Source organism: Eumetopias jubatus, unplaced genomic scaffold (assembly GCF_037043125.1).
Source record: "Eumetopias jubatus isolate StellerSeaLion01/CBP00866 unplaced genomic scaffold, mEumJub1_p1.0 scaffold_1, whole genome shotgun sequence".
Lineage (NCBI taxonomy): Eukaryota > Metazoa > Chordata > Mammalia > Carnivora > Otariidae > Eumetopias > Eumetopias jubatus.
The window spans coordinates 204,489,356-204,558,840 of record NW_028274807.1 but is presented as its reverse complement, the minus strand read 5'-3'; the positions used below and the strand labels follow the sequence as shown (position 1 = coordinate 204,558,840).

Here is a 69,485-nt window from a genome sequence, read left to right as displayed (position 1 = left end):
AGCAGCCCCAGGTCGGGCGAGGCGAGCAGGCCGTCGGGGGGCGCCGTGCCTGGGGCGCCGTCGGTGCGCAGGGGGGCCGGGGGCGGCGCGGCCGCGGGCTTGAGCGCCGCCGCCACCTGCTCGCTCAGGCTCAGCGTCAGCGCGTCTTTCTTCATCATGCTGCCAGTCGCCGCCGTCGGGGGCGCCCCGGGGAACAGGCGACCCGGGGACGCGAAGCTACCACCGCCGCCACTGCTACTGACGCCGCCGCCCAGGCCGCTCAGCGCCTCATCGCCGTAGAAGGGTGTTTCCATCCTCCGCCTCCCCCGCCGCGCCGGCCCGGGGAGGGGAGGGGGGAGTGGCCGCGGCCGCCCGGGGGGCCTGCGCCCCCCCGTCCGCTCTGCCCTGCACCCGCCCGGGCCGAGGCCGCTGCGCCCGGCCCTCCGCTGGCGGCGGCTCCTGCGCCGCGCACTTCGCGCGCCCTCTTATAGCCTCGGCCCAGCGCGATGAGCTCACTGCCCCCGCTCGCCATTGGGCGTGGGTGACGTCGCTCATTTGCATGGTGGGGCGGGGCCAAGCCGCTGACGCCCCCCCTGGCTGCCGTTGCCCCGGTGACGCGCGGTAAACCGCACAACAGCGCGAGGCCTTGTGGGTTGACGTCATGGGGGCGGTCCCGCGCCCGGACCCGGTTACCCCGCCCCGGGAGTGCAGTGTACGACCAATGCCCCCAGCGCTGCCTCCCGCCAAGGCACGTCCCGGGTGGCGTGATGAGCATGGCCACCAGCCGCCTGCCCGTCCCCAAGCCCCGCCCCGCATCCGCGCGTGGGGCCCCGGCTGGGCGGGGGCGGGGGCGGTGCCGGCCTCCGGGGACCGGCGGGCGATGGAGCCCGGATGGATAAATAACTCCCTGGCACCTCCCGCTCCACTACGCCTGCAAGTGCTTTCCTTAGCGCGCCTCTATCCTGGGTCTGTACGGGCTGGGGGCAGAAGGCCTTAGGGAGCTGTTGTGGCTCCCTGGGCGATTTGGCCAGATCTGCTTCTGTCTCACCTTCACCCCCAAATCTCCGGCCGTGTATTTGCCCCAGAAAAACTGAGAGAGGGGAAAGAAGAGCTGCCAGAAGTTGCTGGAAGCGCTTTGATCCTGATACTTTTCACTGAGGAGTCTAAAAGTTCGGAGTCCGACTAACTGGCTTTACAGACGGGAAACTGAGGCTCAGCAAGGTGTGACCAGGCCATAGACCTTTCATTCACCTGGTAGAACCCTGGCCTCCTGCTGGGTTCTGCCCCTCCTGGGCAGCCGTCTACATTTTTAGTCTGCATCTGCCAGGGCCTGCTGTGGGTCCTGAGGTGAGAGTGGTTGACTATAGGCCCCCACAGTTTCCTCCTTAGCCACCATCCCCTTCCCAATTGTTAAGGCAGGAATCCCAGCTGGTAATTGTTAACTATTTAATACTGTTTTGTTATTGTCAATGCTCAATGGACCTCCCTAAAGGCTGGCTGGAGGTGGGATATGAGGGAGGAAGGAGGGAACAACCTATCCAACACTCCCTAAGGACTCTAGGGACATCTGGGTCTGGCTGACAGCCCCTTCACACAACCCCTCCGTGGCTCCTGCCACACTCAGGATGGAGCCAGTTTCTCAGCCAGATGGTGGAAGCTAAGGACCCTTCTGCCACTGACCCCCCTCTAACCTTTCACCTTCTCTGAGCCTTGGCCTCTCAGTCCATTGCTGCCTCAGGGCCTTTGCATACGCTTTGCCCTCTGTATGATGCTCCCTTCCCCAGTGCAAACTTGTATCCTCGGAAAGGCCCCTCCCACTCACCTTATTTCCATTATAGCCTTGGAAGCATTCAGAATGACAGGGTGGACCCAAAGTTCCTGGAGGGCAGGGACCTTGTGTATCCTGAACCTGCTGGGTCTCCAACATCCGGTACAGCACCTGGCTCAGTGTTAAAGGAGAATGCTGCCTGGCCTGGTTGCTGTGGCAGTTTCTGGCCTCGGTTTGTCTGATTTGCCTGTGGGCATGAACATTCCCAGCCCCCAACCCCTGATCTTCTGCCTCCCTGCCTCCCCTGGCTCTGCCCCTAACTGGGCTCTGGAGCAAAAAGTCTATGAAGGAAACTGTCACCATGAGCATGAGGCATGGCCTGGTAGGCAATGACCCAGGGGTGTATGTGTCTGTGTACACACAAATGTCTGTTTGTGCCTGTTGTGTATTCATGTATGGATCCCTGTGCCCAGGTGTGTTCATACGTGAGGGTGGGTGTCTATGTGCCTGTGTGGGTCCATGCATATAGATCTGTCTGCCTGTATGTATCTCTGTGCCCGTATGTATATACATATATGTATACTGGTGGGTATGTATGTGTCCGTTTGCATACATTTCTAGGCATGTAGGTCTCTGTGTCCTCCAGACCTGCCCTCCCAGGTGCCAACCTGGACAAAGGGACCCCTAATGGGAGGGGATGCAGCCCCCGGCCTGTTGCTAGCCTTGCTCTGAGACTCCTCTCTGGGCCTATGCAATGCGGCTGAATTGGAGAAAACGGGGCCACGCTTCTCCCCAAGGCGGGACGTGAGTGGGTGGCCTAGGGAGCCTCCACCCTGACCTTGGGCCTTAACCTTGACAAGTGGATGAATGGTCTGGTGAACTATGGGCAGAACCTGCCTGAGCTGAAAGACTGACCAGCAAACAGGCTTTGGGAAATGGAGACACAAGGAGCCCAAGGCCTGTTACCTCTCTGAGTCTCCGTTTCCTCCTCATGAAAATGGAGTGAATAATCTCACCCACCGCATGGAGTCTTGTGATTTTTGTTTTATTTATTTATTTGTTTTTTTAATTAAGTAAACTCTACCCCATCATGGGGCTAGAACTCACGACCCTGAGATTCAAGAGTCGCATGCTCTACTGACTAAGCTGGCGAGGTGCCTTGAGTATTGTGATTTGTATTGGATTTGAAAAAATAGTAAGAACTCAATATTTTCTATAAGTATTTTATCTTATTATTATTATTAGGCCACACTTAACTGTGTATGGTTATTTGGTCTGGAGTTCCCTCAGCCTGGAGTGCCCTTCCTTATCCTCCAGGCAAGTTCCTACTCATGCTTCAAAACCCAATGTCTCCTCCTCCAAGAAGCCTCCCCTAACCTGACGCCCAAGGAGTCCCCCACCATCTGGCTGAGCCTGCCCACCATCTTTGTTGGGCTCTCTAGGCCCCAGATGGGGGAGGGGAGGGTCCTTGAGGCTGGATAGAGAGGACCTGTCTTGGCCCCTTGCCAGCTCCACTTTTCAAGGCCGAGATCCTTCAGTCTCCACTGCTGTGCACTTGCTGTTCCCTCTGACCCAACGATTTCCCCTACCTTCTCCTTCCTCCTAGCCAGGCAGCCCTCCAGGACACTCCAGTCCTGCTCTTCCATTTGGACCAACCCTATCCCCACCTAGTCAGGCAGGTCAAGGGGAGCCCTGAATCCACCAACCAATCATACGCAGTGAACTAGGGATAACTCCCATTCTCTCATTCATTCATTCATTCCCTACACACTGTCTGAGCACCTGCTTTGAGCCAAGTGATGGGAACACACGGGAATGACACAAACACCCTCACCTTTCCAGCACACAGTCTGAAGAAGGAACCTGTCAAACACAACTTCAAGGAGAATGGTGCCCCCTCCATGGGTGGGGGGGGTATGTTTTAGAGTTGGGTAATTGGGGTGGGGCACCCCAGGAGGTGATGCTGAATGAAGGAGGAGCTGGAGATAATTTGAAGGCCAAACATCCCAGACAGTGGGAACAGCAAATGCAAAAGCCCTGGGGCAGACCCCAGCGGACCACTTTGATGGAGAGAGCCGATGGGGCTGGACTGGGTGAGCCAGGGGAAGCCAGAGGGAGAGAAGGAAAGCAGGCTTCCATGGGAGCCTGGGTGGTATCACATGTCCCGTGTAGTGGCAGTGGCCCCGGAAGATGGAATTGAGGGAGAAGTTGGTAACAAGGCTCAGCCTAGACCCTGATTTTTCCGCCCTTACTGTCCCAGCAGGTCCACGAGTCTCAGGACATTATCTTACTTTCCAGAGCCGCGTCCAGGGAGGGTGTGGGACCTGCCCCGGGGTCACACAGTCCAGGCCGGAGAACTCAGCCTGGTCCCCAACCCTACCCTGGGTTCGGAAGGGAAGCTGAAACTAACCCCCCCACCTCTCTCCCAGCCCGGGTTCGAATCTTCGCCCCTCTAGGGCCTCTCTCTAGAGCGTTGAGATTACTCTTCTTGTTTAAAGCAACCAGTGGGGCGCCTGGGTGGCTCAGTCGTTAAGCATCTGCCTTTGGCTCAGGTACTGATCCCAGGGTCCTGGGATCTAGTCCCGCACTGAGCTCCTTGCTCGGCGGGAAGCCTGCTTCTCCCTCTCCCACTCCTCCTGCTTGTGTTCCCTCTCTCGCTGTGTCTCTGTCAAACAAATAAGGTCTTTTAAAAATGATAAAAATATGCGGGGGATGCGCTCAGGACCCCGCGGGTCTGGGTAGGACTTATGGGGAACGTCCTCTGGGGGTGGGCCTTGCGGGGACCCGGGTGGCGGCAGCGGGCCGGGGGAAGGGCGCCGGCCTGGGGCCGGGGGCGCTTCTGGCCTCCGCGCATTCCTAAGGATCAGGTTACCAGCCAAGGCGGTGGCCCCTCCCCTCCCCTCCTGCCCCGCTTCCGCCCTCGCCGCGAGCAGGAACCAGTCACCGCCCCCGTCCTGTGCAGGTGCTTGGCCGGCCGCAGGGAGGGGACCCACACCCGGTCCTCCGGGCTGGCACTGGCGCTTTCCCGTCTCGCAAGACCATTTTACGGACGAGGAAACTGACGCGTGGTCAGCTTCCTTCAGCACCGATGGAACCAGACCGACAGAGCCCGCTTTCCGACCGGTGGCCCTGTTGGCTGCACCCGGAGGCTGCAGTGTCCCCAGCCTCCCGCAGGCCCAGAAGAGCCTCTCAGCGCCGTGTTCGTTGATTGATCGGCCAGAGTGAGCCCAGAAGGGCGCCCGCGCACAGGAGAAAACAACTTCTCACACCACCTTCCCTGCTCCGCAGGATGAGCAAGATTCCTGCGCTCATCCAGCGAACGTTTAATGTGCATCTGCTGTATACCCAGGCCCACGTTAGGCCCTTTCCCAGGCAGACTTGGGGAAACCCGAAGGTTTGGGGGCCGGAGGGTGGTGAGTTCGACTTTGCTAAACCGACTTCAGAAGCTGATTTGCTTTGGTTTTGTTTTTCTTTCGGCCAACCTCCAGCAGCATCATGCAGCCATTCCACCACCCTCTACTGAGCACCTACTGTGTGCCCCGCCCTGTGTGTCCGGCCAGCGTTTTCCACCATCCCTTATCACCCACTGAGCTGGTACTCCCAAACGAGACAGGAAATAACCACCATAAATGAAGAAGTACACTTTAGGCTGATGTCAACTATTTCTCCTTTAGATCGACCCCCTTTTCTGTTTTTACTTCAGTAAATATATTTCAAAAGGGAAACTTCATGTCACCACCAAGAATGGAAAACCAGTTTCTCTTGCCATAAATAGAAAGAAACTGAAAAACGATGAAATGAGAGCAAAACCCAGGAATTCCTTCCTCAGGGACACTCTGGGCCAGGCCCAGAGCAGGAATGTCCAAATATCCAGAAAGCATTAAAGGCAGGGAAGCCCCAAGGCAAGCCAGGAAGAGTGTAGGAGGGGCCACAGGGATCCACTTGGTGTTTTTGTCCCTGAGCACCTCCGCACACAGTAGGTGCTCAGTAATGTGCCAGGCCTTGGCAGTGAGCACCTACGACGCGTGGGTTTTGCCTGCATCCACCAGCATCCTTCCAGGGCCTTTGAGTTTACTGATCCATTTTCGGGGACAAATGGTGGTGGTGGTGGCAGGTAGCAGCTCCTTGGGGGTGGGAACCCACAGGGCCTCTCTGGGGAGACTTCAGGTTGGTTCAGTTAAGTAGAAGCTTCTGCTTCCTCCTTCAAGACCTTGGGGCTGTCCCACCCACAGTCCTGTGGCCCCTGACAGCCTTCTGCAATGAGCTGTGGGCCCCTGACGTCCTGCCCAGGCTGCCCAGGGATTGGGGATGGGGAGAAACGTGTGAATCAGTAAGTATCAATTAAATAAGTAAATGAATTAATGCGTGGATGATGTAATGGATGATTTGGCGAAGTAATGCATGGATGAGTGAATTAATGAATGAGAGGATGCATCCATTGCCGCTAAGATGGGAAATCCACTCCCCACATTTTTCCTTAATATCTCCACGCCAGCACTGCTAAGAGGGTTATCTGTCCACATTTGTCAGAGGGACAAATTGAGGCTCTGAGCAAAGCATGGCTCCATGCCCCCCATTTTCAGAGGGCAGATTGGAATACAGGTGGCCTCGCTCGCTGTGAGCTGCAGGACAGAGGGCCGAGTAAAGGAGCCGGGGCCCCACTGGGGGAGTAGATTGAATGGGGGCGAGGCAGGCAGGCAGCCGACAAGAGCAGGGAAGCGGTGGTGGCTGGGCCTCCGGAGCGGGGAGGAGCAGGCGGAGTCCCAGTAGATTAGGAAGGGGCTCCAAGTTAAGAGCAGGTTTGGGGGGCCTCCCGGCACGCGAGACACAGAAACACCAGTCTTGCGTCTCGCGTGCGTGAGGAGGCAGAGAACCCCCCCCAACACTCGGAAACTGAGGCCGCCACCGTGAACTCCCTCGCCTGCCCGCTTCCCCCCTTCCTTCGCCACCGCCTCTCCTCGGGAGGAAGTGGTGAGGGTGCGGGGGAGGGCCCCCCATTCTCACTTCCCCTGGGGCAGGGCGGGGCCTGCAGGGTCCCCTCCTCCGCCGCGAAGAGGGGGGGAGACAGGAGGGGGGGCTAGGAGCCCCAAGAGCTGGGCCCCTCGTTGGGTGACCTCTCTAAGTTCTCTGGGTTTCGACGGTTCTCATCTGAAAAATGGGGGGAAGAAACTCGGCCTTGAAACAATGGATTGCTGGGTGAGAGGTCCCCGCCCCAGGCCGGAGGAGACCAAGCCCGACTAGGACACTCCCAGGCCCGGAGGGGTCAGGGCCGGGCCGGAGGGAGAGATGTCGCTGTAAACGCGGACTTGGACCGGGGCGGGAGGCGCATTCCAGGCGGAGGGAAACGGCGCAGGCGAAGGCCTGGAGGCTGGTCGGGACCTCCCGCCTCGCCGGGCGGCCGGGCCTGCCCAGGACCTGCCCCTCGTCGTTCCCTTCCCCCGAGCCTGAACCCCCCTCCGGCGGGGGTGGGGGAAGGATCTGGAGGGCCTCCGCGCGGCCGGCAGCAGCCGCAGAGTTAACCCCGCGCTGCGGCCAGACCCGGTGGCGAGGGGGGCGGGTGGCGTCAGCGCCGACGTCAAGGCGAGGCGGGGCCGCGTAGACTCCGGCGCCCGGCCAGTGCCCCACGCCGCGCTGGAAGTCGTGGGTGTGGTGGTGGGCAGGGTCGGCCCTCCGGCAGTCCCGACGCTGCGCAGAGGGGAAACTGAGGCACGGAGAGGCGAGTGGCCTAGCCGAGACTGAAGCTGGGCCGCAGCGCTCCAGGTCCCCGGGCTGCTTATGTCCCACACGGTCGTCCGGTCCCAGTCGTTCGCTTGCGCCGGCCTACGCCGCCGCGATAGCCCCAGGGCCCTTCGGCTGCGACTGCGACGAACTGGTGTTCTGTGTTGTTTTGTTTTGTTTTCCGGCACGTAGACAAATCCCTACAAAACCGCCCAGTTAAGCGCCGGGCGTCCCAGAGCTGTGCGCTGGCAAGACACCCCATCTTCGTGGGCCTCAGTTTCCTCAAGCGGACCAGTGAAGGAAAGCTGACATTTAACTGCGGGCTCGCTGCTCGGCCTTCGGGAAGGGGTGGGTGGGAGGGGATTCCCATGCCGAGGGGCGGGGGAGACAGTCTAAGGGGAGAGGGACGAGTGGGGGGACACTAGCGAGGCGGGATTCGAATCCACAGCTGGCTCCCGGTCCCCCTTTTGTCCTCCCTACCTCCGCCCCCTCTCGTCCCCCTCACTCCATTTCTAACCCCTCCACTCTCCCCGATCCCCTCGCCTTCTTTCTCCCTCCCTTCCCCCCCCACCACTGGCCCAGCTCCCGCGCCCCTGCGGGGCCGCTAATTAAATGCAGAGCTGGGGGGAGGGGGCGGCTCGCAGTTAACCCCTTCCTGCCGGGCCCTGGAGGGCTCCCCGGAGCCGAGGAGGGGAAGCGCCAACCCGCTCAACTCCTCTCCGTCCCTGCCTCGGGGCCCTAGGTCAAGCCCATTTGATGGACGGGTAGGTCGAGGCCAATGGCCATCCCCGAGGTTCTAGGCAAGACCCGATTGATCCTGGCCTCCAGGTAGAAGGGCCAGAGCGTAGAAATAGAGCAAAGGGAGATCGGGGAGAAAGGCAAACGGAGATGGAGGGAGAGAGAGCAGGGACTGAGGGAGGGAGAGTCTGGTGGAGCAAGAAACAGCCAGAGACCCAGAGAGAGTGAGATAAAGGAGTTAAGAGACACCAGCTGGAGAAAGCAAGAGACAGCAGGGAGACAGGGAGAGAGAGACATGAAAGTATTCTCAATGGGATTCTCAGTCCTTGCCTGGGGACTAGAACTAACTCATCTTTGGTCTCCTTGGATGAAGAAAAGGTGACCCTATATATATCTACAAGGAACACAGTGACAGTCTCCCAGGGCAGCACCGTTGGGACTGGTGGGGACAAGGTGGCCCTGAGAACCATGAGGATGTGTGGTGATAGGGCACTCACAGGCCACCTCAGGATCTGGAGGGCCCTAGGCCCAGCTCCCCGGCACTGACCCCTGGCCCTGGACGGGCTTGCACTGACCTCTGATGGGCCCTTGTTGCCTGAACGGAGGGTCAACCCTGACCGGGGAGCTGTAGGTCACTCCAACTCCCCACCCTGCGCCTATAGCTCTGGGTCAGGTGGAGAGGCCCCAGACACCGTCATTCCCCTGCCCTTCCCTCCACACACCGACCACTGCCGACCACTGCCGACCACTGCGATGGTGGGGCTGGGCCAACTGAAGATCTGAGAGGTACCCAACATTCTTGGGGTGGGAACCGCTGGAAAAATAGGTAATCTAACATCAAGCCATGGCAGGAGCTATGAAGGAATCTTGGGGGGATGTACAGAGGGCCAGTGACACCCACAGACAAAGGGGGCACCATGAGGGGGCACCAGGGAAGGGGAAATTCCTGAGAGCTGGAATAGCACAAACCAAGGCCCCAAGGTAGGAACACATGGTGTGCTGCAGGAGGATCAAGGAGGAGGCCTGGAGTGGGGGGAAGGTAAAAGGAGGCTCCCAGGGGCACCCAGGCCACCAGGAGCTGGGGTTAGAGGGGGTAGTTGGAGTCTTTGCCAGCCCAGGAGGAACCTGTGACTACTAGCCTCCTTGCCTCAGTCTCCTCACCAGTGCCCATGTTCCAGAGGACGCAGTGGAGTCTCGGGCGCCTAGGGGCTGCCCAGAGTCACAGGGAACTGTCTTTTGTCCTCTGTGGGTGCCATGCTGGCCTCCCCTCACTCTCTGTGGCTCCCTGCTCTGGCCTGTCTCCCCATTATGTGTTTATCCCCTAGCTCCACCCCTTCTATCATCCAGACCCCCAACACTTGCCCATGATGTTCCTTCACCTGCAGTACCCACCTCCTGAGACCTCCCCTGGCCCCCTCCCAGACAGAGCCCAGAGCCCCTCCCTCGGCTGGCTCTCCAACCCCACTGGGCCCCTCACTCAGCCCCCTCACCCCAGGTTGGGTTACAAGCTCTGCAAGGATGGCATGGCTAGGGAGACAGGGCTGAGGGGAATGGGGGACGGTGGGCAGCGTGGTCCTTGAGCCTGCCCCCTCTGCCCCTACTGCCTTGGAGGAGGCATGACGGCGGCTGCAGTGACGGGGGATGTGCCAGGAGGAGCATCCGGCAGGGCCCGCGTTGTCATGGCAATGCTGACTCAGAGGCAGAAGCAGGTAGCAGCATCTAGTACCCACCAGCCCGCCCCAGTGCTCCTGGCACCCTGCCCAGCCCCCACCCTTCAGCCTCCACTCTGGGGACCTTTTCTGAAACTGGAGAAAGGTGGGTGAGACCCCAGGACAGCTGGATAAATTCCTCCACCCACCCCCACCCACCCAATCACCTGCTGGAGGGTGGAAGATGCTATTTTATCCACACTAACCTGGGTGCCACATCTCCCTCCCTCCTTCAGGACACCCATCTTCTCATTCATCTGTTTATAGGTCCAGCCATCCAGCCATCCACCCACCCACCCACGAATCTGGCCATTCCTCTGTTTACCCATCCACCCATTATTCAAGGAGCACCTACTGTGCACTCACACTGCTCTCAGCACAGGAGAGTTGTCCCTTGCTCGAGCAATCAGTGTAGCAGCAAAGGATCTGGACTGGGGGGAGGCAGGTGAGGACAAGGCTTCTGTGGCCCCTTGGGTCCAGGCCTTGAGAAGCTGAGGCCTCTTCTCTCCCTCCTGCTCCCAGTCTCTGTCTTCTACCACTATCTATTTCAGTGTCTGTCTCCATCTCAGAGTACACCCCAGACCCTTCCCCACCCCCACCCCGGCCGCAAAGCCACTGCGTAGCCCCTTTCCTCTCTTCCCCTCACTTGTCTACTCCAGCCACAAGAGCCTCTGTGTTTTTTCTCTAACACACCAGCTCATTCCCACCTCAGGGCCTTTGCACATGCTGTTCTCCCTATCTGGAAAACCCTTAAGGTTTTCACCTCCATTTACCTTCTTTCTTTCTTGGTTTCCTTATTATCTGTCTCTACCCCCATCTCCAGAGTGTAAAGACCTCAGAGATGGCCTGTGGTTCCTTTGGTGGCCTGTCTGCCTCTTTCTGCCTTCATTTCGCCCGCTGTGAAATGGGCAAATGGGAATGGTGTTCACAGTAAGGCTTTATAGAGGGGGTTGGGGGGAAGAATTAAGCCCTCAGAACTGTGCCTGGCACAGAGTAAGTGCTCAACAAACACGTCCTTAGAAATAGTCCAAATGCCCACGAGCTGATGAAGGATAAAATATGGTCTGGCCGTACAATGGAATAGTACTCAGCCATAAAAAGGAATGAAGCTCAGACACATGCTATACTATGGATGAAGCTTGAAAGCATCATGCTCAGTGAATGAAGCCAGACACAAAAGGCCACCTGTTGCAGGGTCCCATGTATATGGAATGTCCAGAACAGGCAAACCCACAGAGACAGAAAGCAGGTTAGGGGGTGCTCAGGGGCTCGGGGAGAGGGTGGAGGGTGTCTGCTCATGGGGACAGGGTTTCTTTTTGGGGTGGTGAAAATGTTCTGGAACTAAACAGAGGTGCTGGTTTCACTACACTGTAAGGTATTAAATGCCACTGAAGTGTTCACTTTAAGGTAATTTTGTGTCAGTGGATCTTACCTCAATAATAATTTTATTTATTTGTTTGTTTGTTTGTTTGTTTGTTTATTTTAATTTATTTGACAGAGAGAGACAGTGAGAGAGGGCGGGGAGCAGGGAGCCCGATGCAGGGCTCGATCCCAGGACCCTGGAACCATGACCTGAGCGGAAGGCAGATGCTTAACAACTGAGCCACCCAGGTGCCCCTCAATTATCATTTTAAAAAGAACATTGGGTAAAACCTGAGGAAAATCTGAATAAAATGTGTTCTTTAGTTAATAATGCTCAGCTTACTGCATCTTCAAGATGCCCAGCATGCCCCTGTCCCCAGGCCTTCACACCTGCTGTTCCATTGAGCTGGAGGCTTCAGGTAACTGAGAAGCTGGATCAGACTCCAGGTGGGCTGAGCTGCAGTCTGACTCCATTTGCTCCCACTCCCCACCTCCTCCCATCACAGGAAAGGTCAAGGTGTTTGGTGGTTAGGGATGATGTTGAGGACATTTGGGTGCCTTGGAGGGTCAGTTTGCACCCCCTCCGGGAGGGAAGAGGATCTACAAGCTAGTGGAGTTCGGCAGCACCTGAGCAGGAGAGGCAATGGATTCTGTCCAGCTGGGGGCCCTGTTCTGTTTCCACCCCCTTCATGAACACAAACAGCACGAGGCTTTTTTTTTTTTTTTTTTTAATTTTTAAGGAAAATTGCTGAGTAATGAAGACCTCCCTGGACAGCATCACTGTGCCCCAGGAACTGAGTCTTCTGGGGGTTTTGGAAAAGACAGTCTTTCCAGAAGGTTCCGGGTAAACCGTGTCTGAGTCTCTCCATGGTGACAGGGAGGGTGCGAGGGAGGGAGGGAGGCCACCTCACCAGTCATCCACACGCACTTGGGCATTTGGGGACCCCCCCAGCCCTGCTTGCCAGGGACACTCAACATGCTGGAGGGACACAGTGTGGAAGGACAGGCCCCGGGGGTGCTTACAGGGACAGTTTTCAAAGGAACAGAAAAGGGAATGAGGGAGGGGAAGATGCAGGAGGATGCACCGAGTATTTTTAGGCGCTGAATGCAGCCCTAAAATATTTCTCCGGCCACTCCCGGGGGTGAGCAGGGTGACTATTTCGGTGCCTGGTTCCAGTGGAGGCGGGGCGGGCAAGGGTGAGTCACCGCTGGGTGGCTGGACCCAGACTGGGAGGGGGCTCTTAGGGTAGCACCGGGGGCCTTCAAGGTGACTGCTCACCAGCCAGGGCTAGGCAACCAGGGCTGGCCTCTGGAGCATGGAGGGCAGTGGCTACTAGCCATTGACCACAGGGCAGGCCAAGCATGTGGCACCACCGCCCTGGGCCTCCCGGCCAATGAGCAGCTCAGGCTGAGCTCAAGGCTGATAGAGATGGAGAGATTCCCAGGAGAGGTTTCAGACACTCTATAGGTGATCAATGAAGAATGAAGCAGCACTCTTATTTTATTTTTTTAAAGATTTATTTGACAGAGAGAGACACAGCGAGAGAGGGAACACAAGCAGAGGGAGTGGGAGAGGGAGAAGCAGGCTTCCCCGCGGAGTAGGGAGCCCGATGTGGGGCTCAATGCGGGGCTCGATCCCAGGATCCTGGGATCGTGACCTGAGCCGAAGGCAGATGCCAAACGACTGAGCCACCCAGGCGCCCTGAAGCAGCACTCTTAGATGTACGCAAGTATATATGGAGCATTCGTTGTATACTAAGCCTCCTCCCCCGTGTAATCCTCCCAACAACCCCGGTGAAGTGGAGGCCAATACTGTTCCCTCTGACCAGCAAGGACACTGAGGCAGAACGGGGTAAAACTTGACAGGCACTTTGTGTGTCTCGAACCCTGTCCCTCAGTTGAGGCAACAGTCAGGGGAATAAACTTTAAAGCCAGTGCCGACCTCACCTGCCCCCACCCCAAATGACTCCTGTCTCCTGATTCTACACCTGACACAGCTGAACTCAGAGAAGGCAAATGGATCCTCCAAGTTCAAGGAGGCTACAGAGGGAGGAGCTCTAAGGAGGCTCTGGAGCTGTGTGACCTGGGGCAGGTGGCTCACCCGCTCTGTGCCCGAGTGTTAGGAGCTGCCTGGCACACACGAGGCTCTTGTTCGGATCATGCTGGGTCTCTGCCCTCCCGGAGCAGGCCACAGAAGCTCGGGGGCTTTTCACTTGCAGTTCCCTCCACCTGTTCTCTGCTTCTTCCCATGGACAGTGGCTTCTTGACCTTCGGGATTTGGTCTGAACATGCCCCCCTCAGCGAGGCCTCCCCTTCCACTCTGGAAAGCTCCCATCCCAGCATCCTGGGCTTCCTGCAGAAAGATGAGCCTATCTGCCCCAGGCCCTCAAGGCACCCCTGCCTGTTCTCTTGCCACCTCTGCGACCTCTACCCTGGGCTGAGCCCCCAGCCCCACCTCCTCCTGGTCTCCCGGCTTCCACCCTTGTCTCTCAGTCTGTTCCAGAAACTTCTGTGCTTCCCATCTTGCTCAGGGCCCACAGCACCTGCCCCATTTTCTACCCCCTCACTTTGTTCCTGTCACCACTCTGTGTAGGGCCTTGGCACTTGTGCAAGCTGTTCTCTTCGTCGGAAATGCTCTTCTAGTTGGCTCCCTTGCCTTCCTCAAGCCCTTTTCTTGAATGCTAGTCACCCTCCGGCCTGCCCTGACCGCCTCTTTCTCCCACTCTCGCTTTCTGTTTCTCCACACTGATGCATTCGGCTAGTTTGTTGCTAGCTCACCCCGTGGAAGGTAAGTAAGGGCCACTGGGCCGGGGCTCTTTGCCTAATTCAGGCTGAGTCTCCAGCACCTGGGATGGGGTTGTGTGGCCCCAGTACCTCTGCCTCCAGGCCAGCCCTCTGCTTCACTGAGGCGGGCAGCTTCTCCCACAGAGGTTGTCTGAGTGGACATCAGGCCATCTCCTATACCCCCTCACTGGCCAAGTGGCCCTTTGTCCTCAGAGGGACAGCGGAGGACACCAGGGCATGCACTGAGCCACTGGAGATACACACATTGCTGATACCGGGAGAGGCTGGGCCCCTGGGGTCCAGATGGATGGGTCGGGAGGACACCTGCCATCATGCCCACGTGGGCTCAGTGGGCACAGGGCAGGGTTTCCTGGCAGAGCTGCTCTGGGAGCAGCAGGTGAAGCCCCGCGGAGGAGGAATCAGAGGCGATGTGTGCAGGAAGGGATGACGCAGGATAGCAAGACAGACGCCCCCCCACTGCTGCCAAGTGGGGCTGGGGCTGCCGGTTGCCCGCTGCCTCCGTGTCCCCCACATGGGCTCTTGGCCCCAGGTCAGGCAAGAGGGGCCTACGGCGTCAAGGCCGGCCGTGCAGAGCCTGGGCCCCAGGCTAAGTCACACCTCTGCTCGGAGGGGAGTTGGAGCAAACTCCACGGGTAGGAGGTCTCTGGTTTCTGGTTCCTGGGAACCACCTACGTTTTAGACGTCCTGCATGCCCGCAGTCATGCACCAGTCAGCTGATGAGGGCTCAGACCCCAGTCGACAACCATCAGAAGGGCGGAAAGATCGAGGCCCAGTGTCTAGGAACTAGCTGGGAGCTTTTGGTTTCTTTTCTTGTTGAGGGGGCTGAGGCTCGTTTCTCGAAACCAACCAGGAAGGAGACTGAAAAACGGGGCTGTCCCGACAGCCAGCTCAGAAGGATAGAACCTTCCGGAAGCCCACCGCACCTAAGCGGCCTGGGCTGGCGAGGCGGCTCACGTCACCGGCGGGAGAGGAGGGGACTGGGTCGCCAGCCCGCGCTGCCTGGCTGGAAAGGTCAGGGCCGGCCGGCGTGTCTGGCGACACACGCGGGAAGCCGCGATTACGCACGCAGGCTCCCGAAGGCTCCCAGCGGGAGCCTGAGCCCTAGCGCAGAGCCGTGGGGAGGGCGGGCGCCGCGGGGGCCCAAGACCCTAAACTGCGAGACAGGGCGGTAGGACGAAGGCGTTCACCCCGCAGACCTCAGTTTGGGAGGAAAAACCGAACCGCCCGGAGCAGGAAGGGGCGGGGCCTCCAAAGGGCTAGCCGTTCGCTGCGGAGCTGGACACCTGACCCCGGCTTTTATCAAAGCCTCGCCAGACCAGGGCCCCGGAGGCTTTTATGGGCCGCTGAGTCCAGGGCCATGGGGGAGGGGAGCTGGGGACCCAGCTACCTCCCTCCCCGCCAGTCCCTCCCTTCTCGCTCCTGCCCCGCGCGTCGTCGCCAACCCCCCAACCCACCCCAGCAGCCCACATCTCTGAGAGGGGATTTCTCCAGTCCTGGGGCTTATCAGACGCCCCCAGGTCCCACTCAAACCCCATGCCCTGTCCCAGCCTGTGCCAGAGTGCTAGGCAAGCATTCTAGCTGCAGCAGGTCCCACAAGCGGTGCCTGAGGGAAAAACAATGATGGGGTGGGGGCAGGGGCAGAGCACATTCTTGAGGCGGGCTGAGTCTTAAATGTGGGTATCTGCAAGACCGCTTGGCTAGCACTTGGCAGCTCCAACAAGCGGAGTTCTCAGGCAACTCTGATCGCCCCTCCGAACAGGTCTCAACACAGTGACAATTAGAATCCGGTCCCACGGGAACCGGCTGGCACCCCATCTTGCCTCCCAGCACCAGGCCGTTCGGCAGTTCCCCTCACTTACAATAAAAAAGGACAATCAGCCCGCAGACAATGTCACAGAAACACTTTGTAAAAGTGCTGGCTCAACATCCCAGGCAAATTACCGTGGTGTGGACAGACGGTGCCCCAACTTGGAGAGGAGGTAAGAGCCTTCCTAGCACATTCTTTGAGGCAGCCGCTTGTCACAGCTTCTCAGTGAACTCTGGTGTGAATGGTGCTTACAAAGCAGGGATGGGGGGCAGGACATTGGCCACAAGGATTGGCTGCATGGGTATCACACTGCCCCCTCCCCCTCATCAACTCTCTCTACAAAGGGGCAAGGGTTACAGGTAAACCTAGTGCAGGAGGGCCACTCCCATTGCCCAGACAACGTCATTCTTAAAAAGGAAATCAAGGGACATGGAACCAGTGTCCTGTTGAAATACTTCCCCTTGGCGAGACAGGCAGCAACGCTCGAAAGGAAACTTCTCTTACCGGACTGTGATTTCCTGAGGATACCACACTCTAGATGTGCCCAGTGACTCAAAAAAAAAAAAAATATGAATTTGCAGTTTGTAGTTGTATTTGTTTTTATTCTTGTAACACAAACAGGGAGAGAGGAGGCAAAGGGGCAGGGCCCAGCAATGTCCCAGGAACAGCTTCTGTGGCATACGTTCATACGTATTTGTTTTCAAAAGGCAATCCTGAGGTCCGTGTTTCAGGAAACTCCCAAGGCTGTCAATCTCAGTGCAAACAGCTTAAAATAAAAACCTCCGGTCTGTTCACCACACGAGGATCCAACTCAAAATGCAAAACAAGCCTGTTTGGAAAGTGCCCGCCCTTAAAACAAGAGCGAGGGCTTTAAAGACACATTAAACACAGACTCTTCCAGGAATCAAGTCAGCTTGGAGACTTCAGAAAACCAAAAACACTGAATAACATATCCAACTGTAGAACTGCTGGCTTAAAAAAAAGGGGGGGTACTTTATGTAAAAAGGATCACAAAATGACAGGTGGGGAGGGGGGCTCTTCCCCAACACCTGCTTCTCTTTGTTCTGAACACACTTGTGACCTGGAGAGTAGAAACACAGCCTCAGGGAGCGGGACCAGATGCTCAGTGGCGGCTCAGTCTCTCGGGGACGGACGGAGGGTCGGCTCACTGTTTGCCCGCCTGTCGGCCCGGCTTCTTTTCCGGCTGACCTCTGCCTGTGCCTGGGATCCCACCTCGGCCCCGGCCACCAAACACACCTGTGAGACAGAGGAGGGGGCTGCAGCAGAGCCGGGTTTGGAGGCCCAGCTGAGAACGTGGGGGTGGTGCTCCAGAAAGTTCTCAGTGTTGACAAGGGACAAGACCAGCTCCCAAGGGGTATGAGGGATGCCAGGGAGGACAGAGGTCAGCTCTAAGTCACACTGGAGCTTGGGCAAGGCTTCCTGGGAGAGGGCCTGGGGCCAGGGTAGGGGGCAGTCATTAGAAGGATAGAGCCAGATGGTTTCCAGGAGGAGGGGAGCAAGACCCAGAATAGGGGCAGGACTCAGCCCAGGGGGCCGGCTACAGGCCCCCAACTCTTGAGGACCCAGGTTTCCCTCTTTCTCCAGCACTGTTCACATCCCTGGCCCAGGAGAGAAACAACTGGGAGATTCTGTGTGTCCGGCCAAGGGGTGGGGACAGGGGAGCTCCCTGCCCTCTAACCTCTGCCAGCCAGTGATGGAGCTGTGCTTCTAAGATATTTTACATGGAGCCCAAGGTAGGAGCTGTGTGGGAGGCTGAGTAATCAGGGCTAGAACACGCCCCTGCCCAGGGAGGTCCCGGAAGGACCACAGTGGCATGGGGCACAGAAAGGCACACACAGTCCCCCTTCCACCACAAACATGCAGTGGGCCTTGTCGGAATGGAGGCCCATTCCTGCAGGGGCTACCTGACCTCACCTCCCCCAGGGCAAGACCGGCTTTGCCAAGGGCAGCTCTGCCACAGGGTGAGATTTCCACCTGCTACCGAGGGCCCCATGGTCTCTCTTCAGAGTGGCCTAAGCTAATCACTCCTCCCTCCCTCCCTGCTCCTCTGGGCATCTCACTTAGCAGTGGTGGCCTCAGCACAAAGAGCCTGGCCCTCAGGTATGGAAAAGGCCCTGCTCACCCCTAGGCCTTGGCAATGTCCCCACCTGGAGTGCCCTCCAGACCTCCTCCCTCTGGCTCATTCCTGTCATGTGAGCCTCAGCTCAGGGCCGGCTCTTGTATCCTTTCTGGCCCTGCCTGTGAGCCCCCGGGGGGGGGGAGCCAGGGCCTGGCACACGGAAGGCCCCTCCAGATGGAAGAGACAAAGCCGGGGCCCCCCAAGAGGAGCGGGGTGTGTGGGGGGGGAGGGAGGGAGGGTCTGCAGATGGCCTCTAGGCTCAGGACCCAGCTGACTGCACAACAAATTGAAGTTTATGCCAGATTTATAATTTTGGTGGCTGGAGGTGGGGGTGGGTAGGATGAGGGGAGTCTATTAGAAAGGAATGAACTCGGCCTTGTGAAAAGGAGTGACAGCAGGGAAGGGGCTCGTGCCAGGCCCTGAGCTGGGATACCCGCCAGCAGCCTTGGTGAGGCGGGGACCACCAGACTCTCTCTGCAGAGGGGAAACGAGCCAGGGAGGTGGCACACCAAGCCCAGAACACCTGCCGGGAGACACAGGTGGGCATCAGACGAGGGCTCAAGCCCCAGGTCTGCACGGGCACTGCATTAGTCTGCTGGGCTGGAGCCAGGCTTCCGGAGCCCCGAGGACTGCTGCTGGGCAGAAGGGCCCAGGGGGGTGGGGGAGCCAGCACGGCCCGCCAGGGCTATTACCAGGCTTCCTGGGTTGGGGCTATGGGGCCGGGGCAGGCAGCAAAGAGCAGCCTCGGCAGCCCCGGAGGAACCCTGTGAGTCATAACCCCCAGCTCTATGGAGGGGGCTCAGAGCCAGGCCTGTGGCACCATGACGGCACCACCCAAGAATGTCAACACTGGGACGGGATGGCTGCCACGTGCTGCAGTCACCCTTCAGCTTGGGCAAGGCCTGGGCAGATGCTGCGGCCTAGCCTACTGGGGGCGGGGGGGTGGGGGGAGGGAGAGAAGGGCCTACCTCGCCCGGCACCCCCCATGCCTCGGCCCTTCTGCTGCTTCTGCTGCTGCAGGCCGCCGCGGCCACGGCCCTTAGCCACCACCTCCTCCTTGACCATGTCGATGATCTCATCGGGGATACGCAGGTACTTGATGGTGCTGCCACGGATGTAGCACTCGGGCATCCGCCAAAACTTGTCCCCATCCTGGGCGAGAGAGGGGTGAGTCTCAGATTTGGGGGGGGTCCTTGCAGCGTGGGTGCTGAGGGCAATGGCGTGTCTGTCCCCTCGTGCTCCTGTTCCCACCTGGGCCACCGTCCTAGCCCGCCTGCACGGGGCCTCACCCCTGCAAAGTTCAGTCCCAGACTTGACACGGGGGGTGGGGGGAGCTTCCTTCCAGCAGACTCTCTCCAGACTCTGGGTCCCCCTTTACCCAGGAAGGGGCAGGGAAACACATAAGCTAGTTTCCTCATCCTCAGCTTTGTTTCCTGCAGCCCAAAGCCCAGAGAAGGCTAGGGACCTTCGCACCAGGCACTGCCACACAGCCTGGCCACAGCCCAGCTCGCCCAGCCTTTTGGAACCTACCTTCTGGAACCCTCTCTATGTGCCCTGACTCATTCATTCATCCACTTATCTCCTGACAGGCTCTGAGGTGGGTGTGGGACACAAATAAGTGGGATAGAGACTCTGTGAAGAGGGCGGGAGGTGGGTGGGGAAGCAAGCCTGGGGCTGGCCAGGGGCAGCGACCAATGGTGCCAGTTTTCAGGGGAGCTAATTAAGGCCAGAGAGATTAGGAGGCTTGCAAAGTCACAGATTCCAGAGCAATGCCAACCCTGCAGGTCCTAGGACATCAACTGCCTCCCCCCACCCCCCACTCCCATGTACCCTGTGACCAGCACAAGGCCTTCCTCCACAGCCCCTCCTGCTGCCCTTGGGCAGGAGCCCGGGGCTTCTTCCTTCAGATTAGTTCTCCAGCCCCACCCCTGGTGCCCTGAGCCAGAAGTCTTGGCAGCCCTCTCCTCTCCCCACATCCCTAGAAATCAGACCAAGACACTGTCCTGCTTAGAACCCAATCAGGGCCCCCTTGGCCCAAGGACAAGGTCCAAACTCCTCAGTGTGGCTCCCAAGGGCCTGACATCCAGCCCCACCCTGGCTGCCCTCACTCAGCTCTCGATGACGTGCCTTCCAGATGGAAATTTCTGGAACACACACAGTGGGCTTCTTGCCCCCAGCACTTTGCATATGCTGTTCCCACTTTTCTGTGTCTGGCTAACTCTGACCCCCAACAGGCCTTGCTCCCAGCCTCCCTGAAAGGCCCACTCCTCATGCATGACACTCGTCAGCAGTGCCTGGGTCTGGCTGGTCTGGGCCAGCGGAGACACTCAATAGGACAAAGGGAAAGTTCAAAGGCCAACTCTTCCCAGGAATGTGCACAAGCCCCCAACCCACACAGGAACCTCATGAGGTCTCGGGGCACTCCTTTCCCAGGAAGGGCAGGCAAGGGGCCAAGTCTGTGGGGATGCAAAGTTACAGCCTGACAGAAACTGAATGATTCCATGGAAGCACAGTGCTGGGGCTGGCTGCTCAGGGCTCGGCTCTCCCTTAGCCAAGGACAGGCTGGGCCCAGCACACTCCCTACAGGAACCAGAGCTTACTCTGCATTCCATGGCAAGAGTGAGCAGCCTGAGGTAACCACTTTCCAACCAACCCTGGCTCTCCAGTGCTTTCTCAGCTTCTGGGGTGTGTGCGTCCTGCCCAGGCTGCCTGCTGCCCAAGGGAGGAGCTGCGAGCACCTGTTTACAGGTGAGGAGGCTGGACAGCCCAAGTGACACTGAACCTCACAGCAGCCTCTCCTTCCAACCAGCAGGTCACAGAGGGAGACTACCCAGGAGGAGCTACGTGTCCAGTCTCCGTTGGCTACGGAGGTCGGCTGACCTTGCTCTGTGAACCGGTGGTTGCTTCCAGGTCCCAGAGGTGGACACAGACCTACTGGCCACGCGCTCGGCTGTGCACTGTGGCAATGGCTGCTACAGCCACACTGGAGCTGCTTGGACCCCTGCCACCACAAGTGCGGCCTGAAAACCAGGAGGAAGTTTCTAGTGGAAGCCGTCCCACAATGTACCATCACAAGAAACGGGGCACAGAGCCACACAGGTGAGGGGAGACAGTCACCCTTACCAGTCTGCCTGTTGGGATGGGAACCATCCAGGGGGACGGACCAGGCGTAAGACGGGCTGCCTAGGGCTCTGCTGTACTCTGGTATGGCAAGGCTCAGGGGCACCTGCCCATGGGCTCAAGACAGCCCCATCCTGGCTGGGCCCTCCCACACCTTCCTCCCCTGTAACATAGGGTGCTGCTGTCAACAGGGGGATGGAGACTGGAATCAAGGCAGAAGGCAAGCCCTAGCCGACCCCAGCACAGGTTCACAGGAGGGAGCCCTGCCTTCACCACGGTCACCATCCTCATTGCTCTGTGGCTCATCCTGAGGGCTGGGAAGGCCTGTGACCCTAGAGAACTGTCCCCCAGCCCTGGCCCACCCAGTGGTGCTCCTGGCCCTGCACTTCCTGGTTTCAGGCCTCAGGAGATAAACAAGTCTCCTGCTCCACAGGGCCACAGGGCCACCCTCGCCCCCTGGTGGCCTGGATATCCCATGGCCACACCACTCTGGCCTGCTTGGCCGGTGATGTCCACAGCCAGGACCAAAGGCAGCAGAGGCTGACAAGGAAGGTCAGGCCTGTTTTGTACACTTGGGATCTGTAGCCAGAAGTGCCCCCCAAGCCTAAGTCCTTCTTGTTTAGGATTGGCACGAGCCACAGGGGATGGGGCAGCATCCCCATTAGGTGCAAAGTCCAGGGTACTAGCGGGCGCGCAGCCCCACCCTTCTGCCCCCTCCACACCCCTCCCAGTCCCTCAGGCCCCGCCCCTAAGTCCCACCCCTTCCATAAGCCTCACCCTGGTAGGATGACCTGGCTGAGCTATGCCCCTCCCTACTCCTCCCACAAGGGCAGGGAGGGGCTTTCACTCCACTGAGGATGCCGAGGCTCCTTAAGCCCCAGGTGCATGTTGGGAACTTGGCGGCCATGCTGCCCCCAGGCAGTGGGCACAGACTCGGGCGCAGGGCACTCACCCTGGATGTACAGATCACCTCTCGAAGGTTAATGTTCATCCAGTTATCACAGCTCACCAGGTGCCCATTGTATGTCTCCCCATTTTTGAGTTCCACCAACTGGAAGAGAAATGGCCCCAAGTCAGCCATAGGCCCCAAGGGAAGGGCAGCCCTACCCCTAAGAGCTGGGTGACTACCGCCTGGGCCTCATTCAGACATGGGACCTCGTGGGACCCGGTGGCCACAGCACATGGTGCCTAGTACTGCCCCACCCCCCGCCCCCAGTGGCCCATCTTACAGGCGACATGTTCTGCATCCTCTGTACATTTTGCTGGGCATTGTAGTCTTCCATGATGAAACTGGGTTTTGTTTGTGCAAACAAACAAAAAGCAAAAAAAACCACCAAAAAATCCTCTACAAATCTTTCAAGGAAAGAGCGAGGTTAGGGTAACAGTGGCTGCTGACTCAGAACAGCCAGGAGGGCACATGTCAGTTGGTCCAGGCAGGTGCCCCGGGGCAGGTGTTCTTTGACAGCATGTGTGTGAGCTTTGGTGGTCTGAAAACACCTTTTCAGTCCAACAATTACTCATCTATTTTAATGTGCTCTGGGAAAACAAGCAGGTAGCCCATCACTCTGAAGATAAGTGGAGACTTAAAAAAAGAATCGACTCAGGTATTTGACCAAGAGAAATAAAGACAAACATCCAGGCAAAAATGTGTGCACAGGGGCGCCAGGGTGCCTCACTTGGTTAAGCGTCTGCCTTGGGCTCAGGTCATGATCCCAGGATCCAGGGATCGAGCCCCATGTTGGGCTCCCTGCTTAGCAGGGAGTCTTCTCCCTTTCCCTCTGCCCCTCCCCCCGCTTGTGCATGCTCTCTCTCAAATAAATGAAAAATAAAATTAAAAAAAAATGTGTGCACAAATGTTCATTGCAACCAAAATATTCACTAACAGACAAGAAGTAGAAACAACCCAAATGTCCATCATCAGCAGACAAGTGGATACACAAAATGCGGTATGTCCATACAATGTGCTATCACATGGCCAGGGCCATCGGGAATGAAGCCCCGACATGCTACAGGTTGGCTGAACCTCAAAAAACATCATGCAGAGCTGAAGAAGCCAGACACAAAAGGCCACACAGCATATGATCCCATTTACAGGAAATGTTTAGGACAGGCAAATCCATAGAGACAAAAAGCAGATTAATAGTTGCCAAGGACTGAGGAAAGGCGATGGGGACTGCTAATGGGGTTTCCTTCTGGGGTGATGGAATGTTCTGGAACTACACTGAGGTGGTAGTTTACAACGCTGTGAATGTACTAAATACCCGAGTTGTATGTGTTAAAAGGCTGAACTGTAAAGGCGCCTGACTGGCTCAGTCAGAAGCGCGTGCGACTCTTGATCTCAGGATTGTGAATTCAAGCCCCATGTTGGGTGTAGAGATTACTTAAATAAAAGAATAAGAACTTCAAAAGAAAAAAAAAGGTTGAACTGTATGGTTTGTGAATTATATATCGGAATAAAAAAGAGAAAGAGAACAGAACATAGTGACACACTGTATCATGAAGGGCAAAAGTCGTTTAGGGAATAACGTGTGTTATGTGGTCCTATCTGTGTTTTTCTGTTTTTTGTTTTTTTAAGGTTTTTTATTTCTTTTTCTTTTTTTTTATTTTTAAAATGTTTTATTTATTTATTCATGAGAGTCAGAGAGAGAGAGAGAGAGAGAGAGAGGCAGAGGCAGAGGGAGAAGCAGGCTCCCCACCTAGCAGGGAGCCCGATGCGGGACTCGATCCCAGGACCCTGGGATCATGACCTGAGCCGAAGGCAGACGCTTAACCATCTGAGTCACCCAGGCGCCCCTAAGGTTTTTTATTTCTTTATTTGACAGAGAGAGAGCACAAGCAGGGGGAACAGCAGGCAGAGGGAGAGGGAGAAGCAGGCTCTGCTGAGCAAGGAGCCCGATGTGGGGCTCGATCCCAGGACCCTGGGATCATGACCTGAGCCAAAGGCAGATGCTTAACGGACTGAGCCACCCAGGCACCCCAATCCCATCTGTGTTTTTAAAAAATCACATTCGTGTTTCTACACATATGTTAAGCCTGGATGTGCAAGGTGCCTGGCTGGCTCAGTCGGTGGAGCATGCAACTCTTGATCTTCACTCTGTGAGTTCAAGCCCCATGTTGGGCATGGACCTTACTTTAAAAAAAAAAAAAAAAAAAAAAGTTGTCTGAACCAGCATGTATCAAAGATATCGTTAATTTGTTGGCAAGAGTAATGAAGAGGAGTTTCTAGTTTCTAAGGACCTCTAGTGTTTGACATTTTTAATAAGCATGTATTACTTTTATAAGCAGCAGAACTAAGAGCAGGTCCTGACATGCATAGGAGGGAGAAGAGAATAAGCTGCTGTCTTGTGGGCAGGGAGGAAGCCGGTCTGGCTGGAGGCACCTCACCCTTTGCCCAGTGTCCCTGTCCCTGTTCTGAGGCTGGTTCCCGCTGAAAACTTGCTGCCCTTGACAGGCATGTACTCACCATGGGATGATTCTGAGCCGTCTTCAGCAGCGACAGGGGAAGCTGGAAGGCAAACAAAGACACATAACTTGTCTGATCAGCACTGAGGGGCCCCGGCCCTTGGGCAGGGCTGGGACTCCAATCTCACAAATCTGCCAGCTCATCACTGCGCTGGGGGTGCAGGAACACATGGCCCTGACCCCCGACAGAAAATGTGTGCTCCTAACTCTGCCCAACCCCAGGACACATACCTGCCTCCCAGTTTAGGAAATAAAGCCTGGAATACTCCCCCACACCCAATCTCAGAGGCAGCAGTCATCTGGTCTTGGTGCTGACCATTCTGGGCCTTTCTTTACAACTCATGTTGCCTATATTCACACCTTTGACAGGAAAGGGCCTAGCCTTCCACGCTTATCACGAGTGCCAGAGCACAAGGATCCTTCTGCAGCTTGCCTTTTTTGCTCAACTGATGTTTCTCTCATTCAGAGCGCCTGGGTGGCTCAGTTGGTTAAGCGTCTGACTTCGGCTCAGGTGGTGATCACAGAGTCTTGGGACTGAGCCCTGTGTCAGGCCCTGTGCTCAGTGGGGAGTCTGCTTGTCCCTCTCCCATTGCCCCTCCCTCCCCACGCATGCACGGGCCCTCGCTCTCTCATATAAATAGAATCTTTTTTTTTTTTAAATAGATGCAGCTTTCTTTTTCATCCTCATATACAGTTGTCGTCACACCCACTTTACAGATGGGGATACTGAGGCTTAAGAGACTGAGGGACTGGGGTGCCTGGGTGACTCAGTTGTTAAGCGTCTGCCTTTGGCTCAGGTCATGATCCTGGGGCCCTGGGATTGAGCCCCACATTGGGCTCCCTCCTCCATGGGAAGTCTGCTTCTCCCTCTCCCACTCCCCCTGCTTGTGTTCCTTCTCTCGCTTTGTCTCTGTCAAATAAATAAAATCTTAAAAAAAAAGAGAGAGACTGAGGGACTTGCCTGCCACTATAAAGCTAGTAAGAGATAGAGCCTGGCTTGACCCCATCCGCTGGAAGTCAGCTCATGCTGAGCCCACGCCTCGAAGGGCAGCCCTGACTGGACCAAGAGGGATTCGGCCAGGCTGTTGGGTAGCAACCTCGATCTAAGGTGGCTACATCTAAACTGGGTTTTCAGTGAGAAAATTCATCAGGTAAGGCGAAAAACATTCCAGAAAAAAAAAATCTGTCGTTACTACAAGTAACAGCATATGAGAGATGCAATCTTTTAAAAAACTCACCCACATACAGTCAGCTTTCAAGATATTAAAAAATCAGCTCTTTTCATTTTGGGAACATAAATCACGACCCATACAACACTGGAGCCTGCTTCTCAGTCTCCAGGAGGGTGACTCAGGTGGCAGTGCTTGGGTCCAGGATCCAATGATAGCCCATCCAGCAAGGCCAAATGAAGGTTCTGGTCTAAGGGTCCCACATATGAGACACTCACTGCCTCAGGGAGGACGGGAGCTTCACTGCACCTTGCACTGGCTTTGGAATTCTGTCAGCCTGACCCCCAGAAGCTCGCTGCAGGGGAGTCTCGGCCTGCCCTCACACTCCCGATGCAGGCCAGCTGCTTCTCTAGGTGGGGGGCACTGGAGGCCAGAAATGGCCAACTCCCACAGGACGGCTCCTGTGGAAAGGCCTGAGGGGGATTCCCACAGCCCACAACCTTTCCTGAGAAGAGCCGCCTAGGGGAGGTCCAGTGGCGGCAGGAAGCCAGGCCCAAGCCCACTTCCTGCACTGGCTTCCTGGTAAAAAGGAAGAAGGGGCCACGTGGAGAAGGGGTGACTGCTCAGAGGAGGAGAGGCAAGCAGGCTGGGGGGGCCCCGACCTAGCCAACCTGCGGCTCCTGCCCTCTCATTTGGAATTCATCTGTGCGATGGTACCCAGGGGTAGAGAGCCATGGGTCCGACTCACACACGGAGGCCATAAGCCTCAGTCGCCTTTTACTGTGGCGAAGCCTCAGGCTTTCCTGAGCAAGCCTGTTCTCTTGTGTCCAAGATGGGAATGTGGACCAGAGCGAAGACACACTCAGGTCTTCCTCCCAGATCGCCTGAGACGGGACAGAGCAAGGTTGGGCCTGGAAGGCGAGAATGAAGACGGATTCAGCACTGAGAGGCAGAGAGGTAAAGCCAAGGCCCCTCTAGACGAGGGACCAGTGGCCAGAGCAGGAGGGACCTTCCCAGGGACACCACGACAAGATCCTGAGACAGCCCATGAAAGTAAGCTGAAGCCTGTCAGCAGGGGCCCCACAGGAGTCCTTTTATGGTGTGCGCAGCTTCTGTGCCCATGCTGGCCTCTCTCCTGTCCCAGCTACTGGCAGCACAGCCCTGGAGAACCCAGAGCTTCCTTGGCTGTCACGGGCAGCGCACTATTCACAAAGCAGCTGAGAGGATGTCTAAGACACAGAAGTGACCAACACCTGCTCCCAACACTCCCCTGCGCATCTAACTCCCCCAACGAGTCACAAGGCCAAGCCGCCTCCAGCCAAAGTGGCCCAGTTTGTTTCTCACTAGCCACACCCAATCCTGCCGTCTGACCTTTGTTCCTGCAGTTCCTTCCGCCTGGGTTGTCCTTCCCCAGGCTGGTGGCTGCTCACATGTCACCTCTTACCTCGCTTGGCCAGGCCCTCATAATAACCTCATCTAGGGGTTGAGATTTCCACCTGGGCCACCCCCTGCTGCTTCCATTATAGGACACAGCCAGTCTCTAATTATCTTGTTTATTACGTCTCCCTGGCCAGACTGGAAAACTCAGAGGGTGTGGACTTTGTCCAGTGCCGAACTCAGGGCCAGGGACTCGAGAGGGACTCGGTAAATATTTGCTGAACAAATACACAAGAAAATGCACACACCATCCAGGGAGGCACATGGCGTGGGTGGGATACCTGCCCCACCCCACAGATAAGAAAAGGAGAGGCCCAGGGGCACCTGGGTGGCTCAGTCAGTTGAGCATTTGCCTTGGCTCAGGTTATGATCCCAGGGTCTTGGCATGGAGCCCCGCGTAGGACTCCTTGCTCAGTGGGGAGCCTGCTTCTCCCTCACCCTTTGCCTGCCACTGCCCCTGCTTGTGCTCTCTGTCAAATAAATACATAAAAAAAAAAAAAAAGGAGAGGCTCAGTTGGGTAGAGGTGGTATTGGGGACAGTCCTCCAAGGCGGCGTGGCCTGGAGCAGTGTCCACATCTTGCCATTTTCCAGACCCTCATCCCCAAACTGCTGGAGACAGAGCAGAGAGGAGGGGAAGATTCCCCGAGAACTTAAAAAACTTGGTTGGGAAGAAGTTCTTGAAGGTGCCAAGGGAGATGGGACGGGCTAGGACACTGTTCAGAAGACAGGGCCATCTGGAGTTGGGAAAGTCAAAAGCTTCAGGAAAGAGCATCCTTTCGTCTGGGCTTTTTCAGAATGTCTAGGATCTGGTTGTCAGGTCTAGACCAATCTAAGACTAGACCAGATGGCTTCCTGAGGCTCCCAATTCAGGAAGCTGTTATGGAGACCCCTCCCAAACACACACACCCTCAGACCCCTGCTTCCTGCCCCATCATGACCTTGGGGAACTGGGAGTCTGTCATGCCTTGTCCCTTCCTGGCATTCTTCAGGCTGAAAAAGAGTCTGTTCTTTGCACAAGTACTGTTCTAGGCTCTAGGAATATATCAGGGATAAAATAAAAGAGCCTGTTTCCAAGGAACTTAAGGGGGAAGGTAGCTTCCAGTTCTGCCCATCCCCCTCAGGCCAACTCTGCCCTCCAGCAGAGGAACCCACTACCTCTCTCATTTCCTGCACCAGCCAGCAGTATTTAGTACAAACCTCTACTAACCTTAAGCTCTGAGAAACATGCAATGACCCTGAGAGAGAGACTGGTGCTGATGGGCCAGACACTCTCCTAGGAGGCCTGGCTCTGAATTTCTGTATGGTCCTGCTTCCCTGTCTATCCATCTTCTTTTTTTTTTTTTTTTAAGGTAACCTCTAGGCCCGACGAGGGGCTTGAACTCACTACCCCCGAGATCAAGAGTCCCAGGCTCTCAGCCAGACGCACCTCCCTGTCTAAACATTGAAGGCAGGGGCACTCTCTCTGACCCAAATCCAGAACTTTCAGGATCTGAGAGCAGCATGGTCCTGGAGAGGCTTCCCGGCAGGGCCTCAATTTTCCTTCACCGAACTGGAAGGATACAGTTAAGTCCACTCCTGGCTCAAAATGCTCCCTTCTCCAGAAACGACATCCAGTGTGATCCAGGGAGATGGCAAACCCGCTCTCTGGGTCTGCTTTTCCAGCCTTAAAATGAGAGACACAGATGACTGTGCTAACATTCTAAAGGCCCTTGCAAGTCCTGTAATTCTCAAAACCGGTTTAATTTGAGAACTCAGATCGGCCCTCTGTCGCTCCACTTTTCCAATATATGAAGTTAGACTGGGTCGGATGCACTCGGAGCCACTCCCCTGCCCGAATTCACTCTTCGGTATTCACCGGACCCTTTGGCGGTCCCCTCTCAGGCCTCAGTTTCCCCATCTGCAAGGTGGAAAGATTGCAGGTAGGCTGACACATTGATTACACGTTCGTCCAATTCTAAGTCCCCCGAGACTGACAGGCTGGATGCTCTGGGAAACCTCCCTGCCCTCTCCGGCCTGTGTCCCCGTCTGGGGCCGGGGGGCAGAAACGAGGCCCTGACTGCATGCTAGCTCCGCGTCGCCCCTGCCTCAACGCCCGCCCCGAGGGCCCTCGGCGGCCGCGTTCCCCGCCTCCCGGAGAGACCTGCCACCGCCTTGCCCTCACCATGCTGTCGGCGGGGAGCAGGCTCGCCGACCACTTCCGCCGCCGCCGCCGCCGCCGCTCACGCGCCCGCCGGTAGCCGCCCTGCCGCGCGCCACTAGGCTGAAATGAAGTGGCAGCGACACGAGCCAGTCAGCGCACGGCTCGAGGTAAGAGCACCCAATCCGCGCGGTGTAGGGAGGGATCAGCTAGACACCACCGGCAAGGTTGGCTGTGTTTTTCACTGGAGGGTAAGAGAAAGGGCCGTAAAGTGTCGACGTGAGTGCTGAAAAAGGGGGCGGAGCCAGTGCAAGAGGCCTTGTGGGTAAAGGCGCATGCGCAGGTGAAATTCTCGCCGATCTCTTGGGCTCCACCCTGTGGGCAAAGCTGGATATTGCTACAATTTGCAAAGGAAGAAATTGAGGCGCCGTGGTTATTGGGTTGTGTCTAATGCCCCCCTTAGGGCTCCTACAGTTCGGATTCTCATTACTGTAGTCGATGCTTATCCAGGGCACGCCTTTTGGTAGGTTGGAATCCCGGCTGTGCCCCTCTGAACCTCAGTTTTGCCCCTTTGTAAAATTGGTTTAATGATAGCGTCTGTCCGAGGTTGTAGTGAGGATGAAATGAGTTAAGCCAGGTAAAAGCACTTAGAACAGCGTCTAGGGCGCCTGGGTGGCTCAGTCGTTAAGCGTCTGCCTTCGGCTCAGGGTCATGATCCCAGGGTCCTGGGATGGAGCCCCGCATCGGGCTCCCTGCTCCACGGGAAGCCCGCTTCTCCCTCCCCCACTCGCCCTGCTTGTGTTCCCTCTCTCGCTGTGTCTCTCTCTGTCAAATAAAGAAATAAAATCTTAAAAAACAAAAATACAGCGTCTAGCACAAACGGAGCACTTAGTACCCAGGCGAGTGATAGTTATTGAGCACCTGCTATGTGCCTGTTTCTGGATACACACAGCGACCAAACCAGACGAAACTGGCCCTCCTGGGATTTAGGAGCCCACTGGGGAGACAGATGATAAGCAAAATAGATAGGTAAATGTATTATTTTCCTTGGGTTGCCATAGCAAATTACCACAAACTGGGCGGCTTAAAACAATAGAACTCGATTCATGAGTCTGAAATCGAGGAATCAGCAGGGTTGGTTCCTTCTGAAGATTCTGAGGGACAATTTGTCCCATACTTCTCTCCCAGCTTCTGGTGGCTGTCAGCAATCTCATAGTTCCTTGGTCCCCAGAAATATCAATCTCTGCCACTGTCTTCACATGGCTTTCTTTGTGTGTCGCCCTATCTCAAGTCTTCCTCTCCTTTTCTTATAAGGACATTCTCTTATTATGCCCACCCTAGATCCAGGATAAAATAATCTTGAGATCCTTAATTACATTTGCAAAGACTTTATTTCAAAAAAAGGTCCTATTCACAGGTATGGGGGTTAGAACTTACCTATGTTATGTTAGAACATCTTTTTAGGGGACACTTCTCAACCCACTACACCAAGTAATTACCAATTGGATGATCATCAAGGATTCCTTCCTCTGTCTTGACTTTCATGCATGCCTTGACCTTCAAGCCTGTAAATAAGCAATAGGTGCTCTCTCCCAGTGACTGCCCTTCTCCAGGTCTCCTGAGTGTCAGCATTGGCTTGAGAGCCTTTCTTTTCTTTTTTATATTTTTTAAAGATTTTATTTATTTAAGAGATTGAAAGCGAGAGAACACACGCGGGGGAGAGGGAGAAGCAGACTCTCCCCTGGGCAGGTAGCCCGATGTGGGGCTGGATCCCAGGACCCTGGGATTATGATCTGAGCTGAAGGCAGACGCTTAACCGACTGACCCACCCAGGAAGGCTGCTTAATTTATAAACAGCAGAAACTGGGGTTCAGTGAACTGTCTCAACACAACATGGTGGCACAAGTAGGAAGAAAATCATGTGCTGGTACACTACTTTTCTGACTTTTCTTGACTTCTATGTGTAGTCTTTCTCCTTTTGCCCAATTAGCAAACTCCTATTCATCCTTGAAAACTCTGCTTGGGTGACCCCGTGTGGCAGAATGCGACACTGCAGTTTTTGTCAGCCCTTTCAACATAGGGGTGGCCAATCAGAGTTGGCCATCCCCCTGGCCATAGTGATTGGTTAAAGGAGGAGCATGTGACCAACCAAGGCCAATTAGGTCTTCCTTGGGAGTGATACTGAGGCAGCAGAAGAGCGCTCTCGGAGGAGGTTGTTTAAAAGCGAGATAGTGAAAGCCTAGGATTGATTTTCTGGATGAAGCTTTCTGCAGGATGAATCCAGCGTATACTTACAGCTACTGTGTGGAAAAGGAGGCATGGTGTGAGCCCCTGGATCCAGCTATACCTGAAGCTGTAAGGCGTGCCTTTCCACTTATATGAGCCCAAAAAGTTGTCCTTTATTGCTTAATTCGCTTGGAGTTTGGACTCTGTCCCTGGCAATTGGCATAATGTGCACTAATGTGTAGCTGCTCTGAGAGCACTTCAATGACTGCCCCCCAAATCTAATCATTCCTTCTCTTTACTTTGAACCTTAGTAGCTTGCACTGATTTTCATCATACCTGGTTTGTGCCACATTGTCATTGCTTGCTTGCACACTTAAGCCTTCTCAACTCTGACTTGTAGAAACAAAAATATGAGAGTTTGCATGGGCCAGTTTGCGACTGTCAGTCCAGTTCCTTACCCCCTCTCGTCATGGACACACGACCCAGGCCCAACCAGTCAGAGAGCTTCCCTGGGACGGTTCTGAAACTGCAGAGCTGGAGTAATGTGAGTCAGGTACAGACACGGCAGTCTCTTCAGAATCTTGGCCCAGTTTAATCCTGGACTCAGCCATACCTGATGCTTCATAAATCTACATCTTTCCTTATCCCTTTTTTCTTTTTTTTTAAAGATTTATTTATTTATTTATTTATTTATTTATTTATTTATTTATTTATTTATCTGAGAGAGAGAGTACACGAGAGGGGGGAGGGTCAGAGGGAGAAGCCGCTTCCCGCTGAGCAGGGAGGTCGATGCGGGACTCGATCCCGGGACTCCAGGATCATGACCTGAGCCAAAGACAGTCGCCTAACCAACTGAGCTACCCAGGCGCCCCTTTCCTTATCCCTTGAACCAATTATGCTATTTTTTCCAATCCACTTTAAATTGTATTTCTGACAGCAAAAACCTCAAGAGTGCAGGTCAATGTACCTATCAAATTTTTTTTTAAAGATTTTATTTATTTATTCATGAGAGACAGAGAGAGAGAGAAGCAGAGGGAGAAGCAGGCTCCCAAGGAGCAGGGAGCCCGATGCAGGACTCTATCCCAGGACTCTGGGATCATGACCTGAGCTGAAGGCAGACGCCCAACCATCTGAGCCACCCAGGCGCCCCTGTACCTATCAAATTAACCAAAACACCCTACCCTCCACTAAAAAAGGGGGCGGTGTAAGACTCAATCTGTCAAGATCGTGGTGAAATTGGTAGACATATATATTTCCTTTTAAGTGGGGGAAAACATTGGCATCATCTGCCAATTATGTCTCAAAGTCCATAACGTGTCATGCCCTTCAACGCAGTAAGCCATTTCTGAAATTTTATATTAAGGAGGTCTTGCAAAGGAAGGGAAACACTCTATGCCAAGGCCTTGCAGCAATGTTGCCAATTGTAAAAGAGCAAAAAGAACAGCAGTGGACTTGTTGAGTAAGCTATGGTTCACCCACTAGACAGAATGTTTTCCATTCATTAAAAATTATATGTAAACTCACCACCATCACCAAGGGTGGGCTGGGCTCAGTGACTCACTTTCAAAGAATAGAGTAGAGAAAGGGGGAAATAGTGACTTGGTAGTGGAGACTTGTGACAGTTACCACACACAGTGAGCTGAATGGCCTGCCCTGAAAGACATGTCCAAGTCCTAACTCCAGAACCTGTGAATGCGACCTTATCTGAAAAAAGAGTCTTTTCAGATTTAAGTTAAGGATCTGAGATGAGATTGCCTGGGGTTTAGGCTGGAACCAAAACCCAATGACTGATGTCCTTCTAAGAGAAAGGCAGAGGGAAATTTGAAACACAGAGAAAACAGACAAGAGGTTAGAGCCATGCAACCACAAGCTAAGGAACCCACAGAACCTGGAAGATACAAAGAAGGATCCTCCCTTGGAGCCTCCAGAGGGAATGTGGCCCTGATGACACCTTGATGTTGTACTTCTGGCCTCTTGAACTCTGAGAGAATAAATTTGCATTGTTTTAAGCCACCAAGTCTGTGGTCATTTGTTACAGCAGCCTCAGGAAACTCATACACCCCCTGCACCAAGTGATCCAGATTGTGCCACTGTGATAAATGGTGGGGGATGTCAGGAACCCCTGATGTGATAAGATGAAAGGAGCATCTCACCTCTGTGGTCTTCCCCAAACACCCACAGTCCCATTCTAATCACAACAAGAACATCAAACAGACCCAGATCGGGGGCATCCCGCAGGACACCTGGCCAGGCGTCCTCAAGGCTGCTAAGGTCATGGGGCGCCTGGGTGGCATTCGACTCTTGATCTCAGCTCAGGCTTGATCTCAGGCTTGTGAGTTGAAGCCTCCAAGCCCAGCATGGAGTCTAATTTAAAAAGGGGTGGGGGGCGCCTGGGTGGCTCAGTCAGTTAAGCGGCTGCTTTTGGCTCAGGTCATGATCTCAGCGTCCTGGGTTCGAGCCGCATGTTGGGCTCCCTGCTCTGTGGGGAGACTCCTCCCTCTTTCCCTGTTTGCGCGCTCTTTTTCTTTCTCTCAAATAAATAAACTTTTAAAAAGAAAAAAAGACTGCTAAGGTTATGAACAACAAGGAAAGACACACATCTCATTCTATTAAAAAAAAAAAAAAGGTGCTCTATTCTGTATGACCACATTGCTATCCATGCTAATACTCTTAGACTTTACTTCCCTCCCAGGACTCCCAGTACCCCCTGCACTCTGTAATTCCCATTTTACAGATGAGGAAACTGAGGCTTGGAATGGGAAAGTAACTCATCTGAGGGCATGCATTTGAAGTCAAGCCAACTGGCTCTAACCACCACACTTGCTGTCTTCCATTCTCTCCCTAAGAAAATCTCATAAACATTTTATGTTTTAAACGATTTTATTTTTTTATTTGAGAGAGCGAGAGAGAGCATGAGTGGGGGGAGGGGTAGAGGGAGAGGGAGAAGCAGGCTTCCTGCTAAGCAGGGAGCCTGACATGGGGTTCAACCCCAGGACCCTGGGATCACCACCTGAGCTAAAGGCCACGTTTCATTAACTGACTGAGCCACCCCAGGCACCCCTTGAATAAACATTTTAAAAGAAACAATTATTTACAAATGAAACTTTTTTTTTCTTCCAACAACTCTGGGAAATTAGGTGTGGCTTCTGAGTCTATTACATTGTACCAATGTCAATTTCTGGTTTGGCAATAATTTAGTAAGATAGACCATTTCACTGGGGGAAGCTGAGTTAAGGGGCCATGGAAACACGTTTTTTTTTCAACTTTATATTAGTCTTATTAAGCTATTTCAAAATAAGAAGTTATAAAAGCTGAGTGACCAAAAGAATTTAAAGCAGGGTCTCCAAGAGATATTTGTACACCCATGTTCATAGCAGCTCTATTCATAATGGCCAAAAGGGGAAGCAACCCGTATCCGAGAGCAGATGAATGGAAAAACTAAATGTGGTATATTCATACAATGGTTTATTATCAGCCTTAAACAGGAAGGAAATTCTGACCCATGCCGTAACGTGGATGAACCTTGAGGACACGGTGCTAACTGAAATAAGCCCGTCACACAAAGACAAAGACTGTAGTAGATTCTACTTATATGAGGTCCCTAAGGTAGCCATGTTCATAGAGACAGAAAGTAGAATGGTGGGTGCCAGGGCTGGGGGACGGGGGATGGGGAATTAGCGTTTAATGGGGACAGAGTTTTACTTTTACAAAATGAAAAGAGTTCTGAAGATTAGTTGCATGACAACGTGAATGTTCTTTTAACACTACTGAACGGTACACTTAAAAATGGCAAATTTTATGTTGTGTGTATTTTACTGCAATTAAAGTAAAAACACCGGGGCACCTGGGTGGCTTAGTTAGTTAAGCATCTGACTCTTGATTTCGGCTCAGGTCATGATCTCAGGGTTGTGAGATCGAGCCTGGCATCAGGCTCTGTGCTGGGCAGGGAGTCTGCTTAAACTTCTCTCTCTCCCTCTGCCCCCTCTCCCCCTAAAAACAACAATAATAACAACACTCTAGTGGCATTGTTATTATTTTTATTTTATTTTTTAAGATTTTGTTTATTTATTTGAGAGAGAGAAAATGAGAGATAGAGAGCACAAGAGGGAAGAGGGTCAGAGGGAGAAGCAGACTCCCCGCCGAGCAGGAAGCCTGATGCGGGACTCGATCCCGGGACTCCAGGATCATGACCTGAGCCGAAGGCAGTCGCCCAACCAACTGAGCCACCCAGGCACCCTAGTGGCATTGTTTTTAAAGATTTTATTTATTTATTTGTCAGAGAGAGAGAGAGCACAATCACGGGGGAGCGGCAGGCAGAGGGAGAAGCAGGCTCCCCACTGAGCAAGTAGCCCGATGTGGGACTCGATCCCAGGACCCTGGGATCATGACCTGAGCCGAAGGCAGACACCTAACCGACTGAGCCACCCAGGCGTCCCTGGTGGCATTTTTTAAAAGCAAAAGTTTTTGTATTGTATTTATTTCTGAGCACAGGTATACCCAACATTTCAAAAGTTCACATTATCCCACTTGATTTCACAAAATACCTACACGTTAGTACCTGTTTTCCCTAACTGAAAGAAATCGGAAGGGACTTCTGCTCTAGGGAAAAGGGTGAAAAGCGAAGGTAGCCTTCAGTGTTTGTTCTTCAGCAAGTCCTGACAGAGGCAGCCAGGGTCCTCCTCTGAGAACTGCCCTCAGCATCCCAGCATCAAGCTGCCAGAGCATTGAACTGTGGCTGTGAGCATCTGGGTTTTATTTTGACTGATTTTGTGCATCTGTTAACAGGACGCGTCCTCAGGTACCAGAAAAGCCTGAGAGAGGTTATTTTGGGGGGTCTGGGAATGCTCAAAAATTTTTCCATATAAATGAATGGTGATGGCTTCTTGGCCATCTCTGCTTACTATGGGTTTCATGGAAATGCTCTACTTTCAGATAGCTGCGGAACCCTGCAGTTGATGTATGTGCCGCGGGCAAGAAGCATTGGTAGTGTTCCCCCTCTGCCCCCACTTTCACACACATCCCCACCCTGGTTCTCTCCCCAAAGGTATTATCAATTTCTTGCTTTTCCTTCCTGAGATATTTTCTGCATTTGCAAACACATTTGTGTTTGTCTTTCTAACTTTTGCATTTGCTTTTCATTCCATGAATACTTCCACGCTGTCTTTTCCTTTTCTTTTTTTTAATATTTTATTTATTTATTTATTTTTAAAGTAAAACTACACCAAACTTGGGGCTCGAGCTTAGGACCCTGAGATCAAGAGTTGCATGCTCTACCGACTGAGCCAGCCAGGAGCCCCTCTATTCTTTTCTTTTCTTTCTCTTCTTTTCTCCCTTCCTTCCTTCCTTCCTTCCTTCCTTCCTTCCTTCCTTCCTCCCTCCCTCCCTCCCTCTTTCTTTCTTTCTTTCTGATAAAATGCACATAACATAAAACTTACCACTAAAACCATTTTAAAGTGTACAATTCATTGGCATTAAATACATTCACCATGTTGTGCAACCATCACCTCTATCTAGTTCCAGAACATTTTCATCACCCAAAAGCAAACACCATCCCCATGAGCAGTTGCTCCCTGCCCTCCTTCCCCTGCCCCTGGCAACCATTAATCTCCTTTCTGTTTCTATGGACTTCCCTGTTCTGGAGGTTTCATATAAGTGGAATCCTACACCCGGTGGCCTTTTGTAACTGGCTTCCTTCAGTAGGCATGATGTTTTCAAGGTTCATCCATGCGTGTATCAGAACTCCCTTCCTTTTTATGGCTGAGTAATATTCCACTCCTGGATGGACCAATTTTGTTTCCCCATTCATCTGTTGATGGACATTTGTTTGTTTGTACTGACCTTTTGGCAATTGAATGGTGTCATGAACATTCACGTACAAGTATTTGTTTGAACACCTATTTGCAATTATTTGGGGTTTAAACCTAGGAGTGGAATTGCTGGTCCTCTGGTAACTACGTTGAAATTCTTGAGGAACTGTCAAGCTTTTCCATGTGGTAGCAGCCCTTTATTGCACTTGTTTTTCCAAAGTAACCATCTTGTTTTGTTTTTAAGATTTATTTATTTGAGAAAGAGAGAGAATGCGTGTGCGTGTGAGTGGGGGGAGAGGCAAAGGGAGAGGAAGAGAGAGAATCCTCAAGCAGACTCCCTGCTGAGCACGGAGTTCTAAGTGGGGCTTGATCCCAGGCCCATGAGATCATGACCTGAGCCAAAATCAAGAGTTGGCCGCTTAAAAGACTGAGTCGTCCAGGCACCCCCATCTTGCTTTCTTTTTTTAAGGTGCCCTCTATTTCTCCCTGCTCCTTCATCTATCCTGCCACTGTTGCAAAGCAGATCCTTGAGCACAGACCTTGGAAGTGCCAGCCGGGATATTTTGGGGGCTGCTTGTCCTCCCTAAGGACAAGCCTATGTACTCCTGCTCCAAATCCCTGTCCCTCCCATATGGGATCCTGGGACAAGTGACTGAGCTGCTCTGGGCCTCAGTTTCCATACTTGAAAAATGGGATAAGAGTCCTCCCTTGAAGGGTTTTGTGAGATTAAGAAAGAAAACCCCAGTGATGTGCTCATACAGGGCCCGAATGTGGTTTGGGCTACCCGTGTATCCAAGCCTTTCTCCCATCCAGTCTCAGCAGTGTGTGACTCAGTTTCTCCCCATCAGCACTGACTCTGGATGTTATACATATTTCCTCCCTTTTGTATGGTGGGATGAGGGAAAATGATGTGGCTTCCCTTCCTCCACAACCCTGGCTTCTAGCAACATGTGCAGACACTTATTACACATTGGAGTTATGAAACGTGATCCTTGATGAGATTTTTGTTCTGTTCTCTTCTCCCAGTTGGCTTGGGTCTTGTTCCCACAGCTGGTGCAGGCCGGCTCTCAGATTTTCTGAATTCTACCTGAAACTGCCAGAGACCAAAATAGCCACTGAGTATGTGACCTCTGGTCTGTGCTCGCAAACCAGGGCTCTGGTCCAGTCCAGTGAACTCTGCCCTGGGTATTCCAAGGCCAGGGTCAGAGGCAGATAGCTCTTGAGTTGGCACCCTAGCTAATCCCAGGCCAAGGCTGCTTGGAATGAGATGTCAGTGACCCAAGTCCAAGGTCTAGTCCTGTTTTCTGATGATGTGGCCAGAAACTCAGCTTTATTTTTTTGGCTGTATTTGGGGAAATTCTGGTCTCTGATCAATATTAGTGGGTGACCTACTGTATGCCAGACACATATTGGGTGCACAGACATGGCTGTAATGGAGACACATCCTTGCCCTGGAAGTCCTAATCCCTATGTCAGAAAAAATGGGAAACAAATCAGAAAAGCAGTGTCTACAATGGAGTGTGATCACTGCTACGAAGAGGATGAAGCAAGGAAAGGAGAGGGACCTCCTCACCGAGGGTGAGGGGTGGGGTGGGGGAATCTGTCAGGTAGGGGAAGTAGAACCCCTAGGAAGAGGTGAAGTTCAGCTGACCTCTGAAGGAAGAGAAGCAGCTGGGTTTGCAGATAACCTTCAGGGCATGCTCCAGGCAGAGAAGCAACAGCAAGTGCAAAGGCCCTGGGGTGGGACTCCACTAGGCCCTTGAAGGACTATTGGGACTAGAAGTGGATTGAGTGTTGGCGAGGTGGAGAGTGGGGAGGCCGAGGTCTGTGGAGCCACATCAGCCTCCTTCTTTGCAACATGGGAGCCTGCAGAAGACTTTCGGCAAGGGCGCCTGGGTGGCTCAGATGGTTAGGCATCTGCCTTCGGCTCAGGTCATGATCCCAGGGTCCTGGGATCGAGTCCCGCATCGGGCTCCCTGCTCCTTGGGAGCCTGCTTCTCCCTCTGCCTCTCATGAATAAATAAATAAAATCTTAAAAAAAAGAAGAAGAAGAAGAAGAAGACGACTTTCGGAACACCTTACTGTGGTGCTGGCCCACAGGCATGCCACTTCTCTGACTCCAGGAGGCTCTAGTCGAGCGGCCCTACGAACCAGGCATGCTTCAGGTTCTTCCTCTAAAAAATGGAGTGAATAACGGGGTCTTACAGGGAGGTGGCGGGGGAGGGAGCCAGATAATTCCCAGGAGTGGGCAGACAGCGGGCGCTCAGTGAACACGCGGAATAAATGACCGGCTCGTCGGAGCGCCTGACTCACTGAGTTCAAGGGGCCACGTCGTACGAAACGAACTGTCCCCATCCTACAGGTGGGAAAACTGAGCTTGGGGAAGGTGGGGAGTCCAGCGCTCCCGGGGTGCGTGCCGGGGTCGGGGCGCGCACGCTGCGTCTCAGGCCCGGGGGCGCGCACGCCGAGCGGCCCGGCCGGGGGCGGTCCCGGGGGCGGGGCCGGGGGCGGGGCGGCGCGGGGTCCGGGCGGCGGGGGCGGTGGCCGACTCGCCAGTCCCGACAGGAGCGGGTCCGAGGCGCAGCCCCAGCCCGCCATGGAGCAGCCCAGGAAGGCGGTGGTGGTGACGGGTACGCTGATGGCGGCCGCGGCGACAGCGACCGCAGGCAGGGGCGGGTTGGGCGGCTCCAGAGCCGGCGGGGTTGGCAGAGGCGCGGTGGCCCGGGAGGGGAAGGTGCTAGAAGTCCTCTCAGGTTTGGAAGATGTCATCGCCCAGCTCAGTTGGCGCAACACGTAGAAAGTGGAGAAGGGGCGCCCCTATGGTCGCACTGTCAGGGGTCGGGGCAAGCAGGGGTGTGGGGGTCCGGTCAAGTGCCCCGCGCAGAACAGGCCCCTCGGGCGTCCTTCTTTCCCCGGGTGAGGACAGTGGTCCTCTGGGCACCTGTCTGTTCCGTCTGACGGGCCGGTGGACAGGACTTCACTTCTCCCTGCCCCTCCCGAGGTCGGGCCTGTCCCCACCCACGGCCCCAGGGGACAAAGGCCGATTTGCGGGCAGGAAGTGCCCCAGTGACAAATAAACCTCCTGCCAGCCACTGCTCCCCCAGCCCTGTGCAAATGGGGGTCTGTTCTCCCCAGGCAAGAACAGGTGGAGGGCGGGGGACCTCGGGGGGCCGGCCGCTCTCCCTGTTGTCCCCAGGACCGCGTGGGTCAAAATCTCCACGCCCCCACCCCCCACCCCCCGGCTGTTTATGGGTGAGCCCGTCCCTGCTGTCACCAACTCCCTGAAACTAACTGTTCCTCCTCGAGAAGACTCCGCCTCAGGGCCACGTGGGCATCAACTTCCGCCGGGCCTCTGGTTGGGGGGTCATTTTGACCCGCTGTCTGGAGGGGTCAGAGTGGGAGATCCAGCTAAGGTTCACACAAGTGTTTTCTGGCCTCGGGACGGTGAGGCTGATCCTGGAATTCCCAGGAAGGTAGAAGGCACTCACTTCACAGGTGTGTGTAATTGCGGGGAGAGTTGCTGCTGTCACCCCCCCCCCCGCCGCCCCCCGCCGCCCCCCGCCAGCCCTTCCGTATCTGGTTATTTGCTCCTCCAGTGCTGGATTCTGCAGGCAGCCACCGGACTGGGCATTTTCCTTGCATGACTTCATTACATCTGTACCATCTCCGTTTTGCACAGGGGAAACTGAGGCTTAGAGAGGTCACCCTGTTTCTAGGTGGCTGAGCTTGGACTCCTACTTAGTCTATCCAGGAGAGGAGAAGGGGGTGGAGAGGTCCTGCCTCCAAGGCACAGCATCCCTCCCACGGCCACGACGCCACCTGGGACCCTCAGTCCAGCCGGAGTGACCCACACTTCCAGGGCAGCCTCTCTTGGAGATATTCATTTCTAGGCAGGGTGATTAGAATAGAAGAGCTGTGGACTCTCGTGGGTCTGGTTTCGAATCCCAGCTCTTCTGCCTTCTTGCTCTGTGACCCTGGGCAACGGTTTCCACCCTGTCTGTGCCTTAGTCTGGCTCCTGTAAAAGGGGTCCAGGAAACAGCCTTGCCTGAAAGAGGATTCAGTGAGGCTGAAGGCCACAGTGTATGCAGGACACTTAGCTCGTCCTCAGACCACTCCCTCAGTTTGTAAGTGGGGCCTTCCAGCAAGTGGGGAGGAGCCTGGCAGGATGGTGTCTGGACAGCCTGGCCTGGGAGACACCCACAGTATCCCTTAAGGGCCATTCCTCACTTTGTGGTGATTCACGGAGCACAGAGGCCCTGCACAAAGACAGTGATAAGATAATTATAGATGGGGGTCGGGGTTAGTGGAAAAATCGAGAAGGGAAAAGGCCAGCCCTTTCTGGGGCAAAAGGAGGCCACTGGCCTCTTGCCAGGTACGAGGGTCAGGTGAAGGTGAAGACAAGAAAGGACAGTTGAGAGCAGTGGGGGGGGGAGGGGCTCTGAAGGGCCCTGGGTGTACCCCAGATCGTGGGACCAGGCCCCTGACATTGGCCCTGGTGGCGGGCAGCCGCTGAAAGTTCCCGGTTCCGTCCTGCCAGGTGGAGGCAGCAAACCAACCCTGGGCAGGCTAGCAAAGGTCACCGGGTGGTAACATGCTGCTTTTACTGTTTGCTCTTTCAGGATTTGGCCCTTTTGGAGAGCACACCGTGAATGCCAGCTGGATTGCAGTCCAGGTAACTCAGATCTGGAGGGTAGGAATCAGACTCAGGGCTGGGCTCCCCCCCCCCTGGAAATATATGGCACCAAAGAGAGGAAGGAATCTACGAAGAGAACGGCTCCCTTGAAGCTTCCTGCAAAACATATAAGTCTGATATCCACATCTTCCCAAATGGTGACCCGTATAACTTACACTTGTTGGCTTGCTCTGCACCAAGCACTCTGAATTTGCCTCACAAACTTTGCATGGTTGGGTGTACTCATTGTTGTGCCCACGTTGCTGATTAGGCCACTGAGGCCCCCAGAGAGTTATCTGAGTTCGCACAGCCAGGAAACTGGAGTGGCAGTGACTCAAAAGTGCCCCATGCCCCAGCCAGGTTTGGGGGGACCAGGCAGGGATGTTGGGGATGTATTAACCTTGTAGAGAGGGTATAGTGACCCTCACTGTTGCCTCCTAGCAGCCCGGGGCGGAGAAGACTGCAAACTGAGGGGGGGTGGTGTCTTTCCCACTGTCCTGAGCAGGTTGTCAGCCTGCAAGCCTTCCACTTTCTTTGTCAGATGGGGCATTTGGAGAGACAGACGGGAACAATGGGGAGAGAGAAAGAGAGAAACGTTTTCTCCTTATATAAATCAGATCTGCAGAGACCGGAGCCAAACTCATGTTAATCCTAGCCCATTAGTTGCTTGATTTAAAGCATCCCCTGCTTTTCACTCCAGAGCCCTGAATTTGGAAAAAAATCCAAGTTGAAACCTCAATGTGTCAACCCCTAGTTTTGGGGATCCCCCCACCTTTTATATCAGCCCTAGTAGAGACCTCAAAATCTTGGCTACTTTCCTTTAAAAAAAATTCACCCCACTTTGTGAGCAGGACAGAGGGACGGGGTCCCCAGGACCCTGCAGATGGGAGCATGTCAGAGGCTCCGCTCATTGCACCCGCTCCCTGGAGCCCCAGACAAAAAGGAAACAGCGTGTTTCTGAAGACGTTGTGTGTCTGGCTTTGTGCGAGTTTCAGACAGGAGCCTTCACGGGGCTGAGTGGACACAAAGCCATGTGTCTGAATTCCTGGGCCCCAGACACTATGATCTGCATCTAAATAGGAGAAAAATCAATTAAACAATCTTTGGAAATCCCTCTGAGCTTTGGGATGCGGATGGTGGAGGATGGCAGCTTTTTCATCCTGCTGCCGGAAGGGAAATACCCCTTATATTTTGGTCACCCATCTTGCCAGACCTCGCCTCTGGAAGACTTTCCACTTCCTTCCTCAAGCTTGTGAAACAAGAAGAGAGGATTCTCTACCATTCCATGGATAAAAAGAAGACACCAACCTTCCCAGATGTGATTGTTCCTCTTTAAAACCAAAACAAAACAAAAAGCTGGAGTTGCACAAACATACTCTGAGCAAGCGCGTCTGTGTAGCTCCATGAAATTTTACGAATGTTCACCTCTGTGCCAGCCGGCTCTGGATCAAGATCTAGAACATTCCCCGCCCCTTTCTCATCACAGAAGCTCCTTGTGGCCCTTCATAGCCATTTCCCCCCAGGTGTAAACATCTCTGCTGACTTTTTCTTTTTTTTCTGCCGCTGTGGGTGTCACCTGTTCTAGAACTTGGCGTCAATGGAGTTGCGCTTGGGTCCGGTGCCTTCCACGCAGCACAGTGTCTGCGGGATCTGTCTGTGGGGTTGCTGCAAGCAGCCCTTGGTGTGTTTTAGCTGACCTGGATAAAACAGACTTGCACATGAAAAGGTGTCCCATTGGATGGGTCCAGTCTATCCCTTACGGAAATATGGCTCCGAGTGTTCTCGGTGTGATCCAGACATGAGTTGCAGGTGGCAGTTCATGTTGATCACCTCAAGCTGAAGATGGGAGTTTTGTTACCCAGAGTGAGCAGCAGTGAACTTCCTGTCCCCATGATTTTTCAGAAGCCCAAGCTGTCACCTGTAGAAGGAACCCCTCCTCTCTCAGGGACCAGCTAACTTCTCCTGTCTCTCCCCTACTCTGTCTCTCTGTCTCTGTCAGCCTCCCTCTGGTCTCTCCCTCTCTCCCCTTGTGTCTCCATATCTCTCTCCACCTCTCTGTCTCTCTCCCCTTGTGTCTCTCTCTTTCAGTTTCATTTGGCCTTTCTGTGGGTCTCTCTCTGTCTCTCTCCCTCATGTCTCCATCTCTCTCTCCGTCCATCTCTCTGTGTCTGTGTCTGTTTCACTCTCTCTTCTCTCCCCTGTCACCACCACCTCCTCTGTCCCTCTCTCTCATCTGACCTTCTTTCTTCATGCCTTGGGTGAACTTGTGCTCTAATGGAGAATGAACTCTTTGCCATCAGCCACACTGGGGAGGTGGGAGTGTGGGGGACAGGACACCCCCTTTTCATCATTCCCCAGCATGGCACTGCCCCTAAGCACCTCCCACAGGACGGACTGCCTTTTTGGAGCATCTTGTCTCCCCCAGGTCCAGGGTGGTGGATGTGGGACACTGGTTGCAGGTCTCTCTCTTCCTAGGAGGCTCAGGTGGGTGTCAAGGGCCGGGACCCCCTTGGCTTGGGGCCGTCTGGAGTGTTCCCTGCCCAAGTGCAGCGAGGAGGAGCTGGGTCACAGGTCCTGGTGACATCACGGGACAATTACTGCCACAGTGAGTCTAGACAGACCTGCTAAGGATATTAACCAGGGAACAAAGGGGGTCTTTGTTGCGGGGTCAAGGGAATCGGTCAGATGCGGCCTCGCGGCGGGGTCTTGTCAGGTAGACTGGGGTGTAGACAATGCGCCGTCTGGGGCGCATGAGCCCTGTTCCTTTCACGGTGTATGCTTGGTGGCTGCGCTTGCTGCAACGTCGTGGGACTTGGGGGATGCTGCCACTCCCCTCCTCGCCCAGGAGAATTGCCCAGCTCTGTTGGAGCAGAAAGTGTCCAGAGGCAAGAGTTTAGCTAGATCACAGGCCACCCACTTCTGATAACTTCGGCTGAACTTTATAGCTTGCTCCTTCCCCTCCATTGCCTTGTAATTTGCATAAAGTGACACATACAGATCTTCAGTCCCCCTGTCAATGCAGTGAAGAGTATTTATACACATGTCACTGCTGCTTCAGTTAAGATGGTGAACATTTCCATCAACCCCTTACGTTCCCTCCTGCCCCCATCCCTTCCCCAGCATTCCTCACCCTGCCCCAGAGGCAGCTGCTGTCCTGACCTCAGTCAGCTTAGATGATTTTTACTGGTCTCAAGCTGCAAATGAGCAGAATGGCACAGCCTCCATGTCCCCCATGCGCTGGCGGCTCTCGCCTAGCCTGAATTGGTGGTGGGAGGGGCAGCTCGCTCTTTTCCCTACTTACCCCCTCCTCCCGCTCACATTGGCATTGGGGGGCTTCAATAATGAACCAACGGGATGCTCCTTTCAGGATCTTTGGTGAACAGGTGGATGCCTCACTGTGGGAATGCCGTGGGCCAGGGGTGGAGCGGGGTGAGTGGTGGTGTTTTTTTTTTTGGTGGCAGTTTTTTTTAAATTTTTTTTTTAAAGATTTTATTTATTTATTTGAGAGAGAGAATGAGATAGAGCATGCGAGGGGGGAGGGCCAGAGGGAGAAGCAGACTCCCCGCCGAGCTGGGAGCCCGATGCGGGGCTCGATGCCGGGACCCTGGGATCATGACCTGAGCCGAAGGCAGACGCCTAACGACTGAGCCACCCAGGTGTCCCTATGGTGGCAGTTTTCTTAGTTTAGATTTTTTTTCCCCAGATGAAAGGGGGCATAGGTGAGGACCCAGAGGACATGAGGAGCAAAGGTGAGGACAAGAAGGTGACTCACAGGGCACCTGGCTGGCCTAGTCGGTAGGGCAGGTGACTCTTGATCTCAGAGTCATGAGTTTGAGCCCCACATGAGGTGTGGAGCCTACTTAAAAAAAAAAAAAAGTTGAAAAAAGGAGGTGACTCAGTCTCTGGCCTCCCAGCGAGTCAGCTCATTTCCTACTACTGAGAACTGATGTGGGCATGTGGCCATCCCACTAATGCTCAAAGAAACATCACCCAGTGGGGACAACCCTTGACTTGCCCTGGGCAAGAGAGGTTGCTCTGCGTGGACTTCCCATTCTGCCGGGCAGAGAGGATCCATGGGAGGGTTTGCTGTTCCAAGCCAGGCATCCAGCCTTGGCACATCACACGTGTTTTGTTTGTTTGTTTGTTTGTTTGTTTAAGATTTTATTTATTTATTTGACAGAGAGAGAGAGAAAGCAAGCAGGGGGAGCGACAGGCCGAGGGAGAGGGAGAAGCAGGCTTCCCTGAGCAGGGAGCCCGATGCGGGGATTGACCCTGGGATCATGACCTGAGCCAAAGGCAGACACTTAACCAACTAAGCCACCCAGGCGCCCCCGGCACATCACGTCATGGTGACCACAGGGTGGGGGCGGTGGTTATTGTGCCCCAGAGAAGGTTTCTTGGGTTGGTCACTAATCGAGTTAGCATCCTTTTTCCCCCCATGCCCACAGAGGTAGTTTCACCAAGTGCAGTGCCTGGGTTTGTGGGTGGCCTGGCCCGTGGACAGTAGGCTCAACTGAGGGACAACTCCCCAGCTGGACCCAAATAAGTAAAGGTGATCCTTTTAAGTCCTTAAGCCTGGGAGATGGATTCTTTTAATTCCTGGCCTTTTAACATATATTCTCTTGCCAGAAAGGTCTGCCAGGGCCACAGGAAAGTAAAAGGGGGGCGGTGGAATTAGAGTCGTGGGGGGTGGGGAGGGTCAGAAACAGTGGAGTCATGGTGAGAGCATGTAAAGATAGATGAGATTATTTACCTCATGCCAGAGAAGGCCTTTCCTGGAGACTTCTCCCAGCCCTGGGGGGAGAAGAAGCAACTGTCTTTCTTCTCATTCCAGTGAAATAAAAATTTTGACAAGTTATAAGAACAGGGCAGAGTGGGGCACCTGGGTGGCTCAGATGGTTAGGCGTCTGCCTTCGGCTCAGGTCATGATCCCGGGGTCCTGGGATCCAGTCCTGCATCGGGCTCCCTGCTTGGCGGGGAGCCTGCTTCTCCCTCTGCTCCTCTGCTTCTCTCTCTCTGTCTCTTATGAATAAATAGGTGAAATCTTAAAAAAAAAAAAATAGGGCAGAGAAGTCCTTTCCTACCCAGATTTCCCCAAATGTCAACGTTATATTACATTTGCTCTTTCTCTAAGGATAAATTAGGTAGATAGATGAGTATAATGTAAAAAAAATTGACTTCTAAATCATTTTATTTTATTGTGGTAAAATATATATAACATAAAATTTACCCTCTTAATCATTTTTAAGTGTACAGTTCAGCAGCATTAAGCACATTCACATTGTCGTGCAACCATCACCACCATCCCTCTCCAGAGCTTTCCCATCTTCCCACGCTCGGTCCCCATTAAACATTAACTCCCCGTTCCCCTACCTCAGCCCCAGCCCCTCCATTCTGTCTTCTGTTGGTAATGAATTTGTCCACTCTAGGGACCTCCTATCTGTGGAACCATACAGTATTTGTCCTTTTGCAACTGGCTGATTTCAGTCAGCATAATGTCCTCAAGGTTCATCCATGTTGTAGCCTGGGTCAGAATTTCTTTCCTTTTTTAAGACTGAATAATATCCATCATATGGATATACCACATTTTGCTTATCCATTCATCCATTGATAGACACTTGGGTGGCTTCCAGTCTTAGCTAATAGTGACTATATACTGCGAACACGGGCATACAAATATTTCTTTAAGAGCCTGCTTTCAATTCTTGTGAATATACACCCAGAAATGGAATTGCTAGATCATATTATAATTCTGTTGTTTAATTGTTTGAGGAATTGCCCTGTTCTGAGTCATTTATTTATTTATTAAGGTTTATTTATTTAAGCAGTCTCTACACCCAGCATGGGGCTCGAACTCATGACCCCAAGATCAAGAGCCACGTGCTCTACCCACCAAGCCAACCGGGTGCTCCTGTCCTGAGTCATTTATTTTATTTCTTTTTTTAAAAGATTTTATTTATTTGGGGGCACCTGGGTGGCTCAGTCGTTAAGCGTCTGCCTTCGGCTCAGGTCATGATCCCAGGGTCCTGGGATCGAGCCCCGCATCGGGCTCCCTGCTTGCCAGGAAGCCTGCTTCTCCCTCTCCCACTCCGCCGGAACACGAGCAGGGGGAGTGGGAGAGGGAGAAGCAGGCCTCCCGTGGAGCAGGGAGCCCGACACGGGGCTCGATTCCAGGACCCTGGGATCATGACCTGAGCCGAAGGCAGACGCTTAACGACTGAGCCACCCAGGCGCCCCCCTCAGTCTTTCTTTGTGTCAAACATGATGTTTGCTGGGATCTGCTCACTCCTTCATAGTGTCTTTTGGTGTGGTTTGTTTGATGTTTCCTCATGACTACACTGAGGCCGTTGGTTTTGGCAGGAATCCCACAGAAGTGATGTTCTGTCCTTCTTGGTGCATTGTATCAGGAGGCACCAGATTTTTTTTTTTTTTTTAAGATTTTATTTATTTACTTGAGAGAGAGAATGAGAGACAGAGAGCATGAGAGGGAAGAGGGTCAGAGGGAGAAGCAGACCCCCCGCTGAGCAGGGAGCCCGATGCGGGACTCAATCCCGGGACTCCAGGATCATGACCTGAGCCGAAGGCAGTCGCTTAACCAACTGAGCTACCCAGGCGCCCAGGAGGCACCAGATTTTGAAGTGCCGTGTCTGGTGTTGTTGACCTTGATCACTTCCTAAATAAAGCTGAGATCTGGTGGATTTCTCTCCTACAATATTACTATCTTGCCCTTTGAATTGAAAAGTATCCTGTAATATGATACTTTGTACCATATAAATACTTCATAGTATGATACTGTGTAACCATATAAATACTTCTTTAGACTCCCACCCACTCCTTTTAGCATCCCCTGGTGAGTCTTGCCTGAATCAGTTATATTTTAGTTGACGATTATCAAATGGTGGTTTTCTAATTCCATCTTTCCTTTAACATTTTTTATGACCTTCTGCTTTTAGGAGTCTATTTGTATCTGTGTGGACTCATGGATACTTACCGTCCTCAATATGTGACAATCACTTACTCTCTTTATTTTGATATTCAAATTGTCCCAGACTTGGCTCATGGCAGCCCCTTCAGGCCAGCTCCTGTGTCCTTTGGCTGTATCCCCATCGTCCTCTGAGCACATCTTTCTTTTTTTGGTTCTAGGCTCACTTTTTTTTTTTTTTAAAGATTTTGCTTATTTGTTTGATAGAGAGACAGTGAGAGAGGGAATACAAGGAGGGGGAGTGGGAGAGGGAGAAGCAGGCTTCTCGCCGAGCAGGGAGCCCGATGCAGGGCTCGATCCCAGGACCCCGGGATCATGACCTGAGCCGAAGGCAGACGCTTAACATACTGAGCCACCCAGGTGCCCCTAGGCTCACTTTTTGTAAATCAACTTTATTTCAGAGTAATTTTAGAAATTAAATTAGGAATTTAGAAAGATTACAAAAAGAATACAAAGAGTTCTTGTATATGCCCCACTTGATTTCCCCTGGTGTTAACATCTTACATAACTACTACATTTCTCAGAATGAAGAACCCAACACTGCTCCATTACTATAACTAAACTCTGGATTTTATTCAGGTTTCATGGATTTTTTTTTTAAGATTTTATTTATTTATTTGACAGAGAGAGAGAGTTAGCAAGAGCAGGAACACAAGCAGGGGGAGTGGGAGGGGAGAAGCAGGCTTCCCGCCGAGCAGGAAGCCTGATGTGGGACTCGATCCCAGGACCCCGGGATCACGACCTGAGCCGAAGACAAGGCGCTTAATGACTGAGCCACCCAGGCGCCCCAGATTTCATGGATTTTTCCCACTAATGTCCTTTTCTGTTTCACGATCCCATTCAGGCTCCTTCACTGCATTGATCAGGCATCCCTTTCTTTTTTCTTTTCTTACTTGTACCTGACTGTTGGATGTCAGGTGCTTCATGTCATTTAAAAACAACAACAACAACAACAAGATATAGTCTTATTGAAATATAATCACAAACCATAAAAGTCACCCTTTTGAAATATATAATTTCATGGGTTGTTTTTTTTTTAGTATAGTCACAGAATTGTACAACCATCACCACTAATCTAATTCCAGAACATTTTCATCACTCCAGGAAGAAACCCCATGCTGTTAACTGTCACTCCCCATCCCTCTTTTTCCCCAGTGCCTGATAATGACTAATTTACTCTGTGTGTCTATGGATTTGGCTGTTCTGGACATTTTCTATGGAATTATACAACATGCAGCCTTTTACGTCTGGCTTCTTTCACTCAGCATCATGTTTTCAAGCTTCATTCATGCTGTAGTGTGTGTGTGTGTGTCAGAATTTCATTCCTTTTTATGGCTGAATAATATTCCCCTGTATGGACATAGCGCATTTTGACTAGTCATTCATCCATTGATGGATAGTTGGGTTCTTTTCACCTTCTAGTTGTTGTGAACAATGCTGCTATACACATCCACATACAAGTTTTTGCATAAACCATAGGTCTTCATTTCTCTTAGGTATACATATACCTTGGTGGGGAACTGATGGGTCCTTTGGGAACTCCAGGTTCAACCACATTCTTTCCCTGCTCCAGCCTTGAAATTAGCAATTTTGACAAAAAGCCTTCATTCTTGTCTTCAATAATAACATTTAAAAACCAGGAGCTGGTTGCTGGGTGTGCTCACCGCTACTGGGGTGTCATTACCTCTGAGCTCTGTCAGTGGGCAGAGGAGGAAAACACCCACACTACACTCACACACACACACACAACACACATCCTTACCTGTACCCATTTCTGTGTCAAAACCCTGGAGTTTACACAGATACCTCCAATTCTCCCCCCCCACACTATCTATTTATTTATTTATTTATTTATTTATTTATTTATTTATTTATTTATTTATTTATGAGAGACAGAGAGAGAGAGAGGGAGGCAGAAGCAGAGGGAGAAGCAGGCTCCACAGAGCAGGGAGCTTGACATGGGACTCGATCCCAGAGACAGAGAGAGAGAGAGGGAGGCAGAAGCAGAGGGAGAAGCAGGCTCCACAGAGCAGGGAGCTTGACATGGGACTCGATCCCAGGACCCTGGGATCATGACCCAAGCTGAAGGCAGACGCTTCACCGACTGAGCCACCCAGGCACCCCCAGATACTTCCAATTCTAATCCAACAAGACCTGGTTTGCTTCTGTGTTTTTTATTTCCACCCTCAGAGCTTTCTCCTCTGACAGCGGGGAAACCGTGCTCCCATGATTCTCAGCTCACTCACTTCTTTGCTCAATCCAAGAATGAACAGAAAGGAATTACAGAATTGCTAACCTATGCTTCTCTAAAAAGAGAGCTTACTCATTTAAATTAAGCATTTTTTAAAAGATTTTATTTATTTATTTGACACACAGAGAGAGTGAGCACAAGCAGGCAGAGGGAGAAGGAGAAGCAGGCTCCCCACCGAGCAGAGAGCCGGACATGGGACTCGATCCCAGGACCCTGGGATCATGACCTGTGCCGAAGGCAGACACTTAAGCCACCCAGGCGCCTCTAAGCATTTTCTTACAGTTCTTGTTGTTTTTAGCCTGAAGGCAAAAAGTTCAAACACTGTGTTCAGAAAAATTACTTGAGTTAGTTTTAAAAGGAATAACTTAAAAACACTTTATTGGAGGAAGAGAGAAGTACCATAAATTGTTTTTGAAGAATTTCATACATGAAAAGGACACACACACACATGCACACTGTATGTAAGGCAAACATGGTAATATTATGGTGTTATGTATTTTGTACAATGTGTTTTAGAAGAAACACATATAAATAGCACATCAAGTCCTGTAACTTCAAGGATATTGTCACTTGGGATGAGGCTAAATTTATTTAAGGGAAAAAAATAAGTGAATGAGTTTGAGGAAAATATTAAGTAAATGTTAGCAGTATCATAGGGGAAACAGAGCTGAATGTGCTAGGGCGGCCAGCCCTGGGCCTGGAGAAAGGTGTTCTCTGCCTTCAAGTGCATGACTTTCTGGAGGGGGGTGGGGATGAAATATGAAAAGTTTGAGGTGAAAACTGAAAAATTTGTACAGCCTCATGTCCCCCACATGTCAAGATCTTGATAAAGAGACAGGATTAATCATTCCAGGGAACAGAGAAGGGCCCTAGACTGAGTGCCTTCACACATCCAGGCCCTTTCTCCTGGCCAGGCTGTTGTGAGTTTGAAATCCTGTAACTTGTATGTGTGTGGAGGGCGTCAACTCTGCAGGTTTTAGATTTCCCATCAGGATGGGGAGAAAAGGCAGGGAGAGGAATTCCAGAAAGTTCTGCAGGATATAAAATTGGAATCTGGATAGTTCCCAGCTTTCAACGAATGAAGAAGTACGGTTGGCAAGGAGCCAAACTCTGAATCTCCAAGGGAGAGAGCCTGGGCTGTGGAGAACAGTGTGCTCAGACCCCAGACTCAGGGACAGACGCCTAAGAGCAGCCATTTATCCTCCTGAGAGCCTGATGTTGGCACAATAGATGCCTTTAGCGACTGCGCTCAGGGAGCTAGCCAAAGGTAAGGCAGTTAATATAGACCATGGCTCCTTTCCTTTTTCCTTTCCTTTCCTTTCCTTTCCTTTCCTTTCCTTTCCTTTCCTTTCCTTTCCTTTCCTTTCCTTTCCTTTCCTTTCCTTTCCTTTCCTTTCCTTTCCTTTCCTTTCCTTTCCTTTCCTTTCCTTTCCTTTCCTTTCCTTTCCTTTCCTTTCCTTTCCTTTCCTTTCCTTTCCTTTCCTTTCCTTTCCTTTCCTTTCCTTTCCTTTCCTTTCCTTTCCTTTCCTTTCCTTTCCTTTCCTTTCCTTTCCTTTCCTTTCCTTTCCTTTCCTTTCCTTTCCTTTCTTTCCTTTCTTTTCCCTTCCCTTCCCTTCCCTTCCCTTCCCTTCCCTTCCCTTCCCTTCTCCCTTCCCTTCCCTTCCCTTCCCTTCCCTTCTTTCCTTTCCTTTCTTCCTTCCTTCCTTTCTTTTTTAAATATTTTATTTATTTATTTGTCAGAGAGAGAGCACAAGCAGGGGGAGCCACAGGAAGAGGGAGAAGCAGGCTCCCTGGAGCCCGACGCAGGGCTCAATCCCAGGACTCCGGGATCATGACCTGAGCCAAAATCAAGAGTCAGCCGTTTAACCAACTGAGCCACCCAGGGGCCCCTGGATTTGTTTTTAAGAGAAAAAAAAGCTCGGTGGGTCTCTTCTTAGGGAAGAGGGGAAGATTCATTTCTAAATTCTACAGTTTTTGCCCTCCATCTATGTATCATAGATGGGGATAGGTCTGCACGGGTGTGTGTGCTGTTAACAGTACTTAGCTGTGAAATCTGGGGATGAGACCTGGACTGAGGATGGGGGGGCACTTCAGACTTGATCTGTATGGATTTTTAAAATTTGCTGTTTTAATGTCTATCTATTAATTAATTCTACATCTCTGTTGTTTCTGGGTTTCTGGGCCTGTTTCTAGTAATTGATTTTTCTCCTCATTATGGGTTGTGATTTTCTCCTTTGCTTGTCTGGTAAGTTTCAGTTTAATGCCAGACCTAGTGAATTTCACCTTGTGGCCCACTGGATACTTTTTAATTTCCTCTGCATGTTCTTGAGCTTTGTTCTGGGATACAATTAGGTCGCTGGAAATAGTTTGATCCTTTCCAGCCTTGCTGTTAAGTTTTGCAAGGCAGGACCAGAATAGTCCTTTATTGTGGGGCTAATTTTTCTCCACTTCCTTATGAAGTTTTTCCACTCTGGCTGGTACGAACACCAAGTATTTACACCCTTTGTGAACTCTGAGGGTTGTTCCCTCTGCTCCTTTCAAGTGTCTCTGTCCCTGGTCTCAGCACCCATATATGCCCATTAGTTCTCAGACCCTCAAAAGAAATATGCATTGGTCGAGCTCTCCCCTTCCCATCCCCCCAGCTATCTTCTTTCCAGGACTCAGCTCTGCAAACTCTAGCCTTCTTACCCTTTCTAGAACCCCAGTGTTGACTCCTCAAGGTCTGAAAAGTGTTATTTTACACATTTTGTCTATTTTTTCCCGGTTGTTCCAGACCGGGGGTGGGGGTGGGGTGTAAATCTGATTCCTGAGGTTCCCTTTTAGGCAGAAGAAATTGCTTTGATTTTTTTTTTTTAAAGGAAGCATGTACATGTTTTAAAATATAGTTTAAGTTATAAACTTTTGAGCCATTTTTAGGCACTATGCCTTTTATGTATATTGTTTTATTTTTCCTCCCTATGACATGGGTACTACTGTTAATCCCATTTACAGATGAGAAAACTGAGGCACAGAGCAGGTGAATGACTTGCCCAAGGTCACCCAGCCAGTGAGTGGCAGAAAGAAGGAACAAATGTGATCACCTGGCTCTGGAGGCTATGCCCCTGACTCCTACCCTCCACCATCCATGCAGTTAAGAGTTACTTTTTTCTCTCTTTTCTTTGTTTACTGAGAAGAAATTTACATACCATAAAAGTAACCATTTTAAAATGAACAATTCAATGGCATTTAATACCTTCACAATGTTTTACAACCACCACCTCTATCTAGTTCCAGAACATTTCTATCACCCCAGAGGAAATCCCATCCCCATTAGCAGCCACTCCAGCCCCTGGAGACCACTAGTTTACTTTCTGAGTCTATGGATTTGGCTGCTCTGGACATTTCATACACATGAAATCATACACTGTGTGGCCTTTTGTGTCTGGCTTCTTTCACTCAGCATGCTGTTCTCATGGTTCATCCACACTGTGGCATGAATCAGGGCTTCATTCCTTTTCATGGCTGAATAATATTCTATTGTGTGGCTGGACCACATTTTATTTATTTATGCTTTTATCCACTGATGGATACTTGGGCTGTCTCTAGCTCTTCATTATTGTGAGTAGTGAGGAGTTATTTTTATTTATTTATTTTAAAAGGTTTATTTAAGTAATCTCTACACCCAACATGGGGCTCAAACTCATGACCTTGAAATCAAGAGTCACACGCTCTTCCGACTGAGCCAGCCTTGGCACCCCAGGAGCTACTTTTGAATGTAGGAATTGATGAAAAGAAAAGAGAGGTCCCAGCTAGCAGCTAGTCCAAACCCGCATTTATAGTTGAGGGAAGTGGGCACTGAGGTCTACATTTGTTCCTAGGCCACGCTTGAGCTGCTCGGTTGTTCAGCCAATGTTCACAAGCACCTACTGTGTGCATGTCCTATGCTCTAGTAAGGACACCATCTTGTGTGGCTGGAAGTGCTTCTCAGGAGGCTGAGACATGAAGGCTAAGGAGAGAGTCCACTGACCGGAAAGTAAGGGGAAGAGTGTTCCATGCAGGGAGAACAGCCAGTGCAAAGGTCCTGAGGCAGGTGTGAGTCTGGTGTATGGGAGGCCATGTGGGGAGGCTGGTGGAAGTGAGCCAAGGGTGAGGGGATGAAGGAGGAGGAGGTCAAGGAAGTTGGCAGTGTCCCGCTCCCACAGGGCCTCATGGACCATGATGGGGAGTTAGGATTTTTATTCTGAGTGTGGCAGGAGGCACAACAGAGTGGGAGCAGGGGAAGGGTGTGATATGATTTTAGATTCTGCCTTGGGAGGCAAGAGGTTGGGGCAGTGGGGGGTGGGAGACCATGGGGCTTCGCTGTCCAAATCAATTTGCCAAACAAAACTTGGGGTACCCCATAAATCCCATCCATGGATCTCTCTAATATCCACCGGTGTAGCATTTTCAAACCACTAAGTGAGATCTGGGAATACTATGAAACAGCCCTACTGATAATTATATTCAGAGTATTCACTTTCCTGTGAAGAATGCTCAAGTGGAAGGTGGTCTGTCCATGTTTGTGTGGCCATTTGAAACCATCACTCTGGGTGTGTGGCATGTGGCAAGTTAGTGAGTGTTTATGAACCAGCGGGAATGGAAACAGGGATCCCAGATGTAAAGCTTTCTCAGGGGTTTCACTGACGAGCCCCCTTGCCTGCTTCATCTCCAGATCCCCACACCCTTTCAAGAATGTTCTCCCTGATCCCATTGCACAGTCCAGGAAAGTGAGGCTTAAATGAGAAGGGAACGTGAAGAGTAAAAATACTAATGACCGAGAGAAATAATTGTAAGAGAAATGAAATCATTTACAAAGTTTCTCTTAAGTGTGTTTTAAATGTCTTGAAATTGACTTCACAGAAAATGTCACCCCCCTCGCTTCCCAACCACCTGCCCCAGCAGTGGTCTACAGCCCACCTGTGCACCAGTGTTTTGGGGGGCAGGTCTGCCCCCTGCCCTCGTCTGCCTGGCCATGGGATTTCCTGGGGTGGGGGGGCTCTTTCTGATCCTGCACATCATTGGGCTTGGTGACAGGGATGGGGTCCCAGTTCCCTGTGTTGGTGTTTGAGACTCCCCCCACACATTCACCATGTCCCGCCTACCCTCCAGGTGACCTTGATGCACCCTCTCTGGGGTGCAATTCGGAATGATCTGTCCGTAAGGAGGGACCTGCCTTTCCAGGTGTTGGAAACTCTCCAGCAACTTCGGTCAAATGAACATGGATTTGGGACAGCATGGATAGCAAGGACAAGGCAACCAGATAAAGAAATCCTGAAGCCACTTCAGGAGATGCAGGAACTCACCTGCAAGTGAATTAATTCAGTGAGGCCAAGTGCATGCAAAAAAGGCTCTGCCTGGGACCCATCCATAGAACCCCGTGACATCCACCAGCAGTAGCATTTTCAAGCCAGTGCATGAGATTGGAGAATGGTAGGAGACAATCTGGCCAATAATCATTATTTGGAGTATTAGTTTTACTATGAGAAATACTCAGTGTTTCATGTTGAGCCAAAACCTTCATCACTAAACATCTCTCCCTGCCCCTGGGTGCCGGGGCTGGAAGGATCACTGTGTTCCTACTGTGCCTTGGGCCATCTGGGGAAAGAGACTTGGTCCTAGGCTCTACCTGCAGGGAGTTAAGAGGTGGACACTTGGTGGACCACACTGAGAATCCAAAGAAAGAAAGCATCGCTATTTCCCCCAGAAAAGGGCACATGCAGGGAGTTATCCATAGCCCAATTTTGTGCACAATTCATGATGTTTCTAAGCCACCTCATGCTCAAGGTGGTTAGGGGTTCCCTAAGGAGTTGGGTCCCTCTGTAAACATATATTGAGACCCTGCTATGTAGCAGGCACCAAATCTATAAATAGTTCTTTTTTTTTTAAGATTTTATTTATTTATTTGACAGAGAGAGAGAGAGCGAGAGAGGGAACACAAGCAGGGGGAGTGGGAGAGAGAGAAGCCGGCTTCCCGCTGAGCAGGGAGCCGGATGTGGGGCTCGATCCCAGCACCCTGGGATCATGACCTGAGCCAAAGGCAGACGCTTAACGGCTGAGCCACCCAGGCGCCCCTATAAATAGTTCTTAACAGGTGTAACAAAGAAGAAAGTGTAGTAACAACAGAAAAACAATAGTAATGGTAGCCAACATTGTTTGAGCACTTATGTGCCAAGCATGGCTTGAAACTCTGTGTGAACGTGTTCATTTAATTCTTTTCTTTTTCAAAGATTTTATTTATTTATTTGACAAAAAGAGAGAGAGAGCACAAGCGGGGGGGAGCAGGAGAGGGAGAAGGCAGGGAGCCCAATGTGGGGCTCGATCCCAGGACGCTGGGATCATGACCTGAGCCCAAGGCAGATGCTTAACCAACTGAGCCACCCAGGCGTCCCTCATTTAATTCTTATAGCTACCTTGTGAATTAAGTACTTTTTTATCCTGATTTTATGGATGAGGAAGCTGAGGCTCAGAGAGCTTAATTAACTTGCCCAAGGTCACACAGCGTTCAAACTGGGCTACTTAGCTCCAAAGGCCGAGGCATTATGCTGCTGCCCGTGGAGATACGGAGTGAGTTTGAGATGGGTGGAGGGGAAGGGGGATGAGGGAGAAGCTTTGGGGTAGACCAGCACATGCACCTTCCACTCTGCACACTGAGTCAGGAGCCCCACCTGGTTTCTAAGGATGGGTCAGTATATCCACTGGGAGCACATTCACCCTGCAGCCCTCGCCTAATGCCACAACACTCTGTCTCCTCTCCCTTCCAGGAGCTGGAGAAGCTCGGGCTTGGTGACAGCGTGGACCTGCATGTGTATGAGATACCAGTCGAGTACCAGACGGTCCAGAGGCTCATCCCTGCCCTGTGGGAGAAGCACAGCCCACAGGTGAGTGGGGCAAAGGCAGGTACTCCCTCATCAGGACCTGCAAGGTGGGCACCCCACATGGATGATTTGTGTGGCTTTGTCCTGCTTCAGCCAATGCCATGGTCTTGTCCCCCAAAGGGCCACACTTTCCTGGGTTACCCATGGGTGTGAGGCAGGACAGCAAACATCTGGGACCTCCCAGAAGCTGACTCTGTCTCTCTGGACAGTCAGTATCAGTCATGACATGTTTAGTTATATGTGACCATCAGAACACACCTTAACTCAGCTTAAGCACAAACATTTCTATGCTTCAGGTATAGCTTGATCCAGGCACTCCCCCAGTGCTATCAGCATTCCTTCTTGGCCATTCAGCTTTGCTTTGCACTTTGCTTTTGCTTTGGCAAAGATAGATGGCTGCTGGCTGATACCCTCCCAACTCAGCCCCTCAGCAGAACAACTTTCCTTTTGATAATTTCCCAGAGTCCATGGCTGATTCTCACTGGTGCACTTGGGTCCCATGCCAGTCCCTGGGCCAAGCACTATGGCTGGGGGTTGGAGGAAGGAAGACATGCTCTGATTTGTGAGGCCTGGGTCACATGCCTACTCTGGTGGCCAGGGAGTGGCATCACCTCTCTCCAAACTTCCTGGAAGGGGAAGGGGGATTTGGGGGTTCCACAAAGGGAAAATGAGAATGGGAGGGAACCGGCTATTGCCAGATATGGTGGAATGGAGGCCAGACAAGCAGGAGCCACATTGTCCCACCAGATGATACGTGTGGCCCTGCCAAACCAATGGGCTTAGAGAGCTCCAGGCGGTCAGGAGTGAAAGCTGCCTGGAAAGTTCTCGGGGTTGGCGTCTCTGATGGGTGAGGTACTGGTCGCCTGTGGGGGCCCCACCCAGCTTCCCACGCTAGCCCGCCCTTGCGGATTTCCCAGGGCCGACCCGTGGAAACTTCCTTCCTCGTGAGCCCTTCTGTCGAGTCTCGAGTGGAATTTGTGCCGTTGTAGAGGGGGACTTGGAGGCTTAGTGAGATGTGACTGAAGGCTCTGTCAGAGGGCATTTTCTTCTGCTTTGTGCATGCCCTCGGGCCTTTACAAAAATACCCTAACGCATGAACATGTTTTCCAAAATTTCCACGCCATAGAGAATCACCCCTGGTTAGTTACCTGGCGCCACGATTATGGCTCTCACTCACACACGTATCCGCATACCCGCATGTGCACGGACGCGCGTGTGCCCACACGTGTGCAGTTGAAGCAATCCGCGTGGCTACTGCAGCGGATTCTGTACATTTAGCAGAAATGCATTCTCACATTCCCGGAGGCCGGAAGTCCACAATCCGAGCGTCAGAGCGGCACCCCCTCCCGCCGGGGCAGAGGGGCATCGCTGGTCTCCTCCAGCTCCTGCGGGCTCCACGCTTTCCTTGGCTGGTGGCCGGGTCACTCCGGTGTCTGCCTCTGTGGTCACATGGACTTCTCCACCTGTTTCTGTCTTTCCTTCATGTGTCTCTGAAGGACACGCGTCAGTGGATTTGGGGCCCACCCAGATAGTGCAGGGGGATCTCATCACGCGATCCTTTACTTCATCACATCTGTAAAAGACCCTTTTTCTAAATAAGGTCTCAGTCACGGTTTCCAGGCAATGGACAGGGGCGTTTTTTGTTTGTTTGTTTTTTGTTTTTTGGGGCTGTTTGTTTGTTTGTTTTTGTTTTGGTATGAGGGGAATATCACCGTTCAGCTCATTATACAACAGCTGCTGCTTTGTTTTCACATCCCCCGATAATTCAGTTTATGGAGCGCCAGATAACACAGTGCCAGATGTGGGGCATCCTGTTAGTGAATGAACTTTGTACCTCCAAAGAGTTCGATTCTCCAGCAGTGTGGCCCTCTAGACCTTATCATGCCATTTCGTAGGAACCTTTAAATTTTCCACCAGGCACATTTTTTAAAATGTCAAAATAAATGGGTGAAATACATTTTTTTAAAAAGAGATTTTATGTATTTATTTGACACAGAGAGACACAGAGAGAGAGGGAACACAAGCAGGGGGAGTGGGAGAGGGAGAAGCAGGCTTCCCGCCGAGCAAGGAGCTCAGGGCGGGCGGGACTAGATCGCAGGACCCTGGGATCATGACCCGAGCGGAAGGCAGACGCTTAACGACTGAACCACACAGGTGCCCCTGGGTGGAATAAATTTTAATAATATTTTCAATGTGACCCTGTGTATCTAAAATATTATCATTTCAGGGCGCCTGGGTGACTCAGCCGTTTAGCGTCTGCCTTCGGCTCAGGTCATGATCCCAGGGTCCTGGGATCGAGTCCCGCATCGGGCTCCCTGCTCCGCGGGAAGCCTGCTTCTCCCTCTCCCACTCTCCCTGCTTGTGTTCCCTCTCTCGCTGTGTCTCTCTCTGTCAAAAAATAAATAAAAATCTTTATAAAAAATAATAAATAAAATAAAATATTATCATCTCTGGGCGCCTGGGTGGCTCAGTCGGTTAAGGATCTGCCTTCAGCTCAGGTCATGATCCCAGGGTCCTAGGATGGAGACCCCCCTCAGTGGGGAGCCTGCTTCTCCCTCTCCCTCTGCCTCTCCCCCCACTTGTGCACGCGTGCTCTCTCTCTCTCTTTCTCTCTTGCTCACTCTCTCAAATAAATAAAATCTTAAAAAAATAAAATATTATCATCTCGACATATAATCAACCTTAAAAAAGGTATTAATGAGACATTTTACATTCTTTTTTTTTGAGTGCCCAGCCTCCAAAATCTGATGTTTTCCTCACTGACTACACATCTCAATTCATACCAGCCACATTTTAAGTGATCACTAGCCATGTGCGCCCCCTGCTTCCACCCCCACCGTTGTATGGGACAGCATGCTCCTCAGCCCATATTTTAAATGTTTACATATATAAATATTTACATTTGCAATGCCCTTTCTGTGTGTAAGCATATACACAAATAATTAATGGTTAAAATTCAACTGTATTCAATGTGGTGCCCTGCCTTTTATAAATATTTTATCATGAGCATTTTATTACCTAGGTCATTAAAAATTCTCCCTTACGTTATTGTTTTTTTCATTTTTTAAAATTTAAATTCAATTAGCCAACTTACAGTACTTCATTAGTTTCAGATGTAGTATTCGATACCTTATCTCTCTAATGTTTTAACAGCTGGGCAATTTTTAGTAATGAATGTAAACGTTCTCCTATTATTGAGCCTGCCAGTGTTTTCATGTTTTTTTTTCTCATTTTTAGAAAAAACACTGAAGTGATCACTGACAGATTATTACCTCTTTGATCATAGGTTAGATTCATGGAGGTTATACCTTGTCTTTTGTATTTGGCAATATGTTTTGAAGATCCTCCCTTATAGAACTGCTTTTGGTGGGGGGGCACCTGGGAGACGCAGTCAATTAGGCGTCTGCCTTCAGCTCAGGTCGTGACTCCAGGGTCCTGGGATCGAGCCCCACATCGGGCTCCCTGCTCAGCTGGAAATCTGCTTCTCCCTCTCCCTCTGCCCCTCCCCCCTGCTCATGCTCGCTCGCGCTCTCTCTCTCTCTCTCTCTCCCTCTCTGTTTCAAATAAATAAATAAAATCTTAAAAAGAAAAAAAAAAAGAACTGCTTTTGGCACGTTAACAGCTGCATAGTAGCTCCTAATTTATTTAGCCAACCCCCTGCTAATGGCTAATGAGGTGGTTTCTGGAATTTGCTTGCGTTAATGCAGCTGCAATGGACCTCCTAGCATTTTGCACATCCTGGCATGTTTCCTGGGCAGACCTTTCTGTGGGGTGACTGGATGGTCTATTCCAGCAGCAAGGGCCAGAAACCATGTGACCCCAGGCAGAGTGCCAGGGAGGATGCTGTCCTCTCCTTGGCCTGGGTGGGGGGAGGGGACCCGCAGTCTCATGGGCAAACCTGGTTAAGCCCTGCACGTCTGTCTGCAGCTCGTGGTGCATGTGGGGGTGTCGGGCATGGCGACCACGGTTACGCTGGAGAAGTGTGGGCATAATAAGGGCTACAAGGGGCTGGACAACTGTCGCTTCTGCCCCGGCTCCCAGTGCTGCGTGGAGGACGGCCCGGAAAGCATTGACTCCATCATCGACATGGACGCTGTCTGTAAGAGGGTCACTACGCTGGGCTTGGACGTGTCGGTGACCATCTCACAAGATGCCGGCAGGTAGGGCACCTAGGGGTGAGCATGAGCGGTGGCTTCCCTCATCCACCTGCCCAGGCTAGTGGCGGGCAAGCCAAGTGTGTTGACTTTGGCCTCTGTGGGCTGAGCACTCACTGTTCACAAGGCCCAGAGCTAAGCATATGCTCGGAACAGGTCTCACTGATTCTGCTTCCAGGGTTCATGATGTATGGGTCTGCCCACTTGTCCCCACCCAGGCCGTGGTGTCTGCTCCCTGGATGCTGCCCCAGCCACCTCCCTGGTGGTCCTCCTGCCCCTCTGCCCCAGCCCTGACAGTGCTCCCCCTCTACGCCATTGGTTTCTGCGTTAGTTTTCTGTGGCTGTTATAACAAAACCCATCAACTTGGTCGCTTAGGACAACAAAAGTTCACGCTCTCCCAGTTCTGGAGGCTAGAAGTCCAAAACCAAGGTGTTGGCAACGTTCGCTCCTTCTGGAGGGCCTGAGGGAGAATCTGTTCCTTCCCTCTCTCCCGGCTTTTGGTGGCTGTTGGTAGCCCTTGGGGTTCCTTGGCTTGTGGCTGCATCACCCCAATCTCTGCCTCCATCTCCCCATGGCCTTCTTCCCTGTGTGTGTGTGTTCACATGGCCTTCTTATGAGGACTCCAGTCATTGGATTTAGGACCCACCCTGGTCCAGTATGATTTCATCTTAACTAATTATATTGGCAAAACCCCTATATACAAATAAGGTCGCATTTTGAGGTTCCAAGTAAACATCGATTTGGGGAAGAAACTCTAGCCTATTATAAGTCTTTTATACATTTAAATCAGATGGTGTCCTTTCCTTGCTTAATCCCTCCTGCAGCTCCCACTGCACCTAGAATAAAACCCCAACCTACCTCCACCATCCACAGGTGGTGTGTGGTCTGGTCCCTGCCACCCCTCACCCCTCATCTGCCTTCGCTCTTCCTGTCCCTACTGCATGCCAGCCCCACCAACCAGCCTCCTCTGGTTGCTCCAACACACCACGCTCACTCTAGCCTCAGGGCCTTTGCACATGCTGTGGCCCCTGCTCAGAACTCACCTCCCTAGGATAAGGCACCTTTCAGGCCTTAGTTCCAACATGTTGCTTCTTTGGGGGGCCTCTGCAACCCCCTAGACCAAGTTGTGTCCTCTCTGTTCTATGTTTTGTCAGCACCCCTGTCTCCATTTCTCAGTACTCTGTACACTTCTCCAGCCCAAAGGCGGCGGTGGCAGATTCAGTAGACTGAATGGGAATAACAGAATTTGCCATCATTCTGTTTTTAAAACTAATTCCAGGGGCGCCCGGGTGGCTCAGTTGGTTAAGCATCTGCCTTCGGCTCAGGTCATGACCCTGGGGTCCTGGGATCAAGCCCCTCATCGGGCCCCCTGCTCAGCAGGAAGCCTGCTTCTCCCTCTCCCTCTCCCCCCTGCTCATGCTCTCTTTCGCTCTCTCTCTCTCTCAAAGAAATAATTAAAAAATAATAGAACACTATATATGAACTAACTGGAATTAAACTGGAACGAACTGGAATTAAACACTTGAAGAAAATCATAAGGAAGAGGAAAATATATTTATAGTACTGTATTATATTTAGTGAAAACAATCCTTGTATGAGTGTACCCTTGCAGTTCAAATCCATGCTGTTCAGGGTCAGCCGCCTACAGAGCACTTGGTGTGCTGATTTAGGATTTTGTCCTATTTAGCTTTGCTCTCACGTGGATGGGGTTACACGATGTGCCTTTTCCTGAGCACCCTCTTCCTTGGTTTCACTTGCGGGCACTCAACACGGGTCTTGGTGAATTCTCCGGTTCCCTCTGGATCCACTGCATGCCTTGCAAATGGCTGCATAGTATTCATTCCATTGTGTGGCTGTTTCCATTTAGGAAGCCACTCCTCTGTCCGTGGATGTTGTGTCACAGCCCATTCGTTCTGCTGTAACAAAATACCACCGACCAGGCAGCTTATAAGCAACACAAAGTGATTGCTCACAATTTTGGAGGTGGGGAAGCTCAAGATCATGGTGCCAGCCTGGTCAGGTTCTGATGAAGGCCTCCCTCCAGGTTGCAGACTGCCAACTTCTTGCTGCATCCTTACATAGCAGGAGGAGGAAGAGAGTTCTCTGGGGTCTCCTTTATAAGGGGCCCTCACCCCCCCTTTGTGAGGACTCTCGCTTCCCAAGGGCCCCGCCTCTTAATACCATCACACTGGGAGTTACGGCTTCAACACTGAATTTGAGAAGAGACATTCATACCCTAGCAGGTTGCTTCTTATTCTACTTTTATACGTAACAGTGCAGCGAACACCTTCTTCATCTTTCTTGTGCCCTCATGCAGATGGCTTCTGAAGGCAGATTCTCAAAACCAGCAAGAACACGTCTTCAAGTCCAGGCATTTGTAATATTCCTAGCCTGCCGAATGCTCGCCCTGGGGCAGTTGGCATTCCCACTAGCTGTATTTCACTGCCTCCTTCCTCACATACACACCAGCACTTGGAGTTATCAGGTTTTTTTTCATTTTTGCCAACCCGGGGTGTGGGAGGGAGAAGCAGTATTCCATCTTGTAGATTTCTGCTGAGGTTGGGGGTCTTACAGCAGATCTGGATGGAGGCTGTCCTGTTAGTCTATGTATTGACTCTCTGACCCCATTTTGGTCTCCCTCCTGCCCCCAACGCCCTGAAACTTAGGTACCTCTGTGACTTCACCTATTACACCTCGCTGTACCAGAGTCATGGCCGCTCAGCCTTTGTTCACGTGCCTCCACTGGGCAAGCCCTACAACGCAGACCAGCTGGGCAGGGCACTGCGGGCCATCATCGAGGAGATGCTGGATGTCCTGGAGCAGTCAGAAGGCAAAATCAACTGTCGCCACAAACACTGAGAGCCTCTCGGGCCTCCCAAGACCTCGTCCCGCTAGGGACCCCGGGAGGGACGTCCGCCCTCCGGGGGCCTGGCCAAGGAGGATAAGCCTGTCAGCTGGGGATCTGATTTGGATCAATATTCCAACTTACACACTTCCTCTCCCTTTTTCTCCACAAAGGGGCTGGTCGCTTTGAAGGAGGTGGCTGAAGATTTTTTTTCTCGATTTCCCTTTGCATCTGGGGACACAGCTGCAGTGGCTGGGAAGCTGGTGGGTCCCGATCTCCACAGGGAATCCTGGCCAAGTGGATCTCTGCTCTTGATCCCACAGCTGGGGCCACTTGCTCACCTGCTTTTCTAAGTCTCTGGTGAAGGGATTCCAGTGTTCCCTCTGTCCATGACTGGTTTTTCCCAAACGTAAAAACTCCTTGAAGAGTCTTTGCCCTGATCCATGTCCCAGCAGCTGGGACAGCCCCGGAAAGGGCTGCCTTGGGATATGGCAGGGGCTTTTTCCCCCTTCTCTTTCTTATTCTCTTTTTCAAAAACAATAATGCCAGTTTGGGCACAGAGGAATTTATATTTCCTTTGGTTAAAACGCGGGCTTTCACCGACAACAAAGTGTCTTTTCTTTTTCCTGGGATGCGGCCCCTTCTTGCCTCTTTCTCTGAAAATGGGACCCACATCTTTGTGTCGGAGCTGACATCGAGTTCCCTTTCCTCAGGGCGGGCAGGGCCCTTGACCAGGCCATGGTGGGGTGGGAGCTGCTGCCCCAGCTGGTTAAAAAGGTGGGCTGACCCTTTCGACACCAGAGCTGTGAGCTGTACCCGTGGGGACTCTGGAGCAGGGGTGGGAAAATAGCCCTTGTCATTTTGACTTGCACGTGACTTTTTTTTTTTTTTAATACATAAAAATCTGTAGCAGCTGCAAACCCACCCCACATCTGGCCTGGATTTTTGCAGTCTTGGTGCTGGGGACCAGCTTCTTGTTCTCCTTAAGTTGGGGGGGTGCCCAGAATGGGGCTCTGGGGGCTGGAGTTTGCTGATCTCCATGTGTGCTGACGTGTTTGAGCAGGAGGGTGGTGGAGCAGCCAGTGGGCTTTTGTGTAGATGGTTCTGGAGACGGAGTAAATTTTGATCTTACTCCCTGGCAACTTTGAACTTAGCAGCCACGGAGGAGAGTAACATCACCCAGGAGGCCACTGAATTCAGCTGGACCTGGATACCCGTCAGAGGAAAAGAATGACAACAGCAACTGTGAAGCCAACTGAGGAAAACACACATTTTGGAAGTGTTCTCCTATTTGGGGGAGAAGACAGGGGTTTTATCATTTCCCTAAGTGTGAGGTGGACTGGAGTCTGATGCCAGGTTGGATCATGTCGGTGTTACCCAGCATGCAGTTCTTTCTAAAACAGATGAGATTTTTGTTTTGTTTCGTTTTCTCAAACATTCACCTTCTTTGCCTCTTGTTCTGCTGGCCAGGGGAGTTTCTGTTCTCTGCTGAGCTGCTGTGTCGCTTGAGAACCGGGTTGATAGGTTTCTGAGTTAAATGCATTTTCTGGGTCCTGGGTTTTCTCTGGAGGGGAAAGTGGCTCCAGGTGGGTGACTTGGGGCCGGCACTTGGCAGTGGGCGTGGCCTGTGGCTGGCAGGTTCAACTGATTGGGACTCTGCCCCTCTCTCTCTGTCAGCCTGCCTTCTGCCAGAAATGCCCTGTTCACGTCCCCAGTCCGAGATTGTCGTCTCCTGAGAAATCTGCCGTGTGGGATTCCGTAAGCAGAAATTGTGGCTCTTCTGAATGTGGGGAGCTCAAGGCTCGGGGGGGGGATCTCCCCAGAGGTCTTATTGAGAATGTTAGGCTTCATCTAGCTCTGATCCCCAAAGGTCTGATCTTCAGGGGTGTGAAGGAGGAAATGAATTCAGGCAAGATGGGGAGGGAAAGGGGGGGACCTGGAGATGAGCCAGGTCTGCACTTAGCTGGGTACCCACTGGAACCCAGACACACCATTCCCAAACTCCACATTTTCATCTTTCCTTTGTCTTCATTTTGCCTCTCTGTTTAAAGCACCATGTGATTCAGAGATTTAGAGGTATAACTTATTGTCTGATCATTGTTGAGTGTATGTATGTCATTTTTGTGTTCCTGCAAAGGTTTTGGATTTTCTCAACAAGTCAAGCCAGAATCCTGTCCTTGTCCACGATGCAGAGCATTTTGCTCGTTTTTATTCAATCAAATAGCCATTAAACGTTTCACCCACTTCCCGCCAGCTTTTTTTACTTTTATTTTCTAGTTTAAAAATGGTTTTCTTTTGGGCAAACTCATCTGTTCTCTCCATGGTGTGTTTGTCTGCATTTGTTGGGTCTCGGACTGAAATGTCCTCCTGTGAGAAAGGAGAACCAAGGCCCATTCTTGCTCCCTTGTCATTTGCAGAGTCTCAGGTGGAGGGGGGCACACAGAGCGGGGCCGAGGGACCGGTCTGTGAAGTAGGTGTGGCTTGGCAGGGTGTGGAGGGGAGAGACACTACCGGGGGGGAGGGGTGAGCAGGTGTTCATGGTAGAAGGATGGGCAGAGGGATGTGGTGGGAAGGCTGCTGGGGGAATCTTGGAAGAAATCGGAGTGGGGGCCCCCACGGGGGTGCCGAGGTGGAGGAGAGGGGCAGCAGCAGTCATCTGGGTGTCGGGTGCTGGCATCTCCTTTATGGTGCTAGACCCTCCACACCTGATACTTTCTTCTTCTCTCAGCCCCTTCCGCTCCCCCTTGCTCACCGAAAACAAGGCCAGTGGGATGGACGTGAGCTTGTAGCTTGAAAAAGAAATAAGGAGAGGTTAGTAAGAAGGCAAGAAAGGTGGGAAGAAGCAGGAATTTGAGTTGGTGGACTGGGTTCGTGCCACCTGGCCCGCCTGGTCCAATCAAAGAACAGCCAAGGTGCCTTGGCCACGGGGAGAGACAGGGGTAGGTGGGGGGGCCAGAAGTCATGGCTTGCCAAGTGGCGCCAGGCCTTTGCGGAAATGTCAGATCGCAATCGTTTCGGCAAGGAAAATCCTTTTCAGCCACCTTGCTCTTTGCTGGCACGGTGACTTCTAGAACAGAAAGGGCCTGCTCAGGGGGATGGCTGGGAAAGGAGATTCAGGATGCCTTTTTTTGTCTTAGAAGTTTCTGCCAGGAAGCCAGGCCAGCCGGTGTGTGTGTGTGTGTGTGTGTGTGTGTGTGTGTGTGTGTGTACCCGCATGCCCCTGGAAATCCGTCCACTGCACCGGCCTCTTTTCTGCTGCCACTGTCTAGACTGTTGACCTTTGACCTCTCCACCCCTTGGAGTGTTTAAACCCAAAAGTCCCCTTTGGGGATAGCGGGACAAAGCCCCATTCTCCTCCACGGGCCCAGGCTCCACCCTGTGAGCGCGGCTGCCCGCAGCCGGTGCGGGGCGCTGGTGGTCCTGCGGGCAGAGGCAGGCCACCGCATTCCCAGGGGTCTCCCCGTGGCCGCGAATCCCACTGTATCCACGGGACTCGGGGAGCCGAAGAGGGCTTTTGTTTTTATATCCCAGATTACATTTCCCTTCCCCAGGCACAAGTGCCTCCTAAGGGCCTGGGGCTGCTGGCCAGGAGGGAGAACATCTCTGTTTTTACAGTGGGGAAGCATGTTCCAGCCCTGAGCTGGTCCTCTCACCAAATCCATTTCTCACCCCGCCGGCCCCCATCTCTCTCCTCACCAGGCCTTCCTTTTCAGTTGCCCGGAGACCCACAGAAGTGCCTGCCTCCCCAGTATGCATGGGGCACAGAGAAAGGGGATGAGATGGGAAAGAGAGAAGCAACCCCAGGCTCTGGGAGGTGGCCCTGGCTCCCCAGGGCCCAGCCCAGGGTTACCCGAGCCATTTGCAGAGGTGGGGGTCTGGGGTGAGTGGCGTTTGTTGCCAACACAGTTTGTCTCTAGGAAATCCCAGAGAAAGCCGGTTTGGAATTGGAAGCTGTGCTCCCAAGGTATGTGGCATCCCCAGGGACCAGGGAAGCAGGGTTGACTTTCTGCCTGCCCTGGGGGTGTCTGGTGTGTTTCTGGGGCTCCCTTAACATCTCAGGTTTCTAGCTCATTCTAAATCTCTCTTTAGGAAATACCTTTCCTACCTAAGGTAACTGTGTTTTCTGTCCCCCAAGGTGGGCCTGTCCCCTGCATCTTGGGGTGGCCTCTCCCTGACCCCCAGAGTTTCTGTGAGTGCCTTGTCTGAAACCCTCCTGTCTGGGACCCCAGGCCGGGGAAGGGTCTGTCATGACTTTGCTGGGGGCTGGGCTCAGGAAGATCCCAAACTTGACACCCCAGAAA

The 69,485-nt window shown here is 52.5% G+C and overlaps 3 protein-coding genes across 5 annotated transcripts in view; 1 reads left to right on the top strand and 2 right to left on the bottom strand.

Annotated features, from left to right (window-relative positions):
• The window catches only part of JUND (JunD proto-oncogene, AP-1 transcription factor subunit), a 1,879-nt gene extending 1,453 nt beyond the window's left edge, over positions 1-426 (bottom strand). The window contains exon 1 of the mRNA XM_028087184.2: positions 1-426. This exon is cut by the window's left edge and continues 1,453 nt beyond it. Coding sequence (XP_027942985.1) covers positions 1-293 — 293 coding nt within the window. The 5' untranslated portion in view covers positions 294-426.
• Positions 427-16,460: 16,034 nt separating this feature from the next.
• LSM4 (LSM4 homolog, U6 small nuclear RNA and mRNA degradation associated) lies at positions 16,461-39,983 on the bottom strand. The gene is given in 8 exon segments (XM_028087099.2): positions 16,461-17,143; positions 18,995-19,178; positions 22,099-22,197; positions 24,610-24,651; positions 29,377-29,483; positions 29,486-29,561; positions 39,468-39,559; positions 39,821-39,983. Coding segments are annotated over 8 exon segments (855 nt in total). The 3' UTR covers positions 16,461-17,051.
• PGPEP1 (pyroglutamyl-peptidase I) lies at positions 39,919-65,283 on the top strand. 3 transcript variants are annotated; one of them, XM_028087190.2, is made up of 5 exons: positions 39,919-40,015; positions 42,006-42,058; positions 58,071-58,187; positions 62,226-62,344; positions 65,006-65,283. In XM_028087190.2, the coding sequence occupies exons 1-5, from the start codon at positions 39,982-39,984 to the stop codon at positions 65,196-65,198; spliced, it is 516 nt and encodes a 171-aa protein (XP_027942991.1). In that variant the 5' UTR covers positions 39,919-39,981; the 3' UTR covers positions 65,199-65,283. The 3 variants fall into 3 exon arrangements, with proteins under 3 accessions (XP_027942991.1, XP_027942990.1, XP_027942992.1); XM_028087189.2 differs by having other exon boundaries at positions 62,112-62,344; XM_028087191.2 differs by lacking the exons at positions 39,919-40,015; positions 42,006-42,058 and adding an exon at positions 44,126-44,663 and having other exon boundaries at positions 62,112-62,344.
• Positions 65,284-69,485: the final 4,202 nt, after the last annotated feature.

What these genes read in the sequence shown, in the direction of transcription:
- PGPEP1 (XM_028087189.2), top strand. Translation starts at nt 39,982, where the DNA reads ATGGAGCAGCCCAGGAAGGCGGTGGTGGTGACGG. An exon ending in CCAGCTGGATTGCAGTCCAG is followed by an intron (nt 42,059 to 58,070) that starts GTAACTCAGATC and finishes TCTCCCTTCCAG; the next exon opens with GAGCTGGAGAAGCTCGGGCT. An exon ending in ATCTCACAAGATGCCGGCAG is followed by an intron (nt 62,345 to 65,005) that starts GTAGGGCACCTA and finishes CCTGAAACTTAG; the next exon opens with GTACCTCTGTGACTTCACCT.